At 37.8% G+C, this 72089-nt stretch overlaps 1 protein-coding gene and 1 long non-coding RNA gene across 2 annotated transcripts; one reads left to right on the top strand and one right to left on the bottom strand.

The window, feature by feature from the left end:
• Window positions 1-27899: 27899 nt before the first annotated feature.
• Window positions 27900-30672, top strand: LOC107764076 (uncharacterized). The gene is made up of 3 exons (XR_001643171.2): window positions 27900-28020; window positions 30376-30454; window positions 30545-30672. It is a non-coding gene; the product is annotated as an uncharacterized LOC107764076 (long non-coding RNA).
• Window positions 28999-33916, bottom strand: LOC107764075 (TMV resistance protein N-like). The gene is made up of 6 exons (XM_016582600.2): window positions 33165-33916; window positions 31817-32924; window positions 31297-31740; window positions 30301-31206; window positions 29466-30144; window positions 28999-29379 (listed from the first exon to the last, which is right to left on the bottom strand). Exons 1-6 carry the CDS (start codon window positions 33653-33655, stop codon window positions 29276-29278), a joined length of 3732 nt encoding a protein of 1243 aa, XP_016438086.2. The 5' UTR covers window positions 33656-33916; the 3' UTR covers window positions 28999-29275.
• Between the last annotated feature and the right edge of the window lie 38173 nt (window positions 33917-72089).

The following is a 72089-nucleotide window of genomic DNA, read 5'->3' on the forward strand; positions in this document are numbered from 1 at the left end:
CTTACTATTGCACCATCCGGTTACCCCAGAAAGGGAAAAAACCTCAAAGAAGAGATCCGCTTTGCAAGTTTCACAAGTACCACCCCAATGATATGTTATGAGCTCGTCAATCATAGTGGAACCAAGATACATGAATAGAATAATAATAATCGGCTCTTCTATAGCTCACATTGACATTAACTTCACGAGCAACTTAGTTGCCAATAACATAATCCACCTGGCACGGTCACAGACCTCCAATCCAAGCATATCATATATAAGTAATCCAGCAAATACACATGTATATGCTAAGTGAAAGAAGATTCTCATGCTCCTGGACTGGCATAAATAACACTCTATATCGTAGGCATGAGCAAACTGCGCTGTCATAGCTTAAATCAGCAAGTTAGCACAGAATTAGTAATTACCAAGTTTGTTCTGGAATTTAGCATCTTGGAAATCTCAAGTATAGTCCAGGAGATAACCCACCTTAGAACACTCCTCAGGAGATAACCCACCTGCTTCACCTCCAATTAACATTTTGTATACCTTCCACGGTCATACACATTACACAATCACTTAATCTTCCTGAGTCTAAACTCATACCGTAACATGAAATTTACTTCACTCCAAATAGGAGACATGAAAAGATTCTCCACGCGCCCATAACTCGGGGCTACACATCTAATCATAATGAAAATCAAACACTTAATAGTTCATCTATCATCCTGCCGCCCTTCCTCGTCACTTTCAAGTCATATAGATACGCCTCACAGTACTAACATACTCATCACATAGCCACAACCATCATTTCCACTAACAGGGACACTACCGAACATATAAGTTCAAAAACACTTGTTCACACAATCAGCACCTCAGCGCTCCCGCCATAGGCAAAGATCCAACCTCAAGTCCTACAGACTGGCGCACCATAAACTCACAGAGATAACACCTCGCCCCTCAATCGGGGAATCACAAGCCATAGAGGCACATCTGATACTGAGCGCCCATGCGCGCATACGAACGTGTGGAAGGAATTTCAAAAGTTTCTTTTCAAAATGAATCAAGGACGCAAGATAAGAATTCAAGAATGTGAAGTTTTCCTAAAGGTTCTGCAGCCTCTCGAGGATAAATACAGATGTCTCCGTACCAATCCGCGAGACTCTACTAAACCGGCTCATGACTCGCGAGACCAAGTAACCTAGGCTCTGATACCAACTTGTCACGACCCAATTCCCGAACCTGGTCGTGATGGCGCCTCTCATGAAGACAAGGCCAGCCATTCAACCCAATTCATCCTTTTAAGACAATTAATTAACACAATTATAGTATAAACATGGTTTAATAATATCCAATAGCAGAAAGTATAGATAAAATACGGAAATCCAACCCAACTCAGCCCTAACCGGGGTGTCACAAGTCATGAGTTACTACAGAGTTTACTAAAATTCTACAAAGTATGGAATTAGGAACAAAGTCTGAAGATATCATAAATAACAAAAGATAAGGGAGAAAATGGGTCTGCGAACGCCATGCAGCTACCTCGATAACTCCGATGAAAACTGAACAGCAGAAAACTCGCTCTATACCTCAGGAATACATGTACCTGCACAAATGGTGCAGGGAGTAATGTGAGTACTCCGACCCAGTGAGTAATAAATATAAATAATAACTGAAGGTAAGAAAACACGTTAAGGCACACAACATTCTATAGAGAAGTAGTGAAATCATTTAAAATAACAATTCAGTGAAACATCATGTGAAATTTCTTTTAAACCAGTAAAACAGGTAATTTAGCAGTAAAATGACGAGTAAATATCTGCCCCTCGGGCTCAATATAAAAACAACAAGTAGAAATCTGCCCCTCGGGCTCAGTATCAAAATAACAAGTAGAAATCTGCCCCTCGGGCTCAGTATCTCAGAACACTATCAGCCCCTCAGGCTCAGAACAGTATGAAACAACCAGTCAATGAAATAAGAGCACATAATTATTATGGCAGATAATGTAGATAAGGAATAAATGCATGAGTGCAATGCAATGCATATGACGGTACCCTCTGGTACCCACTGCGGCATGCAGCCCGAGCCATCCATATTTATTTATCGTCGACGGCGCTCACTGGGGGTATGTACAGACTCCGGAGGGGCTCCTACAGCCCAAGCGCAATATCAAGCCATCTCGTGGCATCAAATCTAGGCCGTCGGCCTCATATCAATCTCAGTATAATCACCCAGGCTCTCGGCCTCAATATCAATGTAATCAACTAGGCTCTCGGCCTCAATATCAATGTAATCAACCAGGATCTCGGCCTCAATATCAATATAACACTACTGCGGCGCGCAGCCCGATCCATGCTCAGTCCAGAAATCATCATAAGCCCCTTGGGCATTTGTAAAACAATAGTTATCATTTAGAAATATCATTTAAGTTTTCAAATCTTAGAAAGATGGCTAAGTTTGCAAAACAATATTTAAAACCTTGGACTGAGGTCAAATGATATGCAAAATATGCGAAAGTAGTGATATCAATCCCTGAAGGATTCAAATAATTGGCAAGAAGCCGAAATGTAACAATTAAATCCAAGTAAGGATGATTCTCAATTTAGTTCAAGTAGAAAATACGGTAAAAACATCTCTCAGGACGGACCAAGTCACAATCCCCAACGGTGCTCTACCCCACGCCCGTTATCCGGCGTGCAAGTCACCTCAATATAGCATTACGATGTGAAATTCTGGGGTTTCAAACCCTCAGGACATCATTTACATCAATTACTTACCTCAAGACGGTCAAAGTCTAGCTCGCTATGCCCTTGCCTCTCCAATTACCCTGCTCGTGCGACGAATCTGCCCAAAATCACAACAAATATGTCGCATTATGCTAAAGAGAAAATACCCAATCGAAAGCAATCGAAAAATATCAAAATTCACGAATTTGACAAAACCCGAACCCCGGGCCCACGTCTAGAAAAATTAGAAAATTAACATCACCGGATTCCTTGTCTCGCCACGAGTCTAACCATACAAATTTTACCAAAATCCGACATCGGATTGGCTTTCAAATCTTAAAAATTCATCTTTAGGGAATTTTAGAAAATCATCCATTTCTCTTCAAATATCAATAATCTAAAGCCAAAAATGAAGATTTATCCATGGAATATAATCACAAGAGAGTCAAGAACACTTACCCCAAGAATTCCCATAACTTCTCGCTCAAATTGCCCAGAATTCGAGCTTGAAAGTCCAAAAAATGAAAGAAAATCGGACTGCTCTTTCTCTACACTATCAAGAATTTTCGGTTACTGTTCACGCATGTTACTGTACATGGTATTGTTCACGCGGTACTGTACACGGTACTGTTCACGGGGTATTATTTCTGCAATTTTCTCCAATTTTTCTAAGTCCGAAATCACTCCGAGACACCTCCGAAACACTCCCGAGCGCTCGGGGCTCCTAACCAAACACATACACTAACTCAACAACATCATACGAACTTAACCGTGCGATCAAATCGCCAAAATAACGTCATATACTACGAATTAAGATTTAAAATCCAAGAATTCTTTCAAATTTCATAAAACATCAAATTTTCCATTTTGAGTCCGAAACACGTCAAACGACGCCTGTTTTCAACCAAACTTTACAAAAAGTGCTTAAACCATATATAAGACCTGTACCGGGCACCGAAACCAAAATACGGGCTCGATACCATCACTTTCTAATCAAATTTCATTTCCATTTTCCTTAAATATTTTCAGAAAGCAATTTTTACTCAAAAATTCATTTCTCGGGCATGGGACCTCAGAATTTGATGATTCTTGTTCCTATGAGTCAAAAATAATAATATGAACATAACCCTTCAGTCGAAACTCAATTTGGAGCTCATTTGCTCAGTTCAATACCCATTTCGCTCGTTAAACAATTAACTCATGTTTCGCATCAAAACCCAATCGTGACTTGATGAAATTAGACCAAACTTTCCAGATCACTCCGATAATTCATTATCAAAATTCTGCAAGTCTCAAAATCAAATTTCAATCTCTAGAACTAAAAATAGACCTTTGGATCATTACATGCTCATAATCGAAACGCCAAAATCTTCCAAAAACTCTTCCAAAACATATCCGAGCCTCATGGGACCCCGACCAAACATGCCAACATAACTCATAACATCATTCAAACCTATTCCAATCATCAAAACACTTCAAACAATATCAAATTACCCAAAACTCATCGAATTCAAGCCTAAGTTTCCAAAAACATCCGAAATACACTTTCGATCAAAAACCCGACCAAATGATGTCCGAATAACCTGAAATTTTGCACACACATCAGAAATGACATAACGAAGCTACAGCAACTCTTAGAATACCATTCCAACCCTCGAATCAAAATCTCACCTATCAACTGGAATTCGCCAAAATACTGACTTCGCCAATTTAAGCCTAATTCTACACCGGACCTCCAAAACCACTTCCGATCACATTCCTAAGTCACAAATCACCTCCCGGAGCTAACCGAACCATCAGAATTCATATCCGAGCCCTCTAACTCATAATTCAATGTCTGGTTGACTTTTTCAACTTAAGTCTTCTTAAAAGAGACTAAGTGTCTCATTTCTTATCAAAACCACTCCAAACCAACTCGATCACATAAGATACGGATAATAAAGCATAAAGAAGCTGAGAATGGGAAAAATGGAGCGATAACCTATGAGACAATGGGTCGGGTCGTCACATCCTCCTCAACTTAAACAAACGTTCGTCCTCGAACGTGCCCAGAGTTGTCCCAAAAGTTAAACAATCGCTTAGTAACCTCGCCACGCATATACCCGGGGGTGATCCCATGTCACCCTATCTCATATAGGTCCGACAACACATTGTAACTGAAATTTTGCAATCCAATCTAGCCCATAATCCATAGGACCCTGTTTCCACTTTTGAAATCTTTCATATGATCAGAATCCCACATTTATACTGTGAATAAGCTCGAACAAGCTGTAATAACCCACACCTGCAACCTCAGGTGCTATTACATGATAGACCACATAACTCAAACGCTTGTAGTGATAACTCCTAATCACAGCAGCTGCACACAACACCCGAATGCCGATAGAAAAACTCTTATCAACTAAAGTCTCATCTCACACTTTCATATGTTTCCAATGATAACTAAATCACGCGGTAAGCCATACCCATTTCCCATATCAACCAAGCACAATTTGATGTCTAGTACCACAAGCGAATCATCATGCCCACGGAGAAGTACATAATATAATGCCATACCAGTAAACCTTACTATTGCACCATCCAGTTACCCCAGAAAGGGAAAATACCTCAAAGAAGAGAGCCGCTTTGCAAGTTCCACAAGTACCACCCCAACGATATGCTATGAGCTCGTCAATCATAGTGGAACCAACATACATGAATAGAATAATAATAACCGGCTCTTCTATAGCTCACATTGACATTAACTTCATGAGCAACTTAGTTGCCAATAACATAATCCACCTGGCACGGTCACAGACCTCCAATCCAAGCATATCATATAGAAGTAATCCAGCAAGTACACATGTATATGCTAAGTGAAAGAAGATTCTCATGCTCCTGGACTGGCATAAATAACACTCTATATCGTAGGCATGAGCAAACTGCGCTGTCATAGCTCAAATTAGCAAGTTAGCACAGAATTAGTAATTACCAAGTTTGTTCTGGAATTTAGCATCTTGGAAATCTCAAGTATAGTCCAGATAGTTCTTAACAGAGTTACGAATATGAGAAACATTATACCTTTAAGCTCAATATCCCACTCTAGGTATATCATAGCCTACGTATCTTCCGAGTACGAATATTGGCTCGGTGCTTGCACACAGGTTCAAACCTCACATATATCTGCGCTCACAGCGTACAGTTATCACCATCAATTAGCTCGACTAGTGCATCCAATGAGTTAGATAAAATACTTTTCTCAACATGCCACAATCCCGAAATAGTATATTTTTGAGAATTCCCCGTCTCCAAATTCATAGATCACATAAATCACTGTAACTGATCACAACCTCAGCACCCAAATGACTGACACATCCCTCAAGTACGATCATCCCAAGATAATTATTTTCAAAAAAATTTCTAAATATATAACAAGATCGAAATATTGGTAGTCGATCAACCAAGTGAGCGTTGAAACGCCAATAGACATCTGTTAATCAGAATGTAATGTGCACCCTTCTCAGGCCTTACTGAGCAGTTACAACATTCAATCTAAGTATCTGAAACTGACTATTCTATCCAGAATTCATGTCCTTTTCTTCAAGAATGAATTGCCACCTCGTACATGAAAATATTAAACATGCACAGCATACCACGTCTATTATGCCATCATTTTGCAAACGCAAAAATATCATTAGAATTTCCAGGCTATAGGAAAATTACATTCCGGCAGTTAGAAATCTTCTATTTGTTCCCATTTAGGAGGGGTTCATAATATACAATATGTTCCGCGCACCAGTAGAAGATATCCGGCTCGAACCATGGTAAAAACCATCAAGAAAACTTTCAAATCTGTTCGCACATAACCAAGCTATCAATACGAGGCAAAGGGTACTTGTTCTTCACTGTTACTTTATTCAATTGCCTCTAATCAATGCATATTCTCATTGTGCCATCCTCTTTCTTCACAAATAAGACTGGTGCACCCCAAGGTGACACACTAGGCCAAATGAACCCCCCCTTTTTTTCTAGGAGTTCCTGAAGCTGCTCTTTCAATTCCTTCAGCTCCGCTGGTGCCATACGATACGGTGGAATAGAAATGGGCTGAGTGCCCGGCACCAAGGCGATACCGAAATCAATATCCCTGTTCGGTGTCATGCCCGGCAGGTCTGCAGGAATTACATCAGGAAAACTTCCTCACAATTGTGACAGAATCAATACTAGGGATCTCAGCTCCAACATCTCGCACAAAAACTAGATATGACAGACAACCTTTCCCAACCATACGTTGGGCTTTCAAGAAAGAAATTACTCTGCTAGGAACATAATCAGTCATACCACGCCACTCGATCCGCGGTACACCTGGCATAGCCAAAGTAACTGTCTTAGCATGACAATCTAGAATAACACGACACGAAGATAACCAATCCATGCTCAATAGCAATAGATCAACTCGGGTCTCCACACCCTCAATAATCACAACACATGACCGGTACACAGCAACAGTATCACCCACCGGAGTAGATATATGAATAGATAAAGAAAGAAACTCCCGGGGCGTACCCAAATAATGAGCAAAATATGAGGACACATAAGAATAGGTGGAACCGGGATCAAATAATACAAAGGCATCTCTGTGGCAGACTGGAACAATTCCTATAATGGCATCATCTGAAGCAATAACATCTGTCCTTCCTGGAATAGCATAAAACGGCCCAGCCACCGCCTGATCGACCTTAAATCGCCGTAAGCCATAACTGACTCACCAACACACCTCAAACTGGAACCAATATAGCACATAACCGTGCAATCAACTTAATTAATAACAAACTCCCCAACTTGGCTCAAAGCCATAGATCAAAACGCACTCAATAATTCACAACGCATATACTCTATTGCGGTCGTAATACCATAGTGAGATTAAACTCACTCCTTCATAAGCTTGTGGAAACACGAATCATCTGGAATTTTAACTCTTCTGCAATTCTTGCGTTCACTCATACAACAGTTAAGGCCACTCTTTAGGCGGCCCAATTTAGATTTCAGTGCGTATTCTTCACTTGTAAATGAGATCTTCTAATAGACAACATAAGGATCACACCACCTTAGAACACCCCTCAGGAGATAACCCACCTGCTTCACCTCCAATTAACATTTTTGTATACCTTCCACGGTCATACACATTACACAATCACTTAATCTTCCTGAGTCTAAACTCATACTATAACATGAAATTTACTTCACTCCAAATAGGAGACATGAAAAGATTCTCCACGCGCCCATAACTCGGGGCTACACATCTAATCACAATGAAAATCAAACACTTAATAGTTCATCTATCATCCTGCCGCCCTTCCTCGTCACTTCCAAGTCATATAGATACGCCTCGTAGTACTAACATACTCATCACATAGCCACAACCATCATTTCCACTAACAGGGACACTACCGAACATATAAGTTCAAAAACACTTATTCACACAATCAGCACCTCTGCGCTCCCGCCATAGGCAAAGATCCAACCTCAAGTCCTCCAGACTGGCGCACATTAAACTCACAGAGATAACACCTCGCCCTTCGATCGAGGAATCACAAGCCATCGAGGCACATCTGATATTGAGCGCCCATGCGCGTATACGAACGCGTGGAAGGAATTTCAAAAGTTTCTTTTCAAAATGAATCAAGGACGCACGATAAGAATTCAAGAATGTGAAGTTTTCCTAAAGGTTCTGCAGCCTCTCGAGGATAAATACAGACGTCTCCGTACTGATCCGCGAGACTCTACTAAACCGGCTCATGACTCGCGAGACCAAGTAACCTAGGCTCTGATACCAACTTGTCATGACCCAATTCCCGAACCTGGTCGTGATGGTGCCTCTCATGAAGACAAGGCCAGTCATTCAACCCAATTCATCCTTTTAAGACAATTAATTAACACAATTATAGTATAAACATGGTTTAATAATATCCAATAACGGAAAGTATAGATAAAATACGGAAATCCAACCCAACTCAGCCCTAACCGGGGTGTCACAAGTCATGAGCTACTACAGAGTTTACTAAAATTCTACAAAGTATGGAATTAGGAACAAACTCTGAAGATATCATAAATAACAGAAGATAAGGGAGAAAACGGGTCTGCGAACGCCATGCAGCTACCTCGATAACTCCAATGAAAACTGAACAGCAGAAAACTCGCTTTATATCTCAGGAATACCTGTACCTACACACATGGTGCAGGGAGTAATGTGAGTACTCCGACCCAGTGAGTAATAAATATAAATAATGACTGAAGGTAAGAAAACACGTTAAGGCACACAACATTCTATATAGAAGTAGTGAAATCATTTAAAATAATAATTCAGTGAAACATCATGTGAATTTCTTTTAAACCAGTAAAACAGGTAATTTGGCAGTAAAATGACGAGTAGAAATCTGCCCTCGGGCTCAATATCAAAACAACAAGTAGAAATCTGCCCCACGGGCTCAGTATCAAAATAACAAGTAGAAATCTGCCCCTCGAGCTCAGTATCTCAGAACAGTATCAGTCCCTCAGGCTCAGAACAGTATGAAGCAACCAGTCAATGAAATAAGAGCACATAATTATTATGGCAGATAATGCAAATAAGGAATAAATGCATGAGTGCAATGCAATGCATATGACGGTACCCTCTGGTACCCACTGCGGCGTGCAGCCCGAGCCATCCATATTTATTTATCGTCGATATCAATGTAATCAACCAGGCTCTCGGCCTCAATATCAATATAACACTGCTGCGGTGCGCAGCCCGATCCATGCTCAATCCAGAAATCATCATAAGCCCCTTGGGCATTTGTAAAATAGTAGTTCTCAGCCCGAAATATCATTTAGAAATATCATTTAAGTTTTCAAATCTTAGAAAGATAGCTGAGTTTGCAAAACAGTATTTAAAACCTTGGACTGAGGTCAAATGATATGCAAAATATGCGAAAGCAGTGATATCAATCCCTGAAGTATTCAAATAATTGGCAAGAAGCCGAAATATAACAATTAAATCCAAGTAAGGATGATTCTCAATTTAGTTCAAGTAGAAAATACGGTAAAAACAACTCTCAGGAAAGACCAAGTTACAATCCCCAACGGTGCTCTACCCCACGCCCATTATCCGGCGTGCAAGTCTCCTCAATATAGCGTTACGATGTGAAATTCTGGGGTTTCAAACCCTCAGGACATCATTTAAATCAATTACTCACCTCAAGACGGTCAAAGTCTAGCTCGCTATGCCCTTGCCTTTCAAATTACCCTCCTCGTGCGACAAATCTGCCCAAAATCACAACGAATATGTCGCATTATGCTAAAGAGACAATACCCAATCGAAAGCAATCGAAAAATATCAAAATTCACGAATTTGACAAAACCCGAGCCTCGGGCCCACGTCTCGAAAAATCAGAAAATTAACATCACCGGATTCCTTGTCTCGCCACAAGTTTAACCATACAAATTTTACCAAAATCCGACATCGGATTGGCTTTCAAATCTTAAAAATTCATCTTTAGGGAATTTTAGAAAATCATCCATTTCTCTTCAAATATCAATAATCTAAAGCCAAAAATGAAGATTTATCCATGGAATATAATCACAAGAGAGTCAAGAACACTTACCCCAAGAATTCCCATAACTTCTCGCTCAAATTGCCCAGAATTCGAGCTTGAAAGTCCAAAAAATGAAAGAAAATCGGACTGCTCTTTCTCTACACTGTCCAGAATTTTCGATTGTTGTTCACACGTGTTACTGTACACGGTACTATTCACGGGGTCCTGTTCACGGGGTATTGTACACGGTACTGTTCACGGGGTACAATTTCTGCAATTTTCTCCAATTTTCCTAAGTCCGAAATCACTCCGAGACACCTCTGAAACACTACCGAGCCCTCTGGGCTCCTAACCAAACACATACACTAACTCAACAACATCCTACGAACTTAATCGTGCGATCAAATCGCCAAAATAACGTCATATACCACGAATTAAGCTTTAAAATCCAAGAATTCTTTCAAATTTCATAAAACATCAAATTTTCCATTTTGAGTCCGAAATACGTCAAACGACGTCCGTTTTCAACCAAACTTTACAGAAAGTGCTTAAACCATATATAAGACTTGTACCGGGCACCGAAACCAAAATACGGGCTCGATACCATCACTTTCTAATCAAATTTCATTTCCATTTTCCTTAAATATTTTCAAAAAGCAATTTTTACCCAAAAATTCATTTCTCGGGACTGGGACATCGGAATTCGATGATTCTTGTTCCTATGAGTCACAAATAATAATACGAACATAGCCCTTCAGTCGAAACTCAATTTTGAGCTCATTTGCTCAGTTCAATACCCATTTCGCTTGTTAAACAATTAACTCATGTTTCGCGTCAAAACCCAATCGCGACTTGATGAAATTAGACCAAACTTTCCAGATCACTCCTATAATTCATTATCAAAATTCCGCAAGTCTCAAAATCAAATTTCAATCTCTAGAACTAAAAATAGACCTTTGGATCATTACATGCTCATAATCGAAACGCCAAAATCTTTCAAAAACTCTTCCAAAACATATCCGAGCCTCATGGGACCCCGACCAAACATGCCAACATAACTCATAACATCATTCAAACCTATTCCAATCATCAAAACACCTCAAAAACATCAAATTACCCAAAACTCATCGAATTCAAGCCTAAGTTTTCAAAAACATCCGAAATACACTTTTGATCAAAAACCCGACCAAATGATGTCCGAATAACCTGAAATTTTGTACACACGTCAGAAGTGACATAACGAAGCTACAACAACTCTCAGAATTCCATTCCGACCCTCAGATCAAAATCTCACCTATCAACCGGAATTCGCTAAAATACTGACTTCGCCAATTCAAGCCTAATTCTACACCGGACCTCCAAAACCACTTCCGATCACACTCCTAAGTCACAAATCACCTCCCGGAGCTAACCGAACCGTCATAATTCACATCCGATCCCTCTAACTCATAAATCAATGTCCGATTGACTTTTCCAACTTAAGCCTTCTTAAAAGTGACTAAGTGTCTTATTTCTTATCAAAACCACACCAAACCAACTCGATCACATAAGATACGGATAATAAAGCATAAAGAAGCTGAGAATGGGAAAAACGGAGCGATAACCTATGAGACGACGGGTCGGGTTGTCACAATAAATTAGCTTACCTTCACTTTTACAAAAAATGCATCCACAAAAGCAGATCGCTCCTCCTTTTTAAACTTATCAATAACTTCTTTCACGATTGTGCTTCTTTCTTTTTCTGCATGCCTTTGAACCTCCATCGTTAATCTCTAGAATAGACACACAACAAAAATTCAGATATAGAACAAAACTTCAACTCAAAAACATGTTGTACTTTTACAAAACACAAAACCAAAAAACTTCAGATCAAAACTTACAGAACATATTGTGTCGAGTAATTCATTGTCATCAAAGTCACTTGTAGAACAGTTAGAACGACTTTGGGTACGAGATGATTCGCCAATAAAAGGAGTTCGATTCGCTTCTTTTGATCGACTCCGACTACGTGGTGATTCACCAATAACAGGAGTTCGATTCGATTCTTTTGATCGACTTAGAGTACGTGGTGATTCACCAGTTGAAGGACCCTCATTAAGTACCTTTGAACGAATCCGACTGCATGGTAATTGGCCAATTAAAGGTATTAAATTCAATTTCTCTTCTGTAGGAACTATATCCAATACCCTAAAGCTGCGATATTTCTGTTTAATACAAAAAAGTATATTATGAGAAGAAGAAAACTAATACGTCAACATATTAACACAAAGACAAAAAAAGTAACTTACTTCATGACTACTGAACATCTCAAAACGTTCGGGAAATTTAGGCTCTCCCACACATACAAAACATAACATCCTAAGAACCTGAAGGGTATCAAGATACTCATCCTCTCTTATATACTTCTCCCGAATATCTGGGAAGTGCTTATAGAACCAAGAACATAACGGATAAGGAAATCCACCAAGTTTATACTTAGTTGCATGGAATGTTCTGCTTGTCCAATGTATGTTTCAGTGAGTAAATGAGCTTCTCATAAGCCACATTACCCCAAGGATATTCAGCACAAACCTTATCATCTTCAACAATAGATGCATAATCCTCCATCACAGATGACTCGGTCTTTTTCCCAAACAAAATAGACTCTACAACGAGAATTTCCATAAGCTTCACAGCATCATCATCGCTCTCACATACATGTATGTGTTTCACAGCAATCTTTGGAATTTCATTCCGAGTCATAAAATCTCGAATATCCTTCAAAGTCACACCCTTGGACTTACCAAAATAGCGCTTCAGAATATTGCTCTCTAGATTAATTGGTTTTTCAATATTATGTGATGTGATCCGCAAACCACACATAATGTGAAAGTCTTCAAGGGTAAAGGAAACATCATGGCCAAAAATCTTGAAACTAATCGAGTCTCGATCATTCGTGAATATTCGAGAAAGACACAGACAATGAACCAACTTCATGTTGCATTTGAAATTCTCCATAGCCATAATGTATCGAAATGTACCATTATGAAGCTTATCCCGTTGTGTAGGAGTCAAGAAAGTTGCAATTAATTTCTTCAAATCGTGGTTCCTCTTCCAGTAACCCTTAGAGTTAAACCAATCTCGAAACTCAAAATATCTTTGACCTGGTCTTGTAGGTGGAGGAGTAGAGACATAAGGACCTGGGGGTATTACAGGTAGTCTAGGTGTTTTAGGTGCATTAGCTGATTTGTGTATTTTAGCTGCATTAGGATCTTTAGGTGCTTTAGGTGCCATCTGTTCAAAAAAAGTAAAACATACAAAAAATAACATCAGGACATTATCAAAAAGATTAGTTAAAACTTCAATCTCTAAGAAGGCTGAAGTTCGACAGTTACAAAACAAAACTTCAGCTCTAAAGCTGAAGTTCGCTAGTTACAAAAGCAAAAACTTCAGCTCTAGAGCTGAAGTTCGGCAGTTACAAAAACAAAACCTAGTAACAAAACACAAAAACTTCAGCTCACCAGTTACAAAACACAAAACATTCAGCCTCATGGTAGTTTTTACAAAAAACAAAACACAAATTCAAATCCAAAAATAATGCCAAAACATGAAAAAAAATCAGCTCCCATCTAAGGTATTATCACTTTAATAGTATCATCTATTTAACTCTCAAAATTTTTTAAAATTTGGACGTCTAATCACTGAAAAATTTATAGAATTTTCATCAACAACATAAAAACTCGTTCAAAAAACCTAAAAACACAAAAGTAAAACTAATGCACTTATATACATGACTATCAAAACCAAAACCAGAAAAAAAGACCCAGAAAATCGTAAAATAAAACCTAGAAAATTAATGCAATGTACCTGTGATTAAATTGTAATGTGGGAACAACGAGGAATAGCAGTTGAAAAATCAAAACAACGACGAAAACCCTTTGATTTCAGAAAAGAACAAATCAAAAAATGCGAATAACGGGAGAGAGAGACAAAGACGGTAAAGGACTAGCGTATACTTAGAGAGAAAGTAATCTTTTAATGAAGAAGGGAAGAATAGTCTTTTTAAAAGGCTTTTAACAAAAAAACGGGTACAGGTGCAAACAGAAAGACAAAGAGGCTACAGGTTAAAAAGGGGCGCCCTATTGCAATTTTTACAATAAAAATTGAGTAATTCCTTGTGAGGTGGATTTTAATTTATAATCTCATGATGAAATAGAATTATTTTATACGGTCAAAACATTTGTTCTTTTTATAAATCACATTTGTGGATCAATCATACTCTTTAGAATATCTAAAAAATAAAATTGGAATTAATATAATCTTAACAGTGAAAGAATAGATCTCATATAATTATTGTCTTTGAAAAGTTTCATTTTTCGAAAACAACGTATCAGTTCAACGTGAGATCAAAATGAAAAATGGAAATGAAAATTTAGTTCGGGATTCGAAGTAATAACTATTAACTAACCGTAATAGATATTTGAATTATTACTATTCATAAGAATTTACCTTGCTAGTTAAATGATTCTCTAAATTTTCCATTTATTTTTTGTCAATTACAATAATTAAAAAGATCAATGCTACTAGATCTAAGAAATTGAATTAGTTATGATCTTAGACACAAAAAGAGCTACTGATGGTGTCTTGCAAAAAGAAAATTCAAAATAAAATAGAACTAATTCGAAAAAAGTAAAGATTTCTCATGACGTGGGTTGTCTTGCAAGAAAAAAACAAAAGACTATTATATTATAAAAATAATGGGTCAAGTTGGATGGGTTGAGTTATAACCCATTGTTTAGTTCATATTGACCCAACTCATTTCAGCTCAAGTAACATTTGGGCGGGGTTGGACAATGACCCATTTATTAGGTAAAAATAGCAGGGGCTAGCCAGTTTTCGGACTGGTAATTGAAAAATAGTCAGCGTTTGTAAAGTCATTGAAAAATAACAACTATTTTGCTGTAACGCGGAAAGTTCCATCATAATATACTGGAGATTGGTGTACCTATGTATGAACTTCCAGCATATTATGTTGGAACTCCAATACACAGAAAGTTCCAGTATATTCAGCATAATATACTGGAGATTGGAGCACCTGTGTATGTTATGTTGGACTAGTATATTATGCTGAAATTTTAGTATATTATGCTAGAAGTCGAGTATATTATGCTGGAACTCCAGTATATTATGCTCGAACTCCAATATATTATGCTCGAAGTTCACATGTAAAGAAATCGAACTCCAGTATATTATGCTGGAATATTTTTCAGATTTTGAACATTGTTTTCGTTCAAATTTATATTTATATGAAAAGTGGCTAAATTTTGATTAGTTTTGAAACTGTAGCTATTTTTATATTACCACTTGTAAATATGGCTATTTTTGAATTTCACCCATTTATTAGTTCAACCTAATTTACCCGCCCAATTACAGCCCAACCCGTCCATTTGCCACCCTTATTGTATAGGGATTTCTACATACATATACACTATTGGAAACCTTATTATCCTCCCTACTTAAGTTTCAATTTAATTACCTCCTATATACAAATTTACCAATTATATACACTTTAGGAATTAAATGAGTATCCCTTTATATTAGGAATCAATTATTTTCCATCATTATTCTCTCTCCCCCCCCCCTCTCTCTCTCCCTCTCTCTCTCTATCTCTCTCTCTCTATCTCTCAATCCCTAATTCCAGTAAAGTAGAGCAAAGAAAAAGAGAGTAGCAATTCCACCATTGACAACCAATAAAAAGCTTTGAATTCGAATTTGGGTTTCAAAAAATATTATTTGTTTGAATAATGTTGCAAAGAATTGGGAATTGTCTCTACGTCTCTCTCTATCTCTCAATCCCTAATTTCAGTAATGTAAAGCAAAGGAAAAGAGAGCAGCAATTCCACCATTGACAACCATTAAAAAGCTTTGAAGCTTTGAATTCGAATTTGGATTTTCAAAAACCATTATTTGATTAGATTGGGTGTTGTTGCAAACAACTGGGAATATGATTTGGAGTTTAGATCTCAATTTTGAGGGTATTTTGGTGAAGATTAGACTTGATTTTGGCTGAATTTCAGATTGAAACTCGAAGAAGAAGAGGATGACGACATGACATACATTATATTTACGAAATTGTAGTAAAATTATAGAAAAATTGTATTATGTTGTTTATATATATATATATATATATATATTATTTAACTATTGCATGAAAGTTGAACAATATTGTATAAAAATTATATTTAAGTTGTATGATATTGTAGTTGTATATAACTGAGTAGAAATAATGTATGAAAATTATAGATAAGTTGTATAATATATAATTAGTTGTATGAAATTTATTTTTACTATGTATAAATCAGATACAAAATATACAAAAGACATATTGTATAAAATTTGTATTTAAGTTGTATGTTATTGTAGTTGTATTTAACTAGGTAGAAATAATGTGTGAAAGTTGTAGATAAGTTGTACAATATATAATTCGTTGTATGAAATTTATTTTTACTATGTATAAATTAGATACAAAATATACAAATTCTGAGTTCATATTGAAATATCTGGGTGTTCTTCCGAAAGGCTTATATATTAAAAACTGATAAAAATTAAGAATTTTTCCACTGCTCATGAGAGATCCTCGAGGCTGAAAAAAATACTTTATTCCTCTAGTAGATTTTTAGGCAGAGAAACAAATCGCCTTTCACCACTGGTGTCTGAACACTGCAATTTTGATGGACTGATTTAAGAATAGGTATTTATGAGACACCTTTCACATGTCCTGAGGGAAGCGCACTGACATGTTGAGTAGGGGTGGGCATCGGTCGGTTCGGTTTGGTTATGAATATTATCGATTTAGCATATAGGTTATTGGTTTATAAATTTGATGAACCGATAAGATATCAGTTATCGGGTATCGGTTAATCGGTTATCGATCATTATCGGTTCGGCTATCGATTTACCCGATAAGATAACTCAATCTAGAGTTAAGCAAAAAAAGAAAAGACAATTCACTAGAGTTAAGCAAAAAAGAGAAGAACTAAAACCTACAACAGAACCGAAACAATTTCAGACCTCAAAAAAGAAAGGAAAGGATCAGCTCTTGGAATTTATTTTTCTTAGAAGTCAAACCTATCCTTAACCAAAAATCTACTAAACTTAATCAACCCCATAAGCACGTTAAATTCTTGAATTTACTTTATTTGCTAGTCAACCCTAAAAGATTTTTAAAACATTGAATTCATCAAATCACATAAGAAAAGTCACAAAGAAACACTAAACAAACAATTGATTTCAACAATATTACCTTCAAGATTACAACTTTTTACAAGTAAAAACACAATCGGGCACATAAATAGGAAAGAATGAAGTGAATCCCTAACATATGTATATGCTTAAGGATAAAGTAGTAATTTCATTAATTTTTATTGGGTTATCGGTTAATCCATTAATAAAATTGGCAAACCGAGGCCCGAACCAATAATTCAATAGTGAAAAAAGTCTAAATTATTACCAAGTCATTAACTCAATAACCCAATACCGATAACCCAATAAATAATTAACGTTTCGAATTATCGATTTTACCCGAAACATGCACAGCCCTAATATTGAGATCACAATTCAAAAATTCCTCAACGAATGGAAGGCAATACATTGCAAAACGACAGAAAAGGTAATAAGATAATATAGACAATAAAGAAAGGATCAAGGCACATAATCCATTCTTTAAAGAATATAAAGAATCCACACAGAGAAAAAAGTTTAATCAGAGGGAGGGCGACAAAGGGGTGAAAGAGCAAAATTACAAGTTTAGAAACTTGGGCCATATACACATCTCACAATTGAAACTTGAGGTGAACAATCCCAAAAGTAGCTTAATTAATATGCCTAAACAGTGAAACCAACTTCGTATATGAAAAACTAGATAGAATGAATAGCACAATGCGTACGTAAAGATGACCGAGGAGATTTTGAAAAATCAGAAGATGATTTGTGAGAAAACATATGAGTGGAAACATAAGGAAAGAAAAGAGGATAAAACAAGAAGGAAAAGGGTGTAACTATATCCCTTTATTGAAGGCACAAATAATGAATTAATAGTCTTTTAAGGTGGATTGTATATATTTTATAAACAAAACTTATTTATGCCGGGTAATTAACTAAATATGGACATTAAGGGTAATAAAGTTTCAAATAATGTATAGGAATGAAAAAATCCCTTTTGTATATATGAGATCTCAACGAAATCATTGCCGGTGGGAATTAAGTTACCAAATGAGCAATACTTTATTTGTTATAGGGTGGGTTTGGTATAACGGAAAATGTTTTCCAAGAAAAAAAATTCTTGGAAAACAAATAGTAATCTTATTCATTTTCCAGTGTTTGGTACGCAAATTAAGAAAAATGACTTCTCAAGAGTATTCATAAATAATTTAGATATAATAAACATGAAGCCATAAACTTTTAAACCAACAACCTTCCGAACCCACAAATTTCATAAACTTTCGAACCGCTAAACTTTCAAAACCTCGGAATTTCGAACCCGTAAACTTTATAATTTCTAAACTCGTAAACTTCCAAACATATAAACCTCCGAACTTATAATTTTGGAACTTATAAAATTTTGAACCTTTAAACTGATAAATAAAAAATTAAAACTGAAAAATATACTTAAAAAATAATTTTTTCGGGGGAGGGGGTGGAGTGGGTGGTGGATGGTGTAGAAAAATAAAAAAAATAAAAATTTAAAATTGTAAAAAAAATAAGGTAAAAAAAATAAAAATAAAAATTTTGCAGTGGGGGTAGGGTGGGGTGGGGTGGTAACAGAAAAGCTGAAATATGAAGGATAAAAAAAAAAAGGAGCCTTTTTTGGAGAGGGGAAGGGGTGGGGAAGGTTGAGAAGGAGTTTTGAAAAATATTTTTCCTTTCTCTTGATAAGGAAAACATTCCCCTAATTGGAGTGGAAACACATCCATAGTCCCTGATTCATTTCATTCCTGACGTTGGCTCCAAATATTTTTACTCCCATGTTTCTATCGCCCGTGGTTTATTTACGCCTACCGCTCGAAGTGGAAAACATCAAAAGAGGGGTCATTTTCATTATCTGCTAGTATGTTCGATAAATATGTGTTGATTGCTCGTGTGATGTTATGTTCAACCCTAATAGCCTGTTTGGCAAGCTTATTTTTGGTCAAAAGTGCTTTTTTTGGCCAAAAATTAAAGTGTTTGGCCAAGCTTTTGGAAGGAAAAAAAGTGTTTTTGAGGAGAAGCAGTTTTGGAGAAGTAGAAAAAAGTAGCTTCTCTCCAAAAGCACTTTTTTTGAGAAAAATACATTTAGAAACATTTTTTTAAAGCTTGGTCAAACACTAATTGCTGCTCAGAACTGCTTTTCAAACTAATTAGCCAAACACAAACTGCTTCTCACCAAAAGTACTTTTGAAAAAAAAACACTTCTCAAAATAAGCTGATTTTTGCAGTTTGGCCAAACGGGCTATAAATCTACGCAGGTACTAGAAACTACTTATTTTGAAAAGTGATTTTTTTAAAAAATATTTTTCAAAGTACTTTTGGAAAGTAATAGTTGTGTTTGGCCAATTCATTTGAGAAGTTTTACAATATTTAACGAGCAAATTTTGTTTGGCCAATCTTTTTTTTTTAGTATCAAATTAAGAAAAAGGATAGTAAATGTTTAGCTAACAATTAATATTATATAAAAAAGAGAAATAAATTTAAATATTCATTATAAAATAATTTAATTTAATTTATATTTTTATATAATTAAAATATAAAATAACAACAAAACTAATATAATTAAAATATAAAATATAAGTGAAATTATATATTAAAGATGTTAATCAATATAAAATATAGTTATCTAAAGCAATAATTTTAAGTTATTGGTATTACTTAGGGGTCGTTTGGTTACCGGTTAGAGTTATGCAGGTATTAGTTATACATGTATTAGTTATGCATGTATTAGTTATGCATGAATAAGTAATGCAGAGATTAATTATGCATGTACTAGTTATGCAAAGATAAGTTATGGAAGGTTGAGTTATGGTTGGATTAGTTATGCATGAATTAGTTATGCGTGAATTAGTTATGCGGGGATTAATTATGCGATAGTTATATAAGGATTAGTAATATAAATATAATGTGAGTGTTATTTATTATTAGCTTACTTTATTTTATTAAAGTTGTTAGTAGAGTTTAAATATATTTTTTTAAACAAAAATATACAAGTTTGAATAAAGGGTATTCTTGTCATTTTGTATTTTAATACAAGTATTACTAATACATGTATAAGTTATTTCACCTTCTACCCTGCATAAATAATACATAGATTCTCGCATAACTTATACATGTATTAGTTATGCGGAAAAGAAAAACATGAACTAAACATTGTAATAGAAATGCTATATTTTATGTGGAAAAGAGGAAAAAATAACCAAACATTGTATAACTTAAGCTAGCTTTTATGTGGAGATTATTTTTCCCCCTTCTTTTAACCAGACAATGTATAAAGTTATCCTAGTTTTAACATATGGATAACTTCTCTCTAACCGGCTATCAAACAACCCCTTAATGTATACATGATGACTCAAATATATCAAAATACATCCTTTAGAATTGTCACGCCCCGAACTTGGACCTGGACGTAACACGGCACTCAGTGCCTGACTACATCTAATCGAGCGAACCAACTGGCTGGTTGAATCAACATGTGATATCATAACATACTAAATGCCGAAGATAAACTAACATATATTGATATACTGAAAGTCGAAATGTTATAAATCAAGTGTGGAAATACTAATATAAGTCTGAAACATATTGCCAAAATTGCTTAACATGAAAAGTTTGTGCCTCTATCTAACTGTTATTCTAGTCTATGAAGCCTCTAATGAAGTACTGAAAACACTAACTATTTGACAACAGGAGAGGACCTAGAGCTTGCCAATGCTACTCAGAAACAGACACTTCGGAGATTATCCAACAACTTCTTTCACAGTGGGGGAATCCTATATAGGAGGACTCCCGATATGGGATTATTAAGATGTGTCAAGGCTGTCGCACCTCCTTTTTACCGCGCCCGCGGGGGCGCATGAGGAGTTTTCTCCAATTAAAGGACAGTCGAAACGGGATTTATTTAATTATTTAAGAGTCGCCACCTGGGAATTTTAAGGCGTCCCAAGTCACCAATTTCAATCCCTGAATCGAGGAAAATATGACTCTATTTATTATCCTGCGAACCAGAAATCCTGAGTAAGGAATTCTGTTAATCCGGAAGAAGGTGTTAGGCATTTCCGAATTCCGTGGTTCTAGCACGGTCGCTTAACTGTTTTTATTATTGGCTTAATTATCTTAATTTTATTAAATATATTGATGTTACATGATTTTACTACCGCCTATACTTATTGTGATTGAGGACCCTTCTTTGAATCGAATTACGCGTACGTATATTCGTGTTATAAATTTAAAAATGCGGAATTGTGTCACGCGTACGTGTACACGATAACTTTTGGTAATATATTTATTAAACAATCATTTTTTCGAAATTGTGTCGAATCAAGAATATTTGTTTTTCTTAAATAGTGAACCATACATCTCGGGTTTTTTATGAAATTGATTTAACGCCTTTGGAAAAATCCTTTTATTAAATATTCGCTCGAAATTGCGCGTACGCATAATCCGAATTTTGCTTTTAAAAATATAATCAGGGTACGCGAACGTATCCCTAATTGCGCGAAATATTTCCAATGATATTAGGGATTTTTCCATAAATTGTTTATTATATTATGAGAAATCTTCATTTAAGATACCCTTTAATTCTTGAAAAAAAATTCACAATTTATTGAATGTTGCCCGTTGATTATAATTTCCGAGTATTAATTATGTTCATCCCAAGACTATTCAAACTCTCAGTGAAAGGATAAAAATATGATTAATGCTATTTTTGACAATTATAAAAACATATATATGCCAAAGAATGAATTATATATAAAACTGAAAATAAATTATAAAGGAAAGAATATTTTCAAGAACTTTTATTATTATTAATTAGTGCAAGTTCTATTCTAATTACCATTGATATAAAGTTTTGCAATTTGTGCATATACATCTCAACTTATTCTCATATACTCGTTTTAATCTTAATAGACGAAATTAATTTAATTAATTAGGCCTATGATTGAGTTAGGATAGATATAAATATAATCAAACCAATTTGATTCTCAATCTATGTGAATTATTACTAACTATTAACTTTCACATTGTATAAGTTCCTAAGCCCTTTATTATTAAGAAAGAGAACAAGTCTAGTTGACTTAATAAAATGATATTGCATACAATATTACTTACCATATTTGACATCGTTAACATAACGGATTATACTAACGCGTCTTTCAACTATAAATTATGAATACAACCAATGTTATGCCAAAATATAGCAAATTGCAACCAATCATCATCTAGCTCTAAACAACTAATTAACAAAATAAACTAATAGCATATTTTCTTTGATAATTCCATATTATGCTATACCTATCTAACAATACCATAAAATGTAAACAAAAACCAACTTTCTGCCATGCTTCGTATTTACACAACTCAAAGATAACTAAACTAAGGAAATTTCAACATGGATAACATTATTACAAAGTTTTTATATGAATTTAAGAATAAGACAATTAACTTGTAACCGTCAAGTTGAACTCACTACTGTTTATCCAACATGAAACCAAAGCTGAAATTTAAATGTTTAAACTTAAACGATAGAAGGCAGCATTTCAATTTGAAATTCATTTATTTGTCATGTTGAATCTCTTTTCAACATAGAATTTAAGAGATATGTACCTGAAAACGAAGGTAGAAAGAATAAATTTCAGCAGTTGCAACAGTAACAAAATCAGCAGAATAGCAGTATTTAGCAAGTCTGAACCAAACTTGTTAAACCAGATGAACAGTGACAATAACTTTAGGAAAATTTCAGATTTAGACTGAATAGTATCCACAAAAACAAACAACGGACAGATTCTAGAAGGATAATATTTTTTCAGATTTTCAGTTTTTTCCTGTTTCGGATTCCTATTTCTGATTTTTCTGTTTCTGTTCTCTTCAATCTCACACTCTCTTTTTCTTCTTAGAATCTCCTGTTAAAATCTGATTTCTTTTTCTTTTCAAATCAAATTTTTCTCTTCCTATTTTTCTGTCTTTCCAAAACTCTCTCTAAGCTCTCAAAAACTCTATCTGAAAACTGATCAATCAGATTTTTTCTTTCAAAATCTGTTCTCTCTTTATTCCCTCTTCTAATCTCCTAAAATCTCCCCCCTTAAAGTCTGTCCAGGTCCCTGTATTTATACAGGGCTGGTCCTATACAATTTAGTGTTGGATGGACCCTCTTCTCCTTTAAAAATCAGAAAGTTTTTCCATTAAAACTACTTTTGAATATTTTAAAAATAAGTGCTATTTATCCTGTTTTTCAGCAGCCCCATTATCCCTTGTTCCCCTTTATTACTTAAATTATAGCCACTATCATATTATTGAAAGCACACTATCACATTACCCTACTGTTTCATTCTAAAATAGAACTGAAATCTTTCTGTAATTACAGCCCTCAAGGAAATCAGAATCTGATAAAAAAACAGATTTTAAAAACTGTTCAGAATCGATTATCCTTCTGAATTAAACAGCTATAACCAATCCTATCAAGTTCTGGACTGAATCTTGACTAAGAATGCACTTTTCTAACACAATGGTATCTAACCAACATTTGTGAAATTGAAATTAAACCTAATATCATAACAACATTATACTGAATTCAGCCTAATAATTCAATTAAACTCAGCTTTTGAACTAAGATCAAACAAACAGGAGCATTGTCAATATTGACAATGTTCTGAACTTAAATGTTCAGAAAACAACACACATGTAACGTCCATTTTATGGATTTATTAAACAAGAACCAACTGATTAACAATAACTAATTAATTGATTATAGCAAAATAATCCATCCAAAACAGGTTATTTCAGTTAACATTTTCAGAAATGAAGATTCGTAATATAACTAATCGACGAACTTAATCGAGTCGATTACACACATTGTAATAAGTTACAACCAACAGAAACAATTCACATTCGGATTAAGTAGATAGGTAGGAGACAGAAATGACCAAATTAATCAAAACAAAATATGAAAAATCCACAAGTTATTAAACAAACGAAAATACATACAGAATATCACAAACAGAAATAGAAAAGTACCTCTGAATTTTAATCGAACTCGAACTCAACTCGGCTTCGGATTTTTGTTTGAAATCAAACAGACCTTAGTCGAAGTATTTTCCACTGAAAATACTTCGACTAAGGTCGATTAAACCTCAATCTTTACTCAATCTGAACGGAATCCGAAAGTTTGGTATTTTTAGGGTTCTTGAAAATTCGATTTGGGATTTAACCATTTCTGGTCAGATTCGAGGAGAACCAAACATGATACAAGGGTGAGGGTAGCCTAGGGGTCATTTGGTGTCAGCTTAAAACAAATCTGAGTTTGTTCTTGTTTGGTCCGAATCTTCAAAAGAAGATTCGAGAAGCTCGGAACTGATTCAAGCCAAGCAAATAATAGATCCATACTCAGGGTGACTAGGGGAAGCTATGGTGTCGATTTGGGACTGTTAGGTTTAGATCAGGTTTTCAGGCCAACCTTCGATTTAAGATTCGAAAGGTTGGGGCCTGATTCGAAGGAATCTAAGGTCATATTCGTGTAGAGGATGTTCAGGGGATCTTAGAGTGTTATTTTGGTGACCGGCGGCGTTGATGCCGCCGGGTTTCAGGCTTTGGGGTCTTAGGGCGGCTAGGGTTAGGTGGGAGGGTCTGAGGAAGATGGTGAACAGTGAGAGGAGGGGGGTGTTCAGTTAGGGGCCGGGGTAGGGCTTGGGATTTATATAGGGGTGGGGTGGATTGGTATTGTCCGTCCGATCAAGTAAGATGAAGGGCCAGGATCAATCCACTAATCCAAACGACGTCGTTTGGTTTAACGTTGGGGTCGGACTGAGTCGGGTCACTGGATCGGGTTACGGGTTACGGGTAAAGGTGATGAAATCGCGTCCGTTGGTTGGATTTGATCCAATGGTCCTTGATAAATGTGGCCAAACGTCGTCGTTTGGTCTTGGCTTTGGACTGGACCGGACTTGGGCTGCCTGGATTGGGCTAAAGGGGGTAATTTGGCTTGGGCCTGGATTTAAATCCAGGTCCGATTTTTATTCCTTTTTCAACTATTTCATTTTTCTAATTTAAATTTCCAATTTTAATTATAAAACAATTTTAACTTCACAAAAATATATTAATTACTCTATAATAATTATTTAACACATAGACGAAACATCAATCACACAGTGAAATATTTAAAATAGAACTATCGCATATTTTTGTGATTTTATTTAAATTATCTTTTAAATGCATAATTAAATCCTATATGCATGCAACATGTATTTTATTTTATTTTTCATTTTATTATGACAAAGTAAACATTTACGGACATAACACAAATATTTAACACCACGCAAAAATTCAAAAATATCACAGTAAAAGAAATTTATTTTATTTTTTGATTTATTTTGGAGTAGTTTTCTTTAAGGCAAAAAATCACGTGCTCACAAGGAGTATCAGTACATTTGAATTGCACATGTATGTAAAACAATGAAACAAAAAATGTAAATACTGAAACTGAAATTGAACTGAACAAGAAAGTAAAGATATGAATACTCCCTCTTCTGAATGATGAACCACCTGTTTATCTGAATAAATAAATTGCGACCTTAGGCCCAATATATATGTACACAAGTTTCGATCGGGCCCAAGTACGTATACATAACTGCGTCCTTAGGCCTAAATACAAGTGTTCAACATTCAGAGATTAAAAATATGAAACTGAGAATCATACTGCAATACATGATGCTGAAATACTGAATCATACTGAGTTACATGATACTAGAATGCTGAATAATATTAGACTGAGACATGTATTCATGAACTGATTATGAGAACTGAAGTTTCAGCTGTTTATGACATGCTGAGTAATCTAGACTGAGACTCATGGGCATCAAACACAAGTCTATATTGATTACGCCCTAAGCTCACAACGTTCGAAATGAAAGTCATGAACGAATTACGAAGATAGAGAATAGAAGTTCTGCAACTATTCAAGGAACTAAGGTTAACTATATTTCTGAAGCAATTAGTAACGTTATAGAAGAAACATAGTATAGGGAGATTCATTAACATTCCTAAACATATAGAGTTAGTTTCACATACCTTGACTCTTGCCTTTTTAAGCGTATCACAATGTTTGTCGTCTCTTTCAACGATAATCTGTGGCAATATATATCAAGAGGAACTAATATTAACACTAATGCTCATGTATTAGTCACTTACGCATTTTATCAAATATTTGGTGGGCATAAAGCTTCATGACCCTTATTAACGGTATTTCTACACCCAACAACTCATTCTCTGGCTCCTAGATAATTCTAAATTCTCAAATTGTTATAATCAATACCATCCTTCATCACCCATAAGATAAACAACACCCTGAATCAACAATTAACAACCCAAACTTATAACCATTCATACTTTTCTATCAATCTCATCAACTCATATCTCATGAACTTAGAGTCTATAATCATTAATCCAATGCTATAATCATTTAGAGGGTGAAGTTATTACTTTTTTGATGTTCATTCCTATTGAATTCTAGTTATAGGATTTCTTTTCTCAATAATGATGTCTTGATCGAATATCTAATGATTTGAAGGGTTTACCCATGTTAATAAGGTGTTGGAGAATTGAAATTAACTTAGAATCATCATTAGAACTTACCTTGGATGATGGAGGGACCCTAGAGGAAGTTAAGTTCTTGAGAGCTTCTCTTTCTAGAGCTAATTTACGTGTTTGGGGTGTAAGGAACGAGGTAGGGAATTTAAAACGACTTCCTAGGTGCGCCCCCATGCAGCTGATGCACACCTGAACATGCAGCAAAGGCAGTGGCACTGCCAAGAGTGCGTCGCTGCACACGTGGCAACTGGGCACGCAGCTGAGCATGCAGACGCATTGTCCAGTAAAACGCACATGACTTTTTGCACAGAGATCCGTTGGGATCCAAAACATATCATTGGAAAGATATTTCAAAGGACCGCAAATTTTATGTTTTAAGTTTTCTCATTCTAAACAAATTTTCACGAAATCAGGCTGGAAAACAGATCTTTCATAAACTTAGTCGATTCTATCGAATCTTATGCACCTCACTCTCCGTCTTTCTTTCAAAAACAATAATGTCTACCCATACTCATCCCGATAGGAATACTCATTTAACATATTCACACCTAATCCAAATTTATGTAGTATTACAAGTATAAATTAAGAACTTAATCCATAAATCTTATATAGAAGAAGAAATTTATTTTCTATAATAGAGAAAATATATTATAGAAGAATATGAGAAGGGGAATAAAAATAGGATGAAAACGAAAAAAGAAGAAGAAAGAGATGGTAGAAATAAAAACGGAAAAAGAAAAAAGTTAAATTAATGAAAGATAATTTGAGAAATATAAATTTATGGCAAGGATAATTTTTGTCTTCAAAAAAATTAACTTTTTCTTCTCAAAATCACTTTCTCAATTTTTCAAAAAGTACTTTGTTTTACCCAAAAAAAAATTCCCTTGGCCAAAGAGGCTCTACATCGGCTTCTACATCCCCAATTTCCATCAGCTCTCTCAATCTATCCAACGTAGAAGGTGTGTCTTCTTTGCTGTCCGGTCAAACCCATATAATGCATGCGATTTCTAATAATCCATTAGTTCGAGTACGGATCTACGATTGAGCTAATGATTTATCTTTGCTGAGAAGTTTGATTTTTGAGTACTGCTTCTATTTAATTTCGTGAATTTTGAGGTGATTCAGGTGAAAGGTTAGACTACTGCAATGAAGATAATGTAATTTAAAAATTCATTCCTCTTCCTCATGCTCACTGCAAATTGACTAGTCTTCCTCTTTAATTGTAAACTTCAAAAGATTCTTCAATTTTGATGCATACATTAAGTCCACCTCCATCCCACAAATCTCTCCTTGTTTACTCATAAAACGGTACAGTTGAATTTATACGTGGTTTCTAGACAAGTGCACTAATTTGACCCAGAAATAATAAAGCAATTGAAGAATAATATGATACTTTCCGGGAACTAGCTTTTCGGGCGCAAGCTTCCGAGAAAGTAGGTAAAATAGCAGAAATAACGATTCCGGGAATTAACTATCCGGGCGCAGCAATGATGAGATCAAAAGCAAGAAAGTAAATGATATTAAGCTTTGTATAGAATATAATATAAATTTGTCAGAAAATTCGTATCTTTTACGGTGATAATTGAGCTCTCTATTTATAGCTATGTCTTGGGAAGGAGGTCCTAGGATCGTGCCCTCCTTTAATGTCAATTATGAGGGCCATTAATGAAGGTGTAACGGTGTAAATAAATGTCAAATTCCTTATAACGGGCAACCGTTCTTAATACTATAAAATATTCTCTATTAAATACTACCGGATGCAAAACATTTAATACACCTTTATGAACATTCTCTCCCGATGACAAGCGAAATAGCTCCGTTCGGTGACCATCTCCATCTTGGATTCCATGTGTCCTTTCTTTAGGTGACCACGTGTCATATCATATTTTCCCTATACACTCCCCCTACATGAACTTTGAGAAAAAGAAATGCGAAGGTTCGTTTGAACATTGCTCGCCTTTATGGGATATTAGCAAAACCAAATAACCAGGAAACATTCGGAATATTCATGGATCATTGAAAGATAAAAAAATCTAACAAATCAAAAACAAAAACTTAAGGGAAAAAAATTCGAAGGATAAAGATGTAGAAATAACTAGGCTGGGAAAGAAGATTGCAGTGAAGCAACTGTTTGCTTGATCCAATATCTGCAATGATTTCTTGCTTAGTTTGGTTCTTTTACTATACATGTTGCGTGTCTCACTTCTCGATTTGTTACCAAGGCCATTCCAAGTTGTCCTCTAGTTCTGCCAAGGCAGCTTCCTCAGTGTAGTTCTCCTCATCGAAATCAAAATCGCTATCATCTTCTGCTCCTGCATCTTTGGTACCAAATTTGTCACCAATCAGTAAGAAGAAAATAGTATATGGTTAGTCTGAGAAACAGAAAGCTAAATAAATCTTAAACCTGTAGTTCTGTGCACAAAATCCTCAAACAAGTTCTCGTACAAGATCGACCTCACAGCTGCATGTTCATTGGATTTAGGCAAAAAGTAGTCTGGGTGAGAAAAGTAGTAATGACGAGCTGCAACCTGATATATAGGCATATAACTTCCCATGACACACTGCTCTTGCATAGAACTGCTTGGATACCGATGTTGGATTGCTAGCTCTTTTGATTCACTAGTTGATGTTAAGTGCTGGTCTGTTTCTGGTCTGTCACATTCAATGCTGACTCCAAACTCTTTCATTTGAAAAGTATAACTCCAACCAAGTACTGAGACGTTAATCTCGTCACCAGCTTGTATATACTTTCCAAATTTCCAGTGGCATAAAAATGTCAGATCTTCATTTGATCCTGGAATGCCTATGAATGTTGGAGCGTAAATCCACTTGTCACCGCTGATCACATTACTTAGTTTGATGAAAAAGGAATACCAGTTCCCAAATTGGTTTTCACCCCAGCGTTGAAATCGATGACGAGTGGAACGTGAATATACAATGCAGATATTAAGTCCTATTATCTTTGTATTAGTATGAGAATCAACTTTCAGAGTCAATATGCTTTCTTCACCCTTGTTGCTGAACCAACTTGGAATGTCACTTCCAGGAAAGTATGTGCTGAAGATTCCAAACTCGTAGAGTCCCTAAAGGAAAAAAAAGATAAAGCATGATAAACTTGCCATAGGAGTTGTCTTTTTTTCTTTTGTATTTGTTTCTGTCGTACTTTGTAGAGATGGACTCTAGTAGATAAGAATGCTTAAGTCTCAGATGAAAGTCATGCTAATAAAAAACGCGTATACCTGCACAGAATATTTCCTCTTTGTGTCTGTAAGCCTATTGAATAGTTCTACCTCTGCATTTTCTATATCTTCCAGGTTGAGATGGCTTAAAATGTTCAACATTTCCCCCTTAAAGTTACCGACTGGCTCTAACTTGAACAGTCCAGGAATCTCAGTTAGTTTCTCGCTGCCTCTAACATCCAAGAGTAGAGTTTGAGTTTCCCATAGGTTTGGCAGATTTGTAACTCTTTCTAATGATGTGCAGTCTATAGCCTTCAGCTTGATGAGGCTCGGAGGTAGCTTGGGAAGCGATTGGAGGCTTGGGCATGCATCTAGCCAAAGTTCCTGAAGCATATTTAGATTTGTGATATTTTGTGGCAGGTTACAAATCAGGTTTTCGCTTAGATTCAAGTGCCTTAACGAGGAAAGATTGCAAAGACCAAGGGATAGAAAATCATCTGTTAGCCTGCATTTTGCAAGACTCAAGCTAACCAGGGAACTTGATAAAGAAGACAAGGAGAAGTTGTTATAATCTGGAGATTTTCGTAATCTTGATGACCAAGATTGCCAGAGCTCAGTCCATGATTTCTCCTGATTGTAACTTATTTCATCTGCTTTGAGCGTTGTTAAGAATTCCAGCTTTCCTAATTCCATTGTTGATATAGAAAGTCTAGAGCAGCCAGAAATGATAAGTGTTTCCAAGGACTTAAGCTTACAAAAGCTTCTTGGCAGATTCCTCAGATTCTTACAGTCTCTCAAGTTAAACAAAACAAGTGCCTTAGCGTCTCCGATCGACTCATGAATACTGAATAATCTTATACAGTCCTTTAGGATGAGTCTTTCCAGATTAGGAAGCCCAGAAAAATCAGGAGTCCTTCTTAGGAAATGAGAATGACTGAGATTGAGAACTTTTAATTGCTTGAGCACCTGAAATAGCAAATATCAACTTCATTAGGTTTATTAAACAAAGCGGTTACTACTTCCCCTACTGCTAAAACGTGAAAGTACAACATATACCCTGGTTCCATCCCAGGCTTGTTCCAATTTGCTTTTCCTCATATCAAGAGCAACCAGGCTCTCCAAAGGAAAATCCTTCGGAATGAACTTCAAATAAAATCCATGCCAATGAAGTGATCTTAAATTCTCTGGAAACCAACTATAGCTGCCAGTGAACCTTGTATCAGTAAGCTGTAGAATTCTCAGTCTCTTCATCTTTGAAAATGCATCAAGTTCAAACTGTACACCATTTGAAATTTCTGAAAACACATTTGTGAACAGCTCGAAAACAGTTAACCTCCGTTGCTTTTGTGAGTTGACATCACTCACCACCAGCGATCTCTCACCTGCAGGATCATTAGAGCGGTTGTGTCTAGCGTCATTTACACTTAGATTTGATCCGATATATTTGACTTCCTTCAACAGTCGCATGTCAAGCACTAGGCCTTGGATATTTTCAGTGCCCTGATGAAAAGCAACAAATCATATTCATTAAGGGATACTGAAATGCATGTTCAAAATCATAGAGTCAGATTCTTACTGTTTTTGCCTGCAATATGTTGAAGGATTCTTTATGTAGCCAAATTCTGCTTCTTTTCCAAGGCTCTCGAGGTGATTCTTGGCGAATAATTTCTCTTCCCATGTCTTGAAGTAGTTGATGCACCATCAGTTTTTTTTTGTCAGTGACTGCTAATAAGCATCTATCGATAAGAATCTGAATTCCAACAACTGAAAAGAACCCACATCCATCAAGTATCGTTACTGCATAATCTTTGTCCTTCCCGACAAAGAAATAGATAATATCAAGGAATAGGTTCTGGACATTATCATCAGGTAGACATTCATAACTTATCCTTAGTTTTTCCAGGATTTTACTGTCTGGAATCGCTTTCAATTTCCTTAATGCGCTTTCCCACACCTCTGTGCTTCTGTCACAAAGAGAGGAACCCAAAACTTTAAGAGCCAATGGAATTCCCTGACAATGAACTATAACATCTGTTGAAAGATTCATATAATCTAAGGGTGGATATTTTGCCCCAAATGCATGCCAACTGAACAGCTGCAGTGATTCTCTAGCATCCAAAGAGTTCAGCTTATACATCTTACATCTACAGGCTTCACTGGAATTTAGTAAGTGTCCATTTCTTGTTGTTATGATAATTTTACTACCTGGATAAAACAATTGCCGCATACCAATTACAGCATTTAGCTGATCTAACTCGTCCACATCATCGAGAACAACAAGAACTTTTTTGCAGCTGATGGCTTCTTGAATCTTGACAGCCCCTTCATTGACATTATACAACTTCTCAACATTCTTCCCAAGAATATTTGAGAGAAGTTGTCTTTGTAGACGAGCTAAACCATCGTACTTTTCTAATGCTTTTCTCACATCTGCAAGAAAGCTGCTTCCCTCAAATCTGTCAAAGTTCAGGTTATAAACTGTTTTCGCTATTGTAGACTTCCCAATTCCTGCCATACCATGTATTGCCAGGATATCTACAGTGGTTGATTCCTCTTGCAACCATAAGTTAAGGTCTTTAACTCGAGAATCTATTCCAATTGGATGGAGGGCAACACTTAAAATTGTGCGATTCAGTTTACTTGCAACGACCTTGACGATTTCTTGAATAAACCTTGATTCATACCTGAAAATTTGATGGAATCCAGTCATGGGGCGAAGCTGCATGTTATAAAGGGCGTCGGAAAATTACACTGCGTATATAGGTAAAATATTAGATTTTAAAGGTATATAACATATATTGAACACTTCCTCTTGAGTAAATTCGTGGCTTTGCCACTGAATCCAGTAGTGTTACCATAAGTAATTAGCACTAACTAACAAGAACCGAGTGACTGAAAAACAGAAAAGGTTTTGAAGAGATTACCCATCAGCTTGATTCTGTAAGACCATTCCTCCCAAATCAGCAACTTCTCTAAAGGCAGCCCTCCATTTGTCCACCTTCTCCATCCATTCCTTTCTCCTTTCGTCGTTCTCTGTTTTATATCTCTCTTCATACCTAAAAAAAGCTTCTTCGAAGCATCCTTTCTGCTTCCGGACTTGTGATGGATCCACATCATAAAACACAGGCAAAACAAAATGTCCAAAAGCTTTCTTGCTTTCAAGAATATACACAAGTTCATCAAGGCAATTCTGTGAAGAAGCATAGTCTTTCGAAAAAACAACTATTAGAATCCTGTATTCCTGAATTACTTTCTGCACTTTTTTCTGATGTTCCTCTTCTTCCACAAGCTCTTCATCAAACTTGAATGCGCGAATACCAGCATTTACCAAAGCTGTTTGAAGATGATCTCCAAATGTATTGCTTACTTCTTTGCTTCTGGAACTTAAGAATACATGATGAACAAACTGAGACATTTTTTCTGATTGACTTTTGGCAACAGGATGGAATGGAAGTGTAGAAAAAGCTAGCAATGCAGTACAAGAGTAGATAGGCCACCTCAATATTCAAGATGAAAAGGAATATTCTATACATTTATTGGGAAAAAAATAAAGTCAATGAATCTAACCCCACATGGATTCACCTAATATGGGAGTAATTGGAGGAGTTTCCAAGCAAGTTATTAAAGTTAGGCCAAGAAAGAAGCCAATCTAAGAGGAGGAGAAACTCCAAACGAACAAAACATTGTAGTTTAGGAAACAAATTATCATTCTCTTACCTTCCGTCCAAATTTATTTACTTTAGTATAACAAATTATTAATAGAATAATTGATATATAATGTGATAGAGCATTATATCGAATGTATAAGTATTAATACAGTCAAATTTTCTGGAAAAACTTGTCATATATAAAGTCAGAGGGGTTACATATTTATTTTTTTCTCGACCAAGTGGTGCCTAACTGAAGAAGGTAATCCATGACAGAAAATATGTGATGCATTAGGACAAAAGGAAATTCCAGGGACACTAGAAATTTAAATGATGATAGCTTTTGAATCTTCAACTTATGAGGCTTGTTCGATGAATCTGATCATTTGACTTTAGAATTGCGCTTATTCCTCTGATTCCACGTGGACACCCAATTTTCTTTGCTCTACGTTTTTTTCTTTTTCATTACATTAGGGGGGTCAAAGATAACTTGGAATCAAAATTCATAAAAGACTCATTGATAAAGTTAAATTATAAAGTTCGGTTTTTTTTTTTTTTTAACCGGGGAACCATCCGATTCCAGATCCGGACGCTGGATGGAGTTTTATAACACAAAAAAGTTCCAACTTTGATTTAGTTGAAAATCAAAATACATTTTACCTCGTGAACACCTCATTCGACACAAAATTTTCTGTTAAAACAGTACAGAGTTTGAAAAAAGTTCATCACACAAAATATGGAAATGCATTGCATGATGCGTTATTCATTTACATAAGTATTTGGCGCAATACTAAATGCCCACTTAAGTTATCCATAATGACCAGATAGACCCCTCAACTGACCAACCATTACCAACCACACACTTCTTCTTGATTGAAAATTTTCGGATGAGTTTACTAGAGGTAATAGATTGAAGAGATATTAGCTTGGCAGTAGCAGTGGCAATGGTTGAGATGGTAGCGGCAGTTTGAGGTTGAAGAAGACAGAAAAGGCACAAAATATGAGTTGCCAATTTTCCTTTGTTGGCTTGCTATTCGGGTTGCCTTGGCAATGCTTGGAGTTGATTGTATAAGCAACTGTGACTATGTATATTGGAAGAAATTATTCTTATTTTTCATCGAAGGTAAAACATCCGAAGAAGGATAAGTGTGAAGATGAAGGTAAGTGTCCACATAAAGTAAGGTTAATTTTGAAAGAGAAAAAGTAAAAACTTAATTTTGAGGGTTTTGTGCGCTCAGATCATGTGAATATAAAGCACACAGTTTGTGTTAAAGAAATCAGTGTGATTGTGGTGAAAAATCTAGATATACTTCAAGCCGTATATCTTGTTAGGATTGTTGAGTTTTTGTTTAAGATGAAATAGTCTTAAAATTAGAGTGAATGGGAAATGGGATTTGGATTCGGATTTGGTCAAATGATCGATCGATTGATTAATTTTTTGGACCAAATTTATTTGTTAATAGTGAATATTAACGTGATATAATCCGTGTTTGTAACGGATGTTTTCCAATCCGTGTATTGTGTTGCAACACTAAGCAATAAGCAGCCTAGTGCACCTCCCACAATGGTGCAAGTGTTCCTCCCACCAAGCAAGTGTATATACCACCATGTAAGTGCTTTCTCCATGATCTAGTGCCTATTGCACCATGGAAGGGGCGGATTTCTCTCAAATAACTGCTATAAATAGAGCATAAGTTGGAGAGAAAGAAGAACACATCGAAAAAAACACTTAATATACACTCTGTATACACTGGATATACACTCTACATATACTGGATATACACTCTGTATACACTGCGTATACACTGAAAAAACGAATTGCAATCTGATATTCTCTTCAGTAAGAATTCAACATCGGCTATACTTTGCATTCCTTCCTCTCAGAATTTCTATTCGACTTCTGAGTTATCCTCCTTATTCTGCATTGTTTTTAACTACAAACAAAGCATCCATAAGTGTGATTTGCTGTCGAACTTTGTGTTCGCTGAAACACTGGGGTTTGAAGTACCGCTACACCAGTGTGTAATTCATTCTATCCTGGGAGGAAATAATCTATAACCTTGGGTACTAGGAGGAGATTAAATTTCTTAAGGAAACACTGTGAATTCAGTGGGCTCGAATTAATTTCTGTTTTTTATTTATATTTACGTTTATAAGCTAACGTTCAAATTTCCAAAATCATTATTTACAAGTACAGAGGAACAACAATCTTAGGGAATTTAATAATTTAATTTCTGTATTTGTGTTACTTTTATTATTCTGGAAACTATAACCTTTGTGGTTTTTTGTGTACTCCCGTTTGGAGAGTAAAGCCTTCGTGGCGGTTTGTTGGAGATTAAAATCTACGTGATTTTTACTCCAGTTTTAAAGCCTTCGTGGCATTTTGTTGGAGATTAAAATCTACGTGATTTTTCACTCCAGTTTTAAACGTTTATTAAACGTTTGATTGTGTCATTTTTACAGTAAAAATGGCGAATGAAGGAAATCAAGCTGTTCCGATGATGACTGCCAACGCATCGACAAGTCGAACTCCGGTGTTGGCACCGGCAGAGAAACTCGGAAAATTTTCCGGGATGGATTTCAAGCGCTGGCAGCAAAAGATGTTCTTCTACTTGACTACGTTATGTCTACAGAAGTTCATCAAGGAAGATGTTCCTGATCTTCCAGATGAAACTCCAGAGAATGATAGCTTTCTCGTGATTGAGGCGTGGAAGCATTCTGACTTCTTGTGCAAGAATTATATTCTTAGTGGACTGGAGGATAATCTGTATAATGTATACAGTGACGTGGAGACGTCAAAAGAATTATGGAATGCACTTGAAAAGAAGACAAAACTGAAGATGCCGGGATAAAGAAATTCGCCGCCGCAAAATTTTTGGACTACAAAATGGTAGATAGCAAGTCTGTTATTACCCAAGTCCAGGAATTGCAAGTGATTATTCATGATCTACTTGCTGAAGGTATGTTTCAAATAAATACTGATATTGAAAGTAAATTTTTTAGTAATTTTACTAACGGAATTTTCATTGAAGGTCTTGTCATCAATGAAGCATTCCAAGTAGCAGCAATAATTGAGAAGTTGCCTCCATTGTGGAAGGACTTCAAAAATTATTTGAAACACAAACGAAAGGAGATATCCCTTGAAGATCTCATTGTTCGATTGAGAATCGAAGAAGACAATAAAGTTGCTGAGAGAAGAGGCCGTGGAAATTCAACAATAATGAGAGCAAATATTGTTGAAGATAACAAAAGGAGAAAGAAGGCTTCTGGTCCGAAATACAACCCAAGCAAGAAGCGGTTCAGTGGAAACTGCTACAACTGTGGGAAAACCGGACACAAATCTACGGAGTGTCGTGCTCGGAAGAAAGACAAGCAAAGGGGTCAAGCAAACATGGTAGAAAAGCATGATGATGTTGATGACTTGTGCGCCATGCTTTCTGAATGCAACCTGGTAGGAAACCCAAAGGAGTGGTGGATTGATTCTGGAGCCACTCGTCATGTTTGTGCTGTGAGGGAAGCATTCTCTACATATGCTTCTGCTGGACCCGAAGAGACGCTCTCTATGGGAAATGCTGCTACAGCAAAAATTGAAGGATACGGTAAGATATTTCTCAAGATGACTTCTGGCAAGGTCATGACTTTGAACAACGTCCTTCATGTTCCCGAGATTAGGAAGAACTTAGTCTTTACTGGACTTCTTGTAAAGCACGGTTTCAAGTGTGTTTTTGTATCTGACAAGGTAGTGATTAGTAAGAATGAAATGTTTGTAGGAAAATGTTACCTTACTGAGGGCCTTTTCAAGCTGAATGTAATAGTTGTTGAAACTAATAATAAAACTTCAGCTTCTTCTTACTTACTTGAGTCAAATGATTTATGGCATGTACGTTTAGGTCATGTCAATTATAAAACCTTGCGAAAAATGATAAACTTGGAAGTATTGCCTAAGTTTGAATGCGAAAAATCAAAATGTCAAATATGTGTGGAATCTAAGTATGTTAAACATCCTTATAAGTCGGTTGAAAGGAATTCAAATCTTTTAGACTTAATTCACACAGATATTTGTGACATGAAGTCAATACCATCTCGCGGTGGAAAGAAGTATTTCATAACTTTTATTGACGATAGTACTCGATATTGCTATGTTTACTTACTTAATAGTAAAGATGAAGCAATAGACGCATTCAAGCAATACAAAAATGAAGTTGAAACGTAACTTAACAAGAAAATCAAAATGATAAGAAGTGATAGGGGTGGTGAATATGAATCTCCTTTTGAACAAATATGTTTAGAATATGGAATTATTCATCAAACAACAGCCCCTTACACGCCCCAATCCAATGGGATTGCGGAAAGAAAGAATCGTTCATTAAAGGAGATGATGAACGCATTGTTGATAAGTTCTGGTTTGCCACAGAACTTGTGGGGGAAGCCGTTCTTACGGCCAGCCGAATACTAAATCGAGTACCCCATAGTAAAACACAATCCATTCCATATGAAAAATGGAAAGGAAGGAAGCCCAACTTGAATTATTTTAAAGTGTGGGGGTGTTTGGCAAAGGTGCAAGTTCCTAAACCCAAAAGGGTAAAAATAGGACCGAAAACAGTTGATTGTGTTTTCATAGGATATGCAACTAATAGTAAAGCATATCGATTTCTGGTTCATAAATCAGAAAATCCCGACATTCATAATAATACGGTTATAGAATCAGATAATGCTGAGTTCTTTGAAAATATATATCCGTATAAAAAGGAATGCGAGTCGATTGGTGAAGGATCTAAACGACCTCGGGAAGAAACAAAAGAAAGTACATTTAATCAGGGGGATCCAAGACGTAGTAAACGTCAAAGAACGTCTACTTCGTTTGGACCAGATTTTGTGACTTTCTTATTGGAAAATGAGCCTCGAACATTTAAAGAAGCTATGTCTTCTTCGGAATCATTGTTCTGGAAAGAGGCAGTCAATAGTGAAATAGAATCCATATTGAACAACCATACATGGGAATTGGTTGATCTTCCTCCTGGAAATAAACCTTTGGGTTCTAAATGGATTTTTAAGAGAAAAATGAAAGATGATGGCACTATTGATAAATTCAAGGCAAGACTTGTTATCAAAGGGTATAGACAACGAGAAGGTCTTGACTACTTTGATACATACTCCCCAGTTACAAGGATTACGTCCATACGGATATTAGTAGCATTAGCTGCAGTGTATAGTCTTGAAATTCATCAAATGGATGTTAAAACGGCCTTCTTAAATGGAGAGTTGGAGGAAAAAATTTACATGGAACAACCTGAAGGGTTTGTGGTTTCAGGTAAAGAAAATAATGTATGTAGACTTGTTAAGTCCCTTTACGGACTAAAACAAGCACCCAAACAATGGCATGCGAAATTTGACCAAACAATGTTGTCAAATGGTTTTAAGATAAATGAATGTGATAAATGTGTGTACATTAAAAATGTTCCAAATCACATAGTCATTGTTTGCCTATATGTGGATGATATGCTGATAATGAGTAATAACATTGCCAACATAAATGCTACTAAGCGTATGCTAACTAGTAAGTTTGATATAAAGGACTTGGGAATTTTGGATTTAATTCTGGGGATTAAGATCCAAAAGACTCCTCAAGGTCTGGCATTGTCACAATCTCATTATATTAAGACAGTACTTGAAAAATTCAAGCACTTGGGCTTTAAAGTTGCAAAGACTCCAATTAACGTGAATCTTGCACTAGCAAAGAATAAAGGCCAAAGCATATCACAATTGGATTATGCTCGTGTGTTGGGATGCTTAATGTACATCATGAATTGTACACGACCAGATATAGCTTGTGCTATAAGTAAACTAAGTCGGTACACGAGCAATCCAGGCCAATCTCACTGGATGGCAATGAAACGAGTTTTGGGATACTTAGAACATACCCAAAACTTTGATTTGCACTACAGTAAATATCCTGCGGTGATTGAAGGATATTGTGATGCAAATTGGATCACTGGTTCAACTGATTCGAAGTCCACAAGTGGATATGTATTCACTATTGGTGGAGGAGCGGTATCTTGGAAGTCGTCCAAACAAACATGTATTGCCCGCTCTACAATGGAGGCTGAGTTCATAGCCTTAGATAAAGCCAGTGAAGAAGCTGAATGGCTCCGAAATTTCTTGGAAGATATTCCATTTTGGCCCAAACCGTTGGCACCAATATGCATACACTGTGATAGCCAAGCGGCAATTGGAAGGGCTGGGAGCGTTATGTATAACGGTAAATCTCGTCATATACGGCGAAGACATAAAACCGTTAGGCAACTTCTCTCTAGAGGAATTATCACGATTGACTATGTAAAGTCAAGTGATAATGTGTCAGATCCACTTACAAAAGGCCTAACTAGAGAGGTAGTTGAGAAATCATCGAGGGAATGGGACTATGGCCGAGAACAAGTCATTGTGGCGGTAACTCTACCTAGAAGACTGGAGATCCCAAGATCTAGGTTCAAAGAGATCAAACAAGGTCATTAATGACGGTTCAACATTGTCAACAAAATTTGTTTTAGTCCATTCTCGTGATGAGACAATGTTCAGTACCAAGGATAAAGTATTAAGGCTTTTTAATGATTTCTAAATTTGATACAGGGTATATCAAATAGTGTATCTACGGGATGACACGTTTAGGAATCACCTATGTAAGTGTGAAGTGTTAGCCGCTTCAAGGAGAATTTTGCAAGGCCAATTCTCTACGCACTTATGAAACCAGGCAGTGTTCATGGCTGAAACGAACACAACAATGAGAACCAAAGACGATTAAGGGTTGATTGTGTGACTTATGGTTGTCTAGGTATACACTAAAGTTCGACGATTCAAAGATATCAAATCTACCGATCAACCGAGTATATCTGACATAAGTTCACTACGGAATGTTCAAAGGGAAACCTACTCATCCAGATGCAATTAATCATTGCTTGCAAATCACACAAGTTTTTTCATGCATACTTTCGTGATATAGCCATTCCCCATTCATGTGGGCGATTGTTGAGTTTTTGTTTAAGATGAAATAGTCTTAAAATTAGAGTGAATGGGAAATGGGATTTGGATTCGGATTTGGTCAAATGATCGATCGATTGATTAATTTTTTGGACCAAATTTATTGTTAATAGTGAATATTAATGTGATATAATCCGTGTTTGTAACGGATGTTTTCCAATCCGTGTATTGTGTTGCAACACTAAGCAATAAGCAGCCTAGTGCACCTCCCACAATGGTGCAAGTGCTCCTCCCACCAAGCAAGTGTATATACCACCATGTAAGTGCTTTCTCCATGATCTAGTGCTTGTTGCACCATGGAAGGGGCGGATTTCTCTCAAATAACTGCTATAAATAGAGCATAAGTTGGAGAGAAAGAAGAACACATCGAAAAAAACACTTGAAACACTCTGTATACACTTAATATACACTCTGTATACACTGGATATACACTCTGCATATACTGGATATACACTCTGTATACACTGCGTATACACTGGGCATATACTGGATATACACTCTGTATACACTGCGTATACACTGGAAAAACGAATTGCAATCTGATATTCTCTTCAGTAAGAATTCAACATTGGCTATACTTTGCATTCCTTCCTCTCAGAATTTCCATTCGACTTCTGAGTTGTCCTCCTTATTCTGCATTGTTTTTAACTACAAACAAAGCATCCATAAGTGTGATTTGCTGCCGAACTTTGTGTTCGCTGAAACACTGGGGTTTGAAGTACCGCTACACCAGTGTGTAATTCGTTCTATCCTGGGAGGAAATAATCTATAACCTTGGGTACTAGGAGGGGATTAAATTCCTTAAGGAAACACTGTGAATTCAGTGGGCTCGAATTAATTTCTGTTTTTTATTTATATTTACGTTTATAAGCTAACGTTCTAATTTCCAGAATCATTATTTACAAGTACAGAGGAACAACAAGGATCACTTTCCAAAGAGAATTATTTGTCCCTTACAAATATTCTCTCAGAATAGAATGAAGTAAAGCCAAGAAAAAAAATAATAAATCAGATCTTCAAACGCACAAGTATCAGTACTGCAGTTACCAAACTTATGCATTTTTTCTTAAGGAAGAATATTGGTACTTGAGATATATCGCAGGATATCTTATACCAAGGAGTGTTCCCCTATTTATAGAGGATGTCTATTTCTCAAAACTACTGGAAAAACACCAGAAAACACTAATCAAAAAGGTGCAACGAAACAGTCTAAGTGATACCCGAAGCGACGCAACATGTTGTATCAGAACTTTAAGCCAAATAATCGTTTTCCCTTTTGTTTATTCCTGCTATTTTCTTTTGAAAATTCTAACAATCCCCCACCATTTTCAAGTGAAAATAACAACTCAACAATTTCTTTAGAAAACAAGAGACAAATGAATCCATGCATAAATGAAGTATCTAGCGATTGAACTTCAAATTAGCGGAATACAATTTCTATTAAACTGAATAGTCAGGTAAGACAAGTCTTTTGAACCGACCACCATATTGTAAAATAGGATGTATCTCACACATGAATTCTATTACATTATTCCTTTATAACCAACACCATAAGGCCTTGTGTTCTAATCCTCTCGCGAATGCATAGAAGCCAAACCCGAGCTTCTTGAAGCGGCCCACTTCTCATCCACATAGGTATACCCTTATTAACGTGCTCCTGCAAGAACACCCACCAATAGGTCTATTAAGAATTTATAAACTCAACCTCCTTTTAACAAATTGCAGGACAAAGCACTTACTTTAGGACGGTAATACCAAGTGCTATCAACCAATAAAGAATGTTGTCATTCATTGAACTCGAGACTAGATGTTGTATCAAGCGTCAAGTTGAGGCCTCACCCTTAATGGTATTTCTTTATGGGTTTTAACCCCATCCCCCGTGATGTTCTCAACACCAAGTCCCTTGTCAATCCCTTAGTCAATGGGTCAGCAAGATTATTAAGTGAGCGTACATAGTCAACAGTGATCACCCTATCTTTAATTGATTGATTTATATAACTATGTCTAAGGACAATATGCCCAGACTTTTCGTTATATATATGACTGTATGCTCGAGCTAAGGTGGCCTCACTATCACAATGGATAGAAACCGGTGGCATGGGCTTAGGCCATAATGGAATATCAAAAAGCAAATTTCTCAACCATTCCCCTTCCTTAGAAGCGGATGACAAGGCTACAAATTCTGCCGCCATAGTTGAATCTGTAAGACACGTTTTCTTCTTAGATTCCCAAGATATTTCACCCCCACCAAGGAGGTATACCCATCCACTTGTTGAGGAATAATCCTCTTGATCAGTTATCCAACTTGCATCTGAATACCCTTCTAGTATAGCGGGATCACCACTATAATAGATTCCATAATCTAGAGTTTTCTTGAGATACTTTAGTACTCTTCTTATAGCATGCCAATGATGCTCACTCGGATTGCAAGTATATCTGCTCAACTTATCCACTGCATATGCAATATCGGGTCTCGTACTAGTCATAGCATACATCAAGTACCTGATCAACTTAGCATACTCAGGTTGAGCAATTAACCTTCCACCATTTCTTTCTAATTTAAAACATGGATAATATGGTGTAGAAACAGGATTACAATCAAAATGATTGAATTTCTCTAACACTTTCTCAATATAATGAGATTGTGTTAAGAAAAATCCCCCACCATTTTCTTATACCAAGAATAACATCCACTTCTCCCAAGTCTTTCATGGAGAACTGAGTGGATAGGAATCTTTTGGTGGTCTTGATTTGTTCCATGTCGGTCCCAAAAATTAACATATCATCTACATACAAGCAAATGAAAACTCCTTTTCCTTTTTCAAATTTTGAGTAAACACACTTGTCTGATTCATTGATTTTAAAACCATTAGATAAAACTACTTCATCAAATTTTTGATGTCATTGCTTAGAGGCTTGTTTTAGCCCATACAATGATCTTACAAGTTTGCAAACTTTCTTCTCTTGTCCTTTAACTACAAACCCCTCTGGTTGTCTCATATAGATTTCCTCTTCTAATTCACCATTCAAAAATGTTGTTTTGACATCCATTTGGTGAATTACTAGATTGTAAATGGAGGCCAATGCAATAAGCACCCTTATCGTGACTATTCTAGCCACAGGAGCATAAGTATCAAAGTAGTCAATGTCGTACTTTTGGGTAAAACCCCTTACCACAAAGCGAGCTTTGTATTTATCCACGGTACCGTCGACTTTTAACTTCTTCTTGAACAACCATTTACTATCTATGAGTTTGCAACCGGGTAGAAGATCCGTTAGGATCCAAGTATTATTTTCCATAATGGAATATATCACATCTTGGATAGCCTCCTTCCATAACGGTGCATCTAGAGATTGCATGACCTCATTAAAAGTAGTGGGATCATTTTCCATATTATAACATTAAGGAATTTTATTTTCAGTTTTATCAATTGAATCTTCTACTAAATAGATGTAGAAGTTATCTCCATATGTCTTTTCTTTTCTAACTCTCTTACTTCTTCTTACTTCAACAATGTCATCTTGATTTTTACCATTTTGAAAGATTGATGATTGTGAAGTGGGAGAACTTGGATCATCTGGAACAATATCTTTTGGTCTAGGAATTGATACAAATCTAGTTTCATCAAAAATTGCATCTCTTGATTCAATGACGGTATTAACCGAGTATGAATCATTTGGTTCAATGACTAAAAATCTGTAGGCTTTGCTATTTTCAGCATATCCTATAAAGATGCATTCAATTCCTCTTTCACCCAACTTTTTCCTTTTAGGTTTCGGAACTTTACCTATGGCCCTACATCCCCAAACTTTGAGATGACTCAAATTTGGTTGTCTCTTGTTCCAAAGTTCATATGGAGTTATTGGATTCCTTTTATTAGGAACCCTATTAAGAATATAACAAGCCGTTAACATAGCTTCACCCCAATAGCTGTGACTTAACCCGGAGTTAGACAATAAAGAATTAACCATTTCCGTTAAAACTCGATTTTTCCGTTCGGCGACACCTTTTTGTTGTGGTGTATATGGTGTCATTACTTGATGTACAATACCATTGCTTTGAAAAATGTGGGATTATAATATTCTCCTCCCCTATCGGTCCTTAGACACTTAACGCAAGATTCACATTGCAATTCCACCTCAGTCTTGTAAATTTTGAATTTTTCGAATGCTTTATCTTTAGAATTTACAAGATAAACTTTGCAAAATCTAGAGTAGTCATCAATGAATGTAATAAACATATTTCTTTCCTCCAATTGTAGGAGTACTATGAAAATCACTCAAGTCACTATGAATTAATTGAAGTAACTTAGTACTTCTCTGGATACTTGGAAAAGATTTCCTTGTGATCTTTGTTAATATGTAAGTTTTACATTTTTCACTATCCACAGTCATCACTGATATCAAACCACATTTAGACATATCCCTCATTCTATGAAAATTAACATGTCCCAAACGGGAATGCCACAACGAAAAATTAGAGTCAAGGATGTAAATAGAAACTTCATCATTCATTGCATTGTCATTATTGATTATTACATTTAACTTAAACATGCCATAGGCATAATACCCCTGCCCAACAAATACATCACCCTTAGACAATATAAACTTATTGGCTTCAAATACTTGTTTGAAACCATGCTTGTTCAAGAGGCTACCAGAAACAAGATTTTTGCTAACACTGGGAACATAAAATACATCATTTAAAATTAACATCTTTCCGGATGTGAACTTCAATTTCACTTGTCCCATGCCCTTGACTTCCACAGTTGAAGAGTTCCCCAGGTAGAGGACGGTCACATCATCAACCGATGTGAGTGACTTGAAGAAAGAACGATCATTGCACACATGCTTGGTAGCACCTGTGTCTATCCACCAAGAATTGTCATTTTCAATAACATGGATTTCAGAGATCATGGCTACAAAGTTGTCCTTTGATGCCCCTTGGTTTCCTCAACTCTTCTTTCTTTTCCAGATAGAGCAATCCTTCTTCTTGTGGCCCGGTTTGTTGCATTCATAGCACATACCTTGGAACCCCTTCTTCTTTTTGCCATCATCATAAGGCCTCTTCTTATCGTTATATTTTCCTTTGTGTGGTTTGGAGGACTCCCCATGTTCAACAACATTAATCTTTCCATCTTGAGTGCTAGGCTCCTTGGATTTATCCTGCATGCGGAACTCTTGTTCTACACGAAGATGATTGGCAAGTTCTTCCAGGGACATGTCCTCCTTTTTGTGTTTAAGACTCCAGTCTTTCCATGATGAGGGTAGTTTATCAATAATAGAAGACACTATAAAGGTTTCATCCATCAGAATTTTGTGTTGGACGAAACGGCTTACAATACGCTGAATTTCATGAAATTGATCCATGACTGTCCGACCTTCTACCATCTTATAATTATTAAATTGTAAGACAAGGAATTTCTTACTAGAGGCATCTTCAGACATGTACTTATTCTCCAGAGCATCCCACAGTTCCTTAGCGGTCTTCACATATTGATAAATATCGAATAAAGCATCTGACATTCCATTCAATATATGGCCTCGGCAGATGTAGTCATCATTATCCCACTTCATCCTTGCCATTGTGCTTTCCAATGGTTCCTCTTCGCCTTCATTGGTCTCCAGTGGACGAGCGGTGGAAATCACATACACAACCTTTAGTGATGTCAGGAGGAAGTGCATTTTCTTTTGCCAACGGCAAAAATCTAACTCCACTAAGCTTGTCAAGTTTGGAAAAGTTGGTGGTGAGATCTTTCAGACATGATGTTAATTCTCTTAGATTGTTAAAGAAATCAGTGTGTTTGTAGTAAAAAATCTGGATATACTTCAAGTCGTATACCTTGTTAGGATCACTTTCCAAAGAGAATTATTTGTCCCTTACAAATACTCTCTCGGGATAGAATGAAGTAAAGCCAAGAAAAAATAATAAATCAGATCTCCAAACACACAAGTATCAGTACTGTAGTTATCAAACTTATACATTTTTTCTTAAGGAAGAATGTTGGTACTTGAGATATATCGCAGGATATCTTATGCCAAGGAGTGTTCCCCTATTTATAAAGGATGTCTATTTCTCAAAACTACTAGAAAAGCACCAGAAAACACTAACCAAAAAGGTGCAATGAATCAGCCTAAGTGATACTCGAAGCGCCGCAACGTTTCGCAAAGCAACATGTTGTATCAGAACTTTAAGCCAAATAACTGTTTTCCCTTTTATTTATTTCTGCTATTTTTTCTTGAAAATTCCAACAGTTTGCCATGTCAGCGTGAAAGGTTCACGAGGTTACATTAAACTTATGCAACTTCCAGCTGGTGCCTTGATGAGCATTTAACAAGGTTGTATGAAAATGATCTCCAAAGGTTCTTGCTTATTTCATTTCTTCTGAATCTTAATGATACAGGATGAACAAACTTAGACATCTTCTTCTGCGATCAACTCTGATTGAGCTGTGTCCTTGAGTCAAAAGTCAAGAGCAATGTAATGGAAGTGAAGCAGACTAGTGGACTAGATGAATAGTCAAAATTAATGAAGTTAATATTCTATCTTGAAGTGGAGTACTATACTAGGCTACAAGTGTTGTTAATTGTTGGACTAAAGTTAGCCAGTCCATTTCTGCAATAACAATTACTTAAACCAAGTGGGACTTTTTTGTCCTTAGTAGATTCATGTTTACGTTAAAAATTCTGCAACTACTATTAGTTAAACCATGTGGGACTTCTTCTTTCCTCCTTGAGAGATTCATGCCCACTTGGAAATTTCTATTATAACTAAATGTTAACTATAGTCTTATGTTAAGAATTCTTGTTTGAGTTATAAATGCATTTGGACAATTATTATATATATATATATATATATATATATATATATATATATATATATATATATATATATATATATATATATATATATATATATATATATATATATATATATAAAAACATCGAGTCGCCTAGACTTACAACCTCAGGAGGTTGCTAGGGACCATTTTATTAAAAGTAATGAACCAAGTCTTACAAGAAAATAACTAAACTTTGCAAGGATAAAGCATAAAAGGCTTTTAGCCTATAATAATAGACCCAAAATGTAAATATGATAAATATGATGGCAATGCTATGTAAATAACAACAGAACGCTAAAAGATTGAGCCTCGAACATAATCTGCTTGTGTGCTTCGTAGTAATGCCTTGCATCATGGGCGAAGCTACATCGAGTTTCCGGCTGTTTCCGTCATTGAAGTAGCCTTTCGTCGCCCTACCAAACGAAAGGACCACTCTTCGTCGGAAAATTATACTGCGTATATAGGTAAAATATCTTTAGAGGTATATAACATATATTGTACACTCTTTCTCGGAAATTTTTTCACTTCTTTCAAGTTTGAACAACCTTGAGTAAATTCCTGGCTTCGCCGCTGCCTTGCAAGATCTTGACTCGTGATGTAGTTTCCTTGCAGGTACTTGTTGGATGTGCTGGACATAGTAACTTGACCCGACTATATTTGGTTCATGAGATGAGGGAAAAAAAGTATTTGCAGTTGAAGTTAAAAATAAAAAGAATTATTGGAGATATTTATTTGATGAGTTAGAGTAAACACGGGTATAAATAAGTTTATTCTCATTGACTGTAGTGGCAGTAGATCCTGTTTTGCCTTTGACTGCGGTGATACAGATTGAAAAGCAATATGCCTAAGGGAGCCAAGAAAACGTCGCGCGGTTACAAGAAAATATTTAAGAGTGTCTTGAAAATATTTTCAAGAGGTTTAGAGTTAAAAGAAGTAAAAAATAAATCCGACAAAGGGTATTCAATATATATTTTTTATATTTAAAATTAATGTCACACCTTCTTTTTGCGCGCCCACCCCCGAAGGATAAAATGCGCGAGGGGAGTTTTTCCAATTTAAGTGACAATATTCGAAATGAGATTATTTATTCAATTCAGAGTCGCCACTTGGGAAAGGTTTGGCTTTTGGTGTCCCAAGTCACCGGTTTATCTTGAATCCCAAATCGAGGAAATTTTCGACTTTCCAAATGAAGTCTGCGAACCAGAAATTCTAAGTAAGGAATTCTGTTGACCCGAGGGAAGGTGTTAGGCACTCTCGAATCCCGTGGTTCTAGCACGGTCGCTTAAATTGTTATAATGGCTAAATATCTGATTTAAATACATGTTGTGACTTATGTGCTTTTATTAAGTTTAAACCGCTTTTATTATTATCATTTATTTTTATAGAATTGCAACGTCGTGAAAATGCATCTCGAACCACGTCACAATCAATGCACCCGTAGTTGTTAACACATTTCGACTCCGTTGAGATTTGAATTTGGGTCACATCAATGTGCACCCGTGTTTAAGAAGGTTAAATCATTAAAGGCGCGCCTAAAGCAACTAGCGTATTGTTATTTTGGGAAGGCCGTAAAATTCGCTAAACGGCCTGTCCCGAATTCTAAGTATTTTAATATATATATTTAGAGGGCCCCGCAGCTTGTGCATTTTGTTTGTCGAGGCTCGTCTCATTTTATTCAAAAGGATAAACCTGCAGTGACTACATCTTTACTATGTTCAGTCTAAAATAGAAGAAGGAAGATACATGTCAATTCAAGTATATACTTTGGGCCTAATTCTTATCAATTTCTGATTAATTATTTATAAAGTAAAAAAACGTCATACTTTATGAGAAATGTTCTAATTTGACAAAGAAATTACATGACAAAATGCTATGCTTATATCCAAAACATCTCTTGAATTGAATTCAAACTAGACTCATTTAGGCTAGATTAAGGGAATTAACCCACTAGGCATTATTACCACTGGGGGTTCGAACGTGCTCCTATATACTGCCTAGCGGGTCCTGATGAAAGAAACTAAAATAAAACAGAACATCATTGTGTAAGGTGGAAGTATTCTATCCTATGCATATCATTATAGCTAAACAGGAATCCGGTCAGTCACTATGTCAAATATTTGTACATTCTACGTACTGTACCATTACTTAACTCATATCAACAAACAACTATAAACTAAGATACAAGAGGCTAAAACTCAGTTAAGTATTAACTAACTAGATTTTTTTTGCTATTGAATTACACACTAATCAATTTATACAAAGAAATCAATAGACCATGAGCATTACAAACAGACATTTAAACTTCTTCAAACTCCTTTCATTTCATGCTTTCGAACTGTTACAGTTTACACCAACATGGGACTTGAAATGTGTACCTGAATACTGAATACTGAAATGCAAAGAAGAAGTGGAAGCAAAGGGGTCAGCAGCAGCAGAAAGCAGAACAGCAGCAACAACAACAAACGAGGCAAGTAGAATTAAGAAAACAACTAGACCAAGTTCCAGAGTAAACCAACAGACAACCAGCAGACTCAATTGGATTTAGAAGAAATCAGTGTTGAACAAACAGATCAAGGCTAGTGAAATCAAGACAGCAGAGAAGAATGCAATTTCTAGTTTTGTCTGTCTGAGTTAATCAGACAAAGTTCTTTTCCAGTTTTCTGTTTTCAGAACTTCACTCTTCTAAAAGTGTTCCCTCTCAATTCACTCTGTTCTTATCAATGTTTGTCTTTGTGTGTGTCTCTATTTCTCAGAACTTCAGCCCTCAATGATTCAGTCTGAATCCCCTATGTCTGTCTCTCTAATCAGATGTCCTCCCTCCTATCTCTTTTCTTAACAATTCCCTCTGTCTCTATCTATATCCTTATCTCTCAATGCGCCTCCCTTTTATAAGCCTAAACCTCAGCCCTTTAACAGCCTGTTAGACCAAAAGAATACCCTCCCATGTGCTGCCCCTTTTCAGTTTCCACTTAGCTAATTAAGTATAAACAAAACCCCATGATATTCCCTTGGCAGGCTTACCTTTAGTAATGTTTATTATTTCTGAAACTAAAGTAGGGTGTGGGCAGCAGGATGTAGTCTGACAGCATATGCTGTCAAACTATTTAATTCAAAAAGCCCTTAGGCAGGGCACAGGCTGTTCACAAATGCACATGTTGTGCACAAGTGCACATGCCCTCCAATTTCAAAACTGTAACTAAACAAAACATTGATTTTACATTTCTGATTCAAATTAACAATTATAAGCACTAGACTCAGTTCTTAATTGATTCAGGCAATGTTTAACTGCAGCAGGTCAATTTGTTATTGTTCAGATAGTTAAAACTAATTGATGACACATGTCGACTCGACTATATTAATCATAATATGCACAATCGTAGCCAAAAATCAGACATTTAACAGTATCGACACATGATTTGAATTATACTGATTAAACAAAGTGGTACTCGAGGAATCAGTTGATCAGTCAAAATTTGAAGCTCAATTATTCGCACAGCACATACATACATACGCATTATCAGAATAGGAGAGGGATTCAAACAAACACAGGGGTTCAAGTAAAGTGGACAAACAACAGTTGGTAAAAATTCAAAGACACAAATTAAAACAAAACATGAACAGACCTTTAATCAATCACATGGACTAACAGAAATAAGAAAAGAAAAAGCAAAACTCACCTTAAATCTCGAAAAATCAAAAGCCTTAACTTGGACTCGGACAGACCTTTCTTAAGGCTGAACGGACTTTAATCGAAGTGTTTCTCAGATGAGAAACACTTCGATTAGGGTCCATTAGACCTTAATCTCTTCGGCTTGAACAGACACGGAACATGCACGGAGAAAACTAGGGTTCAAAAATTAGATCTGGGATTCGTGTTTCCCTGGTTAGATTCGGACCAAACCAAGCATGGTTTGGTCACGAGGGGGGTCTGGGGACTGTCTGGTGCGAAGTTGAGGTCGATTGGTGTAACTCGGGTTCCGACTCGAATCTTCAAATGAAGATTCGAGAAGGTGGGAAGGGATTCGAACTAAACGGCCAACAGATCAATGTTCAGGGCGGTGAGGGGGTTCTATGGTGTTCAGGCAGAGGTCATCGGCGTTCATGCCGCCAGGATTAACGACGAGGGATAAGGGGGCGGCTAGGGTTTCGTGGGGAAGGAGGTGAAGACGGAAGCTGGGGTATTGGATAGGGGGAAAGGTGTGGTAGGAGGCTTATATATGGAATGGGTGGATTGATTTCAACCGTTGGATGAGACGAGATGGACGGCTTGGATCTGAAGGTTTAAACGAAACGTCGTCGTTTGGCTTAGTAGGGGTCAGAATTGGTTCGGGTAACGGGTCGGGTAGTGGGGTTATGGGTGAGAGATCCGGACCGTTGGATCGGCTTGGTTTGAACGGTTGTGATGGATTGGCATCGAAACGACGTAGTTTTGGTGTTAAACTACGTCGTTTTATGGCCTGGGGGTGGGCTGTTTGGACTGGTGGCTTGGGCTGTTCATTTGGGCCTCCAATTTTAAAAATGGGAATTGGCCCAAGTTCATTAAAAATGAGTTTTAACCTCTTTTCTTTATTTTCTAATTTTCCTAAACATACAACCTAATTAAATAAAACTAAACAACATTAATTAATACTTAACGTATTTATTACACATATTAAAATATTAAAAGTAGGTAAAATTAAACAAGGCAACAAATCAAGACAAAAATGCGTATTTTGTGATTTTCCATCTAACAAACGGATTATGGTTTAAATTACGCATGACACATAAATTTTGTATTTTATTTTTAATAAAGATAAAAATGGGCAAAAGATCATAAATAATTAACAAAGTGCCATGTAAAATCCAAAAATTGTACAGGAGGACCATTTGTTATTATTTTTATTTCTTTTGGAGCGATTGTCGCGTAAAACAAAAATCACGTGCTCACAGCTGCCCCTCTTTGTTCGGAAACACGAAGGGTTTTCGTGCAAAGATAAAGTGAGCGGATATGAGCGATTTTTGCCTATGGACTACCCCGTCTGAAGCGTGTTTTTGAAAGATCTGACCGAGTCTTGCTTCAAAGATTTCCTACATATCCTGGGTTAAACAGGAATCAGGTCAATGTAGTTCGGGAAAATTTTGGTAGCTGGGACTACCATGGGATTGCAATGCTTGTTGTTACTGCTGTTGCTGTTGTCACCGCTGCTTTACTGACCGCCTTATTACAACCAAAGAAAAATTGAAACTGAATTAAACACTTATATGCATGTCAACTGCAAGTTACAAGATTTCTATCTATGATTCTTTTGCGACTTGATCTTGGGTCTTAGCTGATTCTGCTTGTAGACTCCGATCTGAATCTTGATGCTTGCGAGTTGCGGCGACTTGTTTAATCTCTGGGATACTGAGTGAGATGCGATTGGCAGGGTTCAGGACCTTAATCAAATGTTGGAGTCAATCTGCCGTCCATTTACTCCGATATCTCGGGACATCTTCTTTTTTTTCTTCTTTGATTCTGAGCTGGGACTCATCTCGTGGGTCATTTCGATCCGTGTGGCTTGAGGTTAGACCTGCGGGAGAGAAAATAAAAACAAACAAACGAAATTTTCTGCCCCAGTTTCACTAGGAAAATTTCGTTAATTATTCGCCAGGAAGTTCATAAAATTGATGAAGGAAGATAAAAATGCTTATTTCAGGATTGGAGCCCTAATACCGACTAGCTGGGGAGAAGTTCAGTTTTAGAGCTCGAAACTCTAATACTGACCAACTGGGGAAAAGTTCAGTTTAGGGTTTAAAACCCTAATGCTGACTGAAGGAAACAGTTCAGTTTAGGGTTTAAAACCCTAATGATGATTGCATGGAAAAGCTCAATTTAGGGTTTAAAACCCTAATGATGGCTGAATGGAAAAAGTTCAGTTTAGGGTTTAAAACCCTAATGCTGACTAAAGAAAAAATTCAGTTTAGGGTTTAAAACCCTAATGCTGATTGCATGAAAAAGCTCAGTTTAGGGTTTAAAACCCTAATGTTGACTAAAAGGAAAAATCAGTTTAGGGTTTAAAACCCTAATGCTGATTGCATGGAAAAGCTCAGTTTAGGTTTTAAAACCCTAATGCTGGCTGAATGGAAAAAGTTCAGTTTAGGGTTTAAAACCCTAATGCTGACTAAAAGGAAAATTCAGTTTAGGGTTTAAAACCCTAATGCTGACTGCATGGAAAAGCTCAGTTTAGGGTTTAAAACCCTAATGCTGGCTGAATGGAAAAAGTTCAGTTTAGGGTTTAAAACCCTAATGCTGACTAAAAGGGAAAATTCAGTTTAAGGTTTAAAACTCTAATGCTAATTAAAGGAAAAAGCTCAGTTTAGGGTTTAAAACCCTAATGCTGGCTGAATGGAAAAAGTTCAGTTTAGGGTTTAATACCCTAATGCTGACTAAAAGGAAAATTCAGTTTAGGGTTTAAAACCCTAATGCTGATTGCATGGAAAAGCTCAGTTTAGGGTTTAAAACCCTAATGCTGGTTGAATGGAAAAAGTTCAGTTTAGGGTTTAAAACCCTAATGCTGACTAAAAGGAAAATTCAGTTTAGGGTTTAAAACCCTAATGCTGATTGCATGGAAAAGCTCAGTTTAGGGTTTAAAACCCTAATGCTGGCTGAAAGGAAAAAGTTCAGTTTAGGGTTTAAAACCCTAATGCTGACTAAAAAGGAAAATTCAGTTTAGGGTTTAAAACCCTAATGCTGATTGCATGGAAAAGCTCAGTTTAGGGTTTAAAACCCTAATGCTGGCTGAAAGGAAAAAGTTCAGTTTAGGGTTTAAAACCCTAATGCTGATTAAAGGAAAAATTCAGTTTAGGGTTTAAAACCCTAATGCTGATTGCATGGAAGAGCTCAGTTTAGGGTTTAAAACCCTAATGCTGGCTAAAGGAAAAATTCAGTTTAGGGTTTAAAACCCTAATGCTGATTGCATGGAAAAGCTCAATTTAGTTTTTAAAACCCTAATGCTGGCTGAAAGGAAAAAATTCAGTTTAGGGTTTAAAACCCTAATGCTGATTAAAGGAAAAATTCAGTTTAGGGTTTAAAACCTTAATGTTGATTGCATGGAAAAGCTCAGTTTAGGGTTTAAAACCCTAATGCTGGCTGAAAGGAAAACATTCAGTTCAGGGTTTAAAACCCTAATGCTGACTAAAGGAAAAATTCAGTTCAGGGTTTAAAACCCTAATGCTGATTGCATGGAAAAGCTCAGTTTAGGGTTTAAAACCCTAATGCTGGCTGAAAGGAAAAAATTCAGTTCAAGGTTTAAAACCCTAATGCTGACTAAAGGAAAAATTCAGTTCAGGGTTTAAAACCCTAATGCTGATTGCATGGAAAAGCTCAGTTTAGGGTTTAAAACCCTAATGCTGGCTGAATGAAAAAAAAGTTCAGTTTAGGGTTTAAAACCCTATTGCTGACTAAAGGGAAAATTCAGTTTAGGGTTTAAAACCCTAATGCTGACTGCATGGAAAAGCTCAGTTTAGGGTTTAAAACCCTAATGCTGGCTGAATGGAAAAAAGTTCAGTTTAGGGTTTAAAACCCTAATGCTGACTAAAGGAAAAATTCAGTTCAGGGTTTAAAACCATAATGCTGATTGCATGGAAAAGCTCAGTTTAGGGTTTAAAACCCTAATGCTGGCTGAAAGGAAAAAATTCAGTTCAGGGTTTAAAACCCTAATGCTGACTAAAGGAAAAATTCAGTTCAGGGTTTAAAACCCTAATGCTGACTAAAGGAAAAATTCAGTTCAGGGTTTAAAACCCTAATGCTGATTGCATGGAAAAGCTCAGTTTAGGGTTTAAAACCCTAATGCTGGCTGAATGAAAAAAAAGTTCAGTTTAGGGTTTAAAACCCTATTGCTGACTAAAGGGAAAATTCAGTTTAGGGTTTAAAACCCTAATGCTGACTGCATGGAAAAGCTCAGTTTAGGGTTTAAAACCCTAATGCTGGTTGAATGGAAAAAAGTTCAGTTTAGGGTTTAAAACCCTAATGCTGACTAAAGGAAAAATTCAGTTTAGGGTTTAAAACCCTAACGCTGATTGCATGGAAGAGCTCAGTTTAGGGTTTAAAACCCTAATGCTGACTAAAGGAAAAATTCAGTTTAGGGTTTAAAACCCTAATGCTGATTAAAGGAAAAATTCAGTTTAGGGTTTAAAACCCTAATGCTGATTGCATGGAAAAGCTCAGTTTAGGGTTTAAAACCCTAATGCTGGCTGAAAGGAAAAATTCAGTTCAGGGTTTAAAACCCTAATGCTGACTAAAGGAAAAATTCAGTTCAGGGTTTAAAACCCTAATGCTGATTGCATGGAAAAGCTCAGTTTAGGGTTTAAAACCCTAATGCTGGCTGAATGGAACAAAGTTCAGTTTAGGGTTTAAAACCCTAATGCTGACTAAAAGGAAAATTCAGTTTAGGGTTTAAAACCCTAATGCTGATTGCATGGAAAAGCTCAGTTTAGGGTTTAAAACCCTAATGCTGATTGCATGGAAAAGCTCAGTTTAGGGTTTAAAACCCTAATGCTGGCTGAAAGGAAAAAATTCAGTTTAGGGTTTAAAACCCTAATGCTGATTGCATGGAAAAGCTCAGTTTATGGTTTAAAACCCTAATGCTGGCTGAATGGAAAAAAGTTCAGTTTAGGGTTTAAAACCCTAATGCTGACTAAAGGAAAAATTCAGTTTAGGGTTTAAAACCCTAATGCTGATTGCATGGAAAAGCTCAGTTTAGGGTTTAAAACCCTAATGCTGACTAAAGGAAAAATTCAGTTTAGGGTTTAAAACCCTAATGCTGATTGCATGGAAAAGCTCAGTTTAGGGTTTAAAACCCTAATGCTGGCTGAAAGGAAAAATTCAGTTCAGGGTCTAAAACCTTAATGCTGACTAGCTGGAAGAGCTCAGTTTAGGGTTTAAAACCCTAATGCTGGCTAAAGGAAAAAATTCAGTTTATGGTTTAAAACTCTAATGCTGACTAGCTGGGGGCAAAATTCGAGAACAAATAACTGATCTCTTTTTTTTTGAATTTTCTTGTTTTAGTAAAAACAAAAGAGAGTTTCGCGGAAACTTACCTTTCGAGTGAGTTCCTTATTGCCAAGATATTTCTTGTACCCATGTACCTTCTCCTTTGGGCGACACCTGCCTCTTGCACGGTTGTCTTGGATTAAACCTGTTTCAACTTTTCAGACAAAGAACATTTGTTAGTTCGGAAATGACGGTCGGTTTGGTGACCTTGATCGTTGCCGGTTTCTTTGTTACATCTTCATTTATGTTGCAAAGTCCCGCCATTGATTTGATTCATATGTCGAAAAACCTTTAGACTGCTCAAGCTTGCATTTCCAGGTTCTGTGATGATTTGCCTCGTAAGGCCCTTTTTCTTTTCTCTCTCTTTTTTGTCCCGTTTTGATTGGAGGTTCTCAACGGGGATTTTATTGGAGGTATTCTGTGGGAATTTGTACAAAAGGAAGCTCTGTGGGGGAATATTTACAAAGTGGATTCTTTGTGCGGATTTTGTACAATGGGGCATGCTGGGTATTTGTTTCAAGGCGGGCTTTCTAGGATTTGTTGGGGTAAGCTTGTTAGGGAATTTTTACAAAGGGACTCGCTGGGGATGTGCTGGGAAAATTCCAACATGATTTTTTTTTCTTTTTTTTTTATATTGGGGAGACTCTGTGGGAGGATTGTACAAGGAGAGACTCTGTGGGGATTCGTCCGAAGGCGGACTTGCTGGGGGAGATTTCTCTCTTTCCTCTTTACTTTAAACACCATTAAACATCATGATTCATCAGGCTTGGGCAATCGTACCAACAAAATGAGGCGTTTTCCTTCATGAAACGGAATTCCGTGCGACCAAACCCGCCACCTGTCCTTTCCGGTACTTCTAGAACTCGGGCTTAAACATAAAAGAGATTCGAAGAAAAACAAAGAAAAGATAAAACAAATTTCAGGAAGGGAGTGTCCCTTTTGGGACGAGAAAGACTTATCTGAGGAAGATAACGCTGGCTTTAAATGACATGACATGCTCTTTGGACTGGACGCCTGACCTTCCATGAACTTGCGTTTCCCTGAACCAGAACGGATTTGTGATTCCAAACCGGTGGAGCTTTGCCGAGACCTTCTTGGGGTGGAGTCATTCTTTTTCGGCCAACAGCGCCCTTTGCGGGTTTTCGCCAGCTGACCTCTCTCATTTCTCTTCCTGTCATCGCTTGATAGCACTCTTTGCGAGTTTTTACTAAACAAGCTCTCTCATTTTGGTTTCTCTACTCACGTCGCTTCGTGGTGCCCGAAGGTTTTCACCGACGAGACTCTCTCATTTTATCTCTCTCAATTCAGAGTGTGTCGGTCTCCATTTGCGACGCTTATTGGTTCCCCACCATATTTGGTAATTGATTTGAAGGCTTGTGCTTGGTAAAGAGAGGTAGATAATACTAACTTCTCAACTGCTCGACGTGCCCCGGTTTCAATTTCAGGGTGAATGGGATTTTATTGTTGGTGTGACTGAACCTCAGGGAGAGGCTGCCTACGTATCCTTTCGGAATCAAGTCAAACGTAGTTCAGGCCTCAATCAATGTTTTTGTTTTGTTGTTTTTTTTTGTGGCTCAAAGGTTTGTAGAGAGAATTGGGTAGTGTTTGGGAGTAGTGGGGAATAAGACCTTCGTCATTTTCAAATGTGTCAGGACCACTGGAGTATAATTCAGACGTAGTATCTCTTGACTGCATCCGCATTTACTGCTGTGTCGGGGTCATTTCCTTCGATATCACCTAAATACAATGCTCCTCTCGGCAATATCTTCCTTATGATGTATGGGCCTTTCCAATTTGGAGCAAACTTCCCTTTTGCTTCCTCATGATGCGGCAGAATACGCCTCAGTACCAGCTGACCTATTTCGAAATTCCTGGGTCGGACCTTTTTGTTGTAAGCACGGGCCATCCTTCGTTGGTACAACTGTCCGTGACAAACCGCCGCCATTCGCTTTTCATCAATCAAAGTCAATTGCTCTAACCGAGTCTTGACCCACTCGCTGTCTTCGATTTCTGCTTCGACAATGGTTCGAAGCGAAGGAAATTCTACCTCTGCCGGTATTACAGCCTCGGTCCCATAAACCAAAAGATAAGGAGTCGCTCCTACTGATGTGCGTACCGTAGTACGATACCCCAACAATGCAAATGGTAACTGCTCATGCCACTGTCGGGAACTTTGGATCGTTTTCCTCAAAATCTTCTTGATGTTTTTGTTTGCCGCTTCCACAGCACCATTGGCTTTCGGCCGATAAGGAGTAGAATTCCTATGCGTTATCTTGAACTGCTCGCATACATCTCCCATCAAGTGACTGTTCAAGTTTGCTGCATTATCTGTAATGATAGTCGCAGGAATACCGAAACGACAGATAAGATTTGAGTGTACAAAATCCACTACAGCTTTTTTAGTGACCGACTTGAGAGTGACAGCTTCTACCCATTTTGTGAAGTAATCGATGGCAACCAGTATAAACCTGTGTCCATTCGAAGCCTTTGGTTCGATTGGTCCAATGACGTCCATGCCCCAGGCGACAAATGGCCAAGGCGCAGACATAGGATGCAGTTCCGTGGGAGGTGCATGAATCAAATCACCGTGCACCTGACACTGATGACACTTCCGAACGAAGCTAAAGCAATCCTTTTCCATGGTCATCTAGTAATAACCTGCTCGAAGGATTTTCTTTGCTAAGACATACCCGTTCATGTGAGGTCCGCACACACCTGCATGTACTTCGTGCATGATCTTTCTTGCCTCCTCGATATCGACACATCTTAGAAGATTGAGGTCCGGGGTCCTCTTATACAACAATTCACCGCTTAGAAAGAAACCACTTGCATGTCGCCTAATGGTCCTCTTTTGATCTCCAGTAGCGTGCTCGGGGTATTCTTATGTCTTTAGGAACCTCTTGATGTCATGGTACCACGGCTGCGTATTTGATCCTTCCTCGATTATATTGCAGTAACCGTGTCTTTCCTTGATTTGGATTTCCAAAGGATCGACGTGGGCGTTGCCTGGGTAGGGTAGCATTGAAGCCAGAGTAGCGAGTGCGTCTGCCAGTTCATTGTGACACCTCGGGATATACCTGAACTCTATTGATGTAAAGCGCTTGCCGAGGTCCTCCACATGCTGTCGGTAAGGGATAAGTTTGACATCCCGAGTTTCCCATTCGCCTTGGGCTTGCCGGATAATCAGGTCAGAATCTCCCATAATCAGTAAGTCTTCGACATCCTGATTGATTGCCATATGCATGCCCATGATGCAGGCTTCATACTCAGCTGTATTATTTGTGCAAAAGAAACGAAGTCTAGCTGTGGCGGGATAATGTTGACCAGAAGGCGAGATCAAAATTGCCCCAATCCCTACACCCTTGGCGTTCACGGCTCCATCAAAGAACATCTTCTAAACATGAGCGTGCTCTGAGACTACTTCTACAGTATTTACCTCTTCATCTGGAAAGTAGGTATCCAATGGCTGGTATTCCTCATCGACTGGATTTTCGGCCAAATGATCTGCTAGCGCCTGGGCTTTTATGGCCATGTGAGTGACATAGACTATGTCGAATTCCGTAAGCAAGATTTGCCATTTAGCCAGTCTCCCAGTAGGCATTGGTTTCTGAAATATATACTTCAAAGGATCCAACCTGCTTATGAGGAATGTAGTGTGGGCTTGGAGATAATGTCTCAACTTTTGAGCAACCCATGTGAGAGCGCAGCATGTCCTTTCCAGCAGAGTGTATTTGGCCTCGTAGCCGGTGAATTTCTTGCTCAAGTAGTAGATTGCTTGCTCTTTCTTTCCGGTTACGTCGTGTTGCCCGAGGACGCAACCGAAAGAGTTCTCCAAGACTGTCAGATACAAGAAAAGTGGCCTTCCCGATTCTGGAGGGACCAAGACCGGGGGATTCGAAAGGTATTCTTTGACTTTATCAAAAGCTTCTTGACATTCAGTGGTCCATTTAATCACTGCATCTTTCCTTAACAGCTTGAATATGGGCTCACACGTGCTTGTCAGCTAGGCAATAAACCGACTGATGTAATTCAACCTGCCCAACAGACTCATCACGTCTTTCTTTGTTCTCGGGGGAGGTAGATCTCTGATGGATTTTATCTTAGTTGGATCTAGCTCGATTCCTCTCCTGCTTACGATGAAGCCCAAAAGTTTGCCTGACGGAACTCCGAAAGCGCATTTGGCTGGGTTCAGCTTCAAGTCATACTTCCTTAATCTCTCAAAGAATTTCCTCAAGTCTTGGATGTGATTATACTGCGTCCTGGACTTGACTATCACATCGTCCACGTACACCTCTATTTCCTGATGCATCATGTCATGGAAAATGGCAGTCATGGCCCTCATGTAGGTAGCCCCAGCATTCTTCAAACCAAATGGCATGACCCGGTAACAGTAGGTGCCCCAAGGTGTAGTGAAGGCAGTCTTCTCGGCGTCCTCTTCATCCATCAATACCTGATGATACCCAGCGTAACAATCTACGAAAGACTGTATCTCGTGTTTGGCGCAATTATTAACGAGGATGTGGATGTTGGGCAGCGGGAAATTATCTTTAGGACTTGCTCTGTTCAGATCTCGGTAATCTACACATACCCGAGTTTTCCCATCCTTTTTTGGTACTGGAACCACATTCGCCAACCATGTTGTATATTGGACTACCCGAATCACTCCCGTTTTCAGTTGTTTGGTGATCTCTTCCTTGATCTTGTCACTTACCTCAGTTTTGAACTTTCATTGCTTTTGTTGAACTGGAGGACAGTCAGGATGAATCGGCAATTTATGAACCACTAGATCAACCCCTAAACCCGGCATGTCATCATATGACCAAGCAAACACGTCTTTAAATTCAAAAAGAAGTTGAATTATCGCCTCTCGCGTTTTCTTGTCCTTGTGAATGCTTACTTTGGTTTCCCGAATTTCTTCAGGAGTTCCTAAATGAACCGGTTCGGTGTCATTCAAATTTGGCTTAGGTTTATTCTCAAAATATTCCAACTCTCGGTTTATTTCCCTAAAAGCCTCTTCCGCATCATACTCTGATTCTGGGTTCATTAATTCGCAGTTAAATAGCTCATTGTGATCTGGGCGTGAAGTCCGCAAGCATGTCATATTTAAAGCCGCATTATTATAACTGAAAAGAAAGATAAAAGGAAAAATAACAAAAATCAGAACGAAAGAAAGAATGGGAAAGCAATGATGATTTTTTTTTCTTTGGAAAGTTGGAGGACAACAACGTTTACAACTCAGGAATACAAAACAACAATGGAAAGGAAGAAAACGTTCAAGTTATGTCCTGGAGATAACTTGTGACACAGGAAAGGTGGCAGGACAGGTCTACCCGGACTTCCGTCTAGTCGGGAATGGCGTGGCCTCCCAGTTTTGGAGTTTGGCGTTCGGCCCCATGTACAGCATTTCAGCAGTGCTTGTGCCTTCACCTGGTTGAACCATGTGGACCTCGTAGAGCATTTCCCTCATCGCCCCACATATCTCCTCGATTTCCTCAGCTGTGAAGACCTTATCATCTTCTTCTTCAACGTACCTTGGCCTGATGAAAGTTGCATATAAATCCGGCAGTGGTTGAGGTAACTTCCAAACCTCATTTTTCCTTTTCTTTGCCCACTGTTCGTCTACTGGAGTAGGTTTGAAACCTAGTCCAAAAGGTTTCTTGGTGACTGGCAAGGTAATGGGTTCTGTTATTCCCTGAAGGGTTCGTCCAAGCCCCTTCCCTGGCCTAAATCCATGCCGGATCATCTCTTTGGCCACCATAACCGAGGCGTTAGACAAGAAAGGCTGGGGGCAGGGTATTCCCTCTTCGTGCTGCTCTGCCAGTACAATCTCAAAAGCTTGATAGACCGTATGTTCGCTCCCTTCTCTCGGTTCCAGATATGGGGTGGATGGGTCCCGATAAATAGCATGCTCATCTTCCCCATGGACCACGATCTCTCTGTCTTCGTACTCGAACTTCACCATCTGGTGAAGAGTGGAAGGCACGGATCCTGCCGTATGGATCCAAGGCCTGCCAAGGAGAAAATTGTAGGATGTATCCATGTCGAGCACCTGGAAGGTTACTTGAAATTCGACTGGTCCTATGACCAACAACAGGTCTATTTCTCCCATGGTATCTCTCTTGATGCCGTCGAAAGCTCTTACGCAGACATTGTTGGGTCGGATTCTTCCGGTCCCAATTTCCATTCTTTGCAGCGTGGAGAGCGGGCAAATGTCAACGCCTGAGCCTCCATCCAACATTACCCGCTTGACATAATAGTCTTCGCATTTAACTGTTAGATGCAAAGCCTTGTTGTGTGCCGCTCCTTCCGGGGGTAGATCGTTCTTGCTGAAAGAGATTTGGTTGACGGCGAAGAATCTTTCTGTCATCCGCTCTAATTGCTCAACCGAGGTTTCAACTGGCACATATGCTTCATTCAGGGTCTTCAGTAAGATCTTTTGATGCTCGGCCGACCTCATCAATAATGATAGCATGGACACTTGCTCGGGGTACTTGCGCAGTTGATCTATTACTTCGTAATCCGGCATTTTCATTTGTTGGAAGAACACTTCCGCTTCTTCAACACTTACGGGCTTCTTTGGCGGGAAGCGCCTTTGTGTGGCGTTGTTCAGTTCTTGGGTGTTTGAATACCTTCCAATGAAAGTATTTTCTGGAAGTTCTCCCATGACCTCTTTACCTTTGTACATTACCAAAGTCTTTTGATAATTCCACGGCACTATGGACGGGTTGGTCATTGGCTTTTGTGGCACGCGTCCGATAACCACTGGCTCATTCGGCCGAGGTGGTTGAATCGTCCCCCGGACCACATAGGCCCCTTTTGGCACGTACATAGGTTTTGTCTTTTTGATTCCGAAGTTCTGCGTCTTCTCAGCTTGACCTCGTGGTATGTAAAGAACTCCATCCTTTACCGGTACCACTTTCTTCTCCACCTTCTTTTCAGGCACTTTCTTTATAGCTTTGGCCTCTTCCCCTTTTTCTGGTTTTTGGTCCGTTTCGGGCCTCTTTCCCGTGTCGACAATGGCAATTATGGCTTTCAGAGCAGGGTCGAACTCTTTGTCTTCACAAATCATTCCGATCAGCGGCCCATTATTGTGAGCATGTAATGGATTGTTAGTTACATTCGGGATCTCCTCGTCCCTTAGCACTATTTTCCCTTGCTCTATCAAGTTTTCGACCACTCTTTTCAACGACCAGCAGTCATTTGTGTCATGCCCCTCGGCTCCTGAATGATAGGCGCATCTGACTCCAGCTTTGTAAGAAGGTGATGTCGGGTTTTGCCTTGTTTGAGGGATTGGTTGCAAGAAACCCAACTGGACCAGCTTTGGGAACAAAGTTGAGTATGGCTCACCGATGGGCGTGAAAGTCCGCCTTCTGGGTGACTCCTGAGGGCGGAAGTTATTCTGCGGGGGTTGTGGGTTATAGTGGTTGCGGTAAGGAGGCTGATTTCTGGGAGGTGGAGCTGGGCCTCGGTTGGCTTGTTGTGGCGGATGGGTATAAGGTTGGGCATTCATGACCATATAAGGTTGATGAGCATATGCCAAATTTGAGTGGGGGTAGTAGTGTTGTGGGGCTCTTTCCGGAAAATGGGGCCTGGGATGACGATACTCCCTTGCTTCCGAGGCTGCCATAGTCGTTTCTTCCTTCTTCTTCCCCCTTGTCGTTCCTCCGGACCCGCTTTGGACGGCCTGGGAGGTCGCCCTTATGGCTGCTTGACTCAGAATCCTACCTGTTTTCAGGCCATTTTCCACCATCTCTCCAATCTTGATCGCTTCCGCGAATGGCTTACCCATGGCTGACATCATGTTTTGGAAATAGTCAGACTCTTGAGCCTGGAGAAAGGTAGTGACCATTTCCACTTCATCCATGGGAGGCTTCACTCTCGACGCCTGTTCACGCCACTTAATAGCATATTCTCTGAAGCTTTCCGAAGGTTTCTTCTTCAAATTCGACAGAGAGTTTCGGTCTGGCGCAATGTCGATGTTATACTGGAATTGTTTTACAAAATCTCTGGCGATATCATCCCATATATGCCATCGGGACATTTCCTGATCCATATACCATTCCGAAGCTATCCCTACTAGACTTTCCCCGAAATACGCCATCAGCAGTTCTTCTTTTCCACCGGCTCCCCGTAATTAGTTGCAGTATTTCTTAAGATGTGCAATGGGGTCACCGTGCCCATCGTATTTCTCGAACTTTGGGGTCTTGAAACCCGTTGGCAGGTGCACGTGAGGGAACATGCACAGGTCGGCGTAAGAGACGTTATTTTGTCCGCTCAATCCTTGCATATTCTTCAAACTTTGTTCAAGGCTTCTCATTCTCTTGGCAATCTCATTTTGTTCTACAATTCTGGGGTTCTGATCCTACCCAGGTGCAAGCTCGCACTGAGGCGGTAGAGGATTAGTACTGGTAGCGAACCTAGTTGGTTCCATTGAGAATGATGGTGCTTGGAATGTAAAAGAGGATGAGTCAAAGCTTGGCTTGTACGTGGCTAGCTGTGTCGTGATCAGGCAAGGCGATGCAGTAAAGATGTTCATGCTTGCATCAGTGGCCGACATTCGGGGATGAGGCTCAGAAGGCGATCCAGCAGAGAAGGCTGAGGTGGATGGGTACCCGAATGGGGTAGCAGGATAATTTATGGGAACATTAGAAGTCCCACTTGACCTGGAGAATAATTCAGGGAATCCGGGGACGACACTTGGCGGCTCTTTCCCATTATTCCAGTCATCCAGCATTTCCAGCATGCGGAGCCGTAGGATTCTATTTTCCTCCGCAGTTGCGGATTCAGGTGTGAGGACGGCTGAGATCGAGCTTTCCTCGGAAACAGGGATTGTTTGCAATGGAATTTCTGAAGACATTTCCACACTTCCTTTTGACCCGGTGAAGTAAGTGTGAGTACTGCTTCTGGTCCTAACAACAGGTAGTTGAACGCTTCTCCTTGACCTCGTGAAGTATGAGTGTGAGGCCAGACTTTCACCAAACCAACCGTCTTTCCAAAAACCCTGGAATACTCATCGACAAACGCACGGTTAATTTGCAGCAAATAACAGATAGTTAATCTCACGTTGGGCATGATGCACCTATACAGTTAAGTGGATTACTATATGTTTGCTACGAGAGCATGCGTCATTCCGGCATTTTTCCTCTTATTAGTTTTTCCCCCTTTTTTTTTCTTTTTTTCTTTTTTTTTGTTTTTCTTTTATTTATTTTTTTTATTTTGCAGTAAAAGAAATGCGACCGGATCCGATGAGGATTGCCTACGTATCACGATGCCTACGTGAATCAGATCATTACGTAGTTCGAAAAACACAAATGAGCGTAAAAGAAACAACCTCTTTATTGTTGAAATGGTCTATTACAAACTACATTTTGCAAAAGAAAGAGCAAATTTTGAAAATAAACCTAGACTCAAAATAGACTAAAAATCACCCTGATGGGAAAAACAGGCAGAAGATGCTAAGATACAGGCTTGACTTATGAGTGCATTATGGTTTTGAAAATTGGTGTCCGCGGGGCATTGTTCGGCCTCACCGCGGTCCTATGCGTGAGATCCCTCTCAAGTTGCTCCAGCTCATGCATAGTCTGCTTGACATAACCCATTACTGCCGAGAGGACGGTAACGCTGGACATGTTCTCACATTGTAGACATCGTCTGGTGATGGCATGGGCAATGGCCTTGATCCTATCTCTGGTTTGCTTTTTCTCTACGAGTAGGCGTTTTATCTGATCGCTACATATCTTGAATACTTGAGCATCCTGTATATGCTGATGCTTCAGTCGTCGTACTTCCAACTTTATCTGGGCTATTGAGTCGTACCAGTATCTGCTCTCAATTTGGAAATCCTTGGCCTGATTAGCTGCTTTGATCTCAAGTGTAGCCATCTCTCTCTTCATTTTAGCAATAGTCTTCTCGTGGTCGCCTTCCAATTGATTCAGGTATCGGCGATGCTCATCTGCTCTTGTATCCCACTGTGCCCTGAGCTCTGCTATGACGTTTTCAGATTTCTCCAAACCATCTTGCCATTCCCTGATTTCACTTTTTAGCCTTTTTATCAGCTACTCGTCTGATCGACGCCTTGGCTGTTTATCCGCATCTACCCTTATCTATTTGATCTGGGCTCTGAGCATTTCGTTTTCCTGAATTAACCTGTTCCGCTCTCCTAGATTGGTAGCAACTTGTATGTTGTGCTCATATTTCAAGCTTCCCACTTGTTGCTTTAACCTGCTGATTTCGGCGCAATAGCCTCTTTCCTTTGCTAACCAATCCCACTGTCTTTGCGATGATTCGGTGAAATTCCGGATGTGGGGTCTCTTAGCTGGCCTTTCATGCTCAAGTTCCCTTCTATACCATGCAAGGTAACCTGGTGCCGTCTCTCCTTTGGCTCGATCCCGCACGCAAGTATCTGATTTCAAATATTGACACTCACTCCAGATTTGGCGAATCTTCGCTTCTGGGAATTGTCCGTTAGGACTTATCTCAACTGCTTGAGTGCTAAGATCTTCCTCATGAGGTACTGTCTGGCATCTTCCGAACTGTCTTAAAACTCGGCAGGGTGCGTAAGGTTGAATGCTCTTAAGCCCCATCAGTAAGAAATGAGTTTTAGCTGCAGACATATATAGGATCTCATCAACAGGCAACCATCCCAACGTCCATTGTATTTGGCTGGCAGTAAGAGCTTGAAAGAACGAGGTCCATGCCAGGACTCCTTTGGGCAAACTGATCTCTTTGGTTCTCGTGTAAGATTCTTCTATGCAGGTCTTTTCCGGGGAACCATGGCTCAAAATCTCGGAATGATGGCAGAGGTGCTCGGTCATCCATATCTGTAGGAGCAAGTTACAACCTTCGAAGAAATTTTCCCCAGCTTTACAAGCTGTAAGAGCTCGAAAGATGTCAGATACCACCATAGGCGCGAGAGTACTGTCACTTTGCGTGAGTAAAGTGCTGACGACCCCGGATATCTTCAAATCAATGTTTCCGTCTTTCCTTGGAAATACCAGAAGGCCCAGGAACATCATCATGAACGCTACCCGTCTGTGCTTGTCCCACTTCTGACGAACTCCTTTGCTGCACAGTTTGTTGATTGGATTATTGAATCCCCCTCATGACCGTACCTATCATATATGAAGCATGGAGTACAAAATCCGGCTGCCAGATCCGGGTTGTGGACTGTTCTAGGTATCTTCAATGAATCTAGGAACCGATGTACCGTGACGACTCTTGGGGCGACCAAGTATTTTTGCCTCAAGGGAAGTTCAGCATTCCCGATGTATCCGGCCATTTCTTCCAAAGTGGGGGTGAGTTCAAAATCAGAGAAATGGAAAACATTGTGCGCCGGGTCCCAGTAGGTAACCAAAACTCTTATGATATCTCCCCGAGGCTGGATTTCCAACAAACCCACGAGACCTTTCAGATATTTCTTGACCTCATTTTGTCCTTCAGCGCCTAGATCATTCCACCATAGCCGTAACTTGACAGGGATTTTGGTCATTATTGAAAAATGTTCATTTTGCATCGTGCTCATCCTGCACATTTATTAAGGTGGTTTCAACAAAAATGATTTTGACTCAAAATATTTTACAGAGGGGATCAAGTTTTGAACACGGCCTTTAAACACTTCGGAGATGAAGATTTTAAGGTTGTGTGGGTCAAATGGGCAAAAATGCTAAACAAGACCCAAAGGTGGCTGTTTATGCAAAGTCAGCCTTCCGGCGTCCCTTTTCGGAATCATTCGGCTATTTATGACAAAACAACGTCACCTGATTTATTTACGACTTTTTTTTTAGTTTGAAACACATTTTATTTATTTATTTATTTATTGATTTTGGCTATTTTAGCAAAATGGGGTTGAACCCGACGAGGGTTGCCTACGTATCTCACATCCGGTGAGAATCAAACCGGCGTAGTTCGGGCATATCATGAATAGAGAAAATCAAATAAACCTAGAAATCAAGAATAAGTATTTTTATTATTTTTGAAAAGAGATAAAGACTAAAGAAAATATTTATTATTATTTTATTTTTTTAGGAAATATTTGGACTATTAGTCTGAATTTATAAAAGAGGTACTACAAAAGAAACAACATTTTTTTTTGAATTATGAATTTTCCGTTTTTTTTTTTACTTTTTAAATAAATACCTTCTTTTTTTTTATTTTGAAAATGATAAAATATATATATATATATATATATATATATATATATATATATATATATATATATATATATATATATATATATATATATTTTTAAATCGAACTAGAAGACAATCTCTTTTTTTTATGTATATATTTTAGAAGAAATTCCGGCGAGGTTTTGACACTACTCGGACATTGGTTCTATTTTTCCAAAATAAGTAATTATCTCCCTATGCCGCTATTTTCTTCTTTTTTTTTTCAAAACCGGTCAGCATGCGAAACCGAGGCAAATAAATGTGCAAAACAAATAGGATGCAGCAGGGTGGTCTTTTCATTTCAGGTTGCCTGTCCTAGACGGACCCAACCCCTGTGTTGAGTCCCCTAAGTCAAATGCAACATGATGCAAATAAGCGTTCCTACTAGGGATCCGGCATGAAGTCAAGTTATTCTAGGTTCGTAACCTGGGTATTTGTTCTAGACTGTGTACCCGAGCGGACAACTCGAGTCGAGGAGGGGGCTACGTACCGGGGACCCGCGAGATCGTCCGGCTTTGTAACTTGTCCGACCTCTTTCTTATTTCAGGTATTGACACTAACAGAATAGGGAGTCTCGACCAGCGAGCTTCTCCCCGGAGATAAGAAGAGAAGGGTTTCGGCACAGTTTATATACAGTTCAGATAATATCAAAGCGGTAAAAGACAACATTTAGCACGTTATGCAAAAACATGTAATAAAGATCAGATAATAAAGCCAAATATAACAATTATTCTAAGCTCGAATTCTTGAACCCTGAACCAGTGGTTCTGGGTAAATCTCCCCAGCGGAGTCGCCAGAGCTGTCACACCTCCTTTTTGCGCGCCCGCCCCCGAAGGATAAAATGCGCGAGGGGAGTTTTTCCAATTTAAGTGACAATATTCGAAATGGGATTATTTATTCAATTCAGAGTCGCCACTTGGGAGAGGTTTGGCTTTTGGTGTCCCAAGTCACCGGTTTATCTTGAATCCCAAATCGAGGAAATTTTCGACTTTCCAAATGAAATCTGCGAACCAGAAATTCTAAGTAAGGAATTCTGTTGACCCGAGGGAAGGTGTTAGGCACCCTCGAATCCCGTGGTTCTAGCACGGTCGCTTAAATTGTTATAATGGCTAAATATCTGATTTAAATACATGTTGTGACTTATGTGCTTTTATTAAGTTTAAACCACTTTTATTATTATCATTTATTTTTATAGAATTGCAACGTCGTGAAAATGCATCTCGAACCACGTCACAATCAATGCACCCGTAGTTGTTAACACATTTCGACTCCGTTGAGATTTGAATTTGGGTCACATCAATGTGCACCCGTGTTTAAGAAGGTTAAATCATTAAAGGCGCGCCTAAAGCAACTAGCGTATTGTTATTTTGGGAAGGCCGTAAAATTCGCTAAACGGCCTGTCCCGAATTCTAAGTATTTTAATATATATATTTAGAGGGCCCCGCAGCTTGTGCATTTTGTTTGTCGAGGCTCGTCTCATTTTATTTAAAAGGATAAACCTGCAGTGACTACATCTTTACTATGTTCAGTCTAAAATAGAAGAAGGAAGATACATGTCAATTCAAGTATATGCTTTGGGCCTAATTCTTATCAATTTCTGATTAATTATTTATAAAGTAAAAAAACGTCATACTTTATGAGAAATGTTCTAATTTGACAAAGAAATTACATGACAAAATGCTATGCTTATATCCAAAACATCTCTTGAATTGAATTCAAACTAGACTCATTTAGGCTAGATTAAGGGAATTAACCCACTAGGCATTATTACCACTGGGGGTTCGAACGTGCTCCTATATACTGCCTAGCGGGTCCTGATGAAAGAAACTAAAATAAAACAGAACATCATTGTGTAAGGTGGAAGTATTCTATCCTATGCATATCATTATAGCTAAACAGGAATCCGGTCAGTCACTATGTCAAATATTTGTACATTCTACGTACTGTACCATTACTTAACTCATATCAACAAACAACTATAAACTAAGATACAAGAGGCTAAAACTCAGTTAAGTATTAACTAACTAGATTTTTTTTTGCTATTGAATTACACACTAATCAATTTATACAAAGAAATCAATAGACCATGAGAATTACAAACAGACATTTAAACTTCTTCAAACTCCTTTCATTTCATGCTTTCGAACTGTTACAGTTTACACCAACATGGGACTTGAAATGTGTACCTGAATACTGAATACTGAAATGCAAAGAAGAAGTGGAAGCAAAGGGGTCAGCAGCAGCAGAAAGCAGAACAGCAGCAGCAGCAACAAACGAGGCAAGTAGAATTAAGAAAACAACTAGACCAAGTTCCAGAGTAAACCAACAGACAACCAGCAGACTCAATTAGATTTAGAAGAAATCAGTGTTGAACAAACAGATCAAGGCTAGTGAAATCAAGACAACAGAGAAGAATGCAATTTCTAGTTTTGTCTGTCTGAGTTAATCAGACAAAGTTCTTTTCCAGTTTTCTGTTTTCAGAACTTCACTCTTCTAAAAGTGTTCCCTCTCAATTCACTCTGTTCTTATCAATGTCTGTCTTTGTGTGTGTCTCTATTTCTCAGAACTTCAGCCCTCAATGATTCAGTCTGAATCCCCTATGTCTGTCTCTCTAATCAGATGTCCTCCCTCCTATCTCTTTTCTTAACAATTCCCTCTGTCTCTATCTATATCCTTATCTCTCAATGTGCCTCCCTTTTATAAGCCTAAACCTCAGCCCTTTAACAGCCTGTTAGACCAAAAGAATACCCTCCCATGTGCTGCCCCTTTTCAGTTTCCACTTAGCTAATTAAGTATAAACAAAACCCCATGATATTCCCTTGGCAGGCTTACCTTTAGTAATGTTTATTATTTCTGAAACTAAAGTAGGGTGTGGGCAGCAGGATGTAGTCTGACAGCATATGCTGTCAAACTATTTAATTCAAAAAGCCCTTAGGCAGGGCACAGGCTGTTCATAAATGCACATGTTGTGCACAAGTGCTCATGCCCTCCAATTTCAAAACTGTAACTAAACAAAACATTGATTTTACATTTCTGATTCAAATTAACAATTATAAGCACTAGACTCAGTTCTTAATTGATTCAGGCAATGTTTAACTGCAGCAGGTCAATTTGTTATTGTTCAGATAGTTAAAACTAATTGACGACA

Source organism: Nicotiana tabacum, chromosome 18 (assembly GCF_000715075.1).
Source record: "Nicotiana tabacum cultivar K326 chromosome 18, ASM71507v2, whole genome shotgun sequence".
NCBI classification, from domain to species: domain Eukaryota; kingdom Viridiplantae; phylum Streptophyta; class Magnoliopsida; order Solanales; family Solanaceae; genus Nicotiana; species Nicotiana tabacum.

Coding starts and splice junctions, on each gene's coding strand:
- LOC107764075 (XM_016582600.2), bottom strand. CDS start 33,655: ATGTCTCAGTTTGTTCATCATGTATTCTTAAGTTCCAGAAGCAAAGAA. Junction 32,925..33,164: donor TTACAGAATCAAGCTGATGG/GTAATCTCTTCA, acceptor TCAAATTTTCAG/GTATGAATCAAGGTTTATTC. Junction 31,741..31,816: donor ACATATTGCAGGCAAAAACA/GTAAGAATCTGA, acceptor GCTTTTCATCAG/GGCACTGAAAATATCCAAGG.